We start from the raw sequence: 71,637 nt of genomic DNA on the forward strand, positions 1-71,637 counted from the left end.
ACCGACCAAGCTCAGGACTGTTACACACGCTACAATCAAATGAGGGCTGTGGGATATTTAAGCCCAAAGTCTATCTGGAAGCTGGAAATAAATCCATAACATGAAACAAACAATTACTGAAATCGTCCAAGCTTCTTGAAAAACACAATAAGGCCCCGTTTGGACGCCCAGTGTGATATGATAAATTGCATAATAAAATACATAGGGAGTTGAAAAATCGACTACCATAAATTAATTTATCAACTCCCAAAACGTGTTTACATTGCGGGGACCGTCTCACGACGTCCACCCCGGGTCCGCAGGACCAAATTTTGGCGCGCGCAGATTTTGGGAGTTGGAAAATTAATTCCGCTACCCAGAATGGGAGTCGGAATTTTAATTTCACAAAAAATGCCCAAAAATAAAGAAAAATTTATACCTCCTTGCTGGGGCGCCCAAAGCCCCCCAAAATTTTACAGCAGTAAGAAAGTGCTCTTAAGAGCACATGGTGAGCTGCATGGCAGTAGAAAACCCCAGGAAATGGGTGTGCTACTGTGGCTCTAATTTTGGGGATTTCCTACTAAGGAAATCCGCCAAAGCATTAGCTATGGTGCCCCAAAGTTTTACAGTGGGCAGAAATACCGCTGAAAAGCACCTTGTGAGCTTCTTGGCAGTATCACACCCCAGGCAAGTCACGTGCAACTGGGGGCCTAATTTGGCCAATTTCCTACTAAGGATATCCGCCAGAACCAGCTACTGTGAGCCTGAGTCTCTATAGTGACAGCAGGACACAAGAAAATGGGGGGCAATATTTGGATTTCTTTGGATAAAGAAAATACAAATATAAAAGAGAGAGAGAAAGAGAGAGAGAAACTGAGCAGATTCAAGACAAGCAGATATTCAAGGTTATTCTGGTGGGAATGCACGTCCACTGGCAATGCTACCTCTTCAGAAGAGTCCTGCCAAGCTGTGCTAGAGGGTGCTACAGCCTCCTCTCACCAAAGAAACGTGGAGGGATCCTGGATTAGATAAGTTTAATCCAGCCACAATTTTTTAGCTTCCTTCTGGATAGTCAAAGTTCTTTAAAGGGAAAACTATGTGGTTTTTTTCTTGCAAAAACCACAGAAAAAGAATGCAGATATGAAGGGACGGCCCTGTGATCAAGAAGAGGCAAAGGCCAGCAGATATGGAGGGACAGCCCTGTGATCAAGATGAGGCAAAGGCCAGCAGGAAAGAGCAGATCAAGCAAGACACAGAGTTTTACCTCTGAGATAAACAAGGTTCAGTGAAAGAGTTTACTTACTGTCAATATCCTAGGCGCCTGTGACGGTAGGTATACTGGGAGTGTTGTAAACTCTTTGGTGGTGATCCTAGGGTTATCTGGGGTGTGGTTCTGGTGTGCTGAAGTCTGTGGATCCTCCAGCTGCATGGGGGATCCTGAATTCAAAAATTTTCAAAGTTGGATGACATAATCACACATGTACATGTGGTTGGGAGCGCTCAGGCGCGACTACACAGCGCTGCTGCGCATGTGTGTCACAAACCACAAACTCTATGAAGGAGTAGAGATATTGTAAAGTGATCAGTGAACACTAGGGTCAAAATTGCATGAGAAATCAGAATCTGAAGTCAAAACAACCTTATGTCTAAAAGATATGAGCACATTTAGGTATAAAATGGAGATAAAAGGCAGTTTTAGGTCAACTGTGTTGACTCCAAGGCTGAAAGCTACTGTGCTGCAAAGTGCACCAAATTTTTGATCATCAAGTTAAATAATCTGTACTAAAACATTTAGCTGCAAGGCAGTAGCCCACCAACAGAAATAATTTTGAGTCAGCTGGGGCTTTTGGTCATATCTACTACTAATTGCCTCCGCCATAGTTATTAGTCCCTCTGCCACAGTTGTTGGTCCCTCTGCCACAGTAATTTGTCCCCCTGTCCCAGTTAGTAGTCCCTCCGCCAAATTGAATAGTGCCTCTGACACAGTTATTAGTCCCTCTGCCACAGTTATCAGTCCCCCTGCCACAGTTATTGGTCCCTCCACCAGCTATTAGTCCCTCTGGCTATTAAATGTGGCAGAGGGATTAATATCTGTGGCAGACACACTATTAACTGTGGTTGAGGGACTAATAACTGTGGCGGAGGGACTAATAACTGTGGCGGAGGGACTAATAACTGCAGCGGGGGACTATTAAATTTGACAGAGGGACTACTAACTGTGGCATAGGGACAAATTACTGTGGCAGAGGGACCAATAACTGTGGCGGAGGGACTAATAACTATGGCGGAGGCAATTAGTCATAGATATGACCAAAAGCCCCAGCTGACTCAAAATTATTCCTGTTGGTGGGTTACCGCCTTGCAGCTAAACACTTTAGTACAGATTATTTAACTTGATGATCAAAAATTTGGTGCACTTTGCAGCACAGTAGCTGGTTCTGGCGGATATCCTTAGTAGGAAATTGGCCAAATTAGGCCCCCAGTTGCACATGACTTGCCTGGGGTGTGATACTGCCAAGAAGCTCACAAGGTGATTTTCAGCGGTATTGCTGCCCACTGTAAAAATTTGGGGGGCTTTGGGGAATAGCTGGTTCTGGCGGATTTCCTTGGTAGGAAATCCGCCAAATTAGACCCCCAGTTGCACGTGACTTGCCTGGGGTGTGCTACTTCCAAAAAGCTCACAAGGTGCTTTCCAGCGGTATTTCTGCCTACTGTAAAATTTTGGGGGGCTTTGGGGCACTATAGCTAATGCTTTAGCGGATTTCCTTAGTAGGAAATCCCCAAAATTAGAGCCACAGTAGCACACCCATTTCCTGGGGTGTGCTACTGCCGTGCAGCTGACCATGTGCTCTTAAGAGCACTTTCTGACTGCTGTAAAATTTTGGGGGGCTTTGGGCGCCCCAGTGAGGAGGTATAAATTTTTCTTTATTTTTGGGCATTTTTTGTGAAATTAAAATTCCAACTCCCATTCTGGGTAGCGGAATTAATTTTCCAATTCCTAAAATCCGCGCGCGTCAAAATTTGGTCCCGCGGACCCGGGGTGGACGTTGTGAGACGGTCCCCGCGACGTAAACACATCTTGGGAGTCAATAAATTAATTTGTGGGAGTCAATTTTTCAACTCCCAATACATAACACCCAATGTGAAATCCAATTGTAATAAACCCAATCAAAAAATCATCAGATTTATAACATGTCTGTTTGGAAATTCACTCCAGAATACATTTGAGTCCATTTATCACAGGACTGTTTGGCAAACCAAGGCAGGCAGAGCTATATATGTATGCAGGCAGGAGGAGTACTTACTACACACCCTCTTGATGACTGGTCAACCAGTCATCAAAGAGCACACATCAACAGCTTCTGGATGGCCGGTTTGACAGGCCATCCAGAGGACACCCTCTTGATGACCGTTCAACCAGTCATCAAAGAGGACTTCACCTCTCAATGACCAGTCAAACGGTAATTGAAGAGCACACCACCACCTCGTGATGAATAGAGAGGGATGAGTCCCTCTCAGTTACCGGTTGACAGGTCATTGAAGAGGACTTCACCTCTTGATGACCCAACCAGTCATCAAGAGGGACTCTACACCCTCTCAATGACCGGACCAGTCATTGGGAGGGACTCTACACCCTCTTGATGGCCCAACCAGTCATTGAGAGGGACTCTACACCCTCTCAATGACCGGTCAACTCAATATCCGGTCAACCACTCTCATTGAGAGGGTGTAGAATCCCTCTTGATGACTGCTTGACCGGTCACCAAGAGGGACTCACCCTCTCAATGACTGCTTGACCGCTCATTGAGAGGGACTCTACACCCTTGTGATATCCGGTTGTTCTCGATGACCGGTCAAGCAGTCATTGAGAGGGATTCTACACCCTCCTTATGACTGGTTGACTGGATATCAAGAGGGTGTAGAGTCCCTCTTGATGACCGGTCAAGCAGTCATCAAGTGGGATTCTACACCCTCTTGATGAGAGTGGTTGACCGGTCATTGAGAGGGTGTAGAGTCCCTCTCAATGACTGATCGGGTCATTGAGAAAGTGTAGAGTCCCTCCCAATGACTGGTCCGGTCATCAAGAGGGTGTAGAGTCCCTCTTGATGACTGGTTGGGTCATCAAGAGGTTAAGTCCTCTTTGATGACCCGTCAACCGGTCATTATTGAGAGGGTGGAGAGTCCCTCTTGATGACTGGTTGGGTCATCAAGAGGGTGTAGAGTCCCTCCCAATGACTGGTCCGGTAATCAAGAGGGTGTAGAGTCCCTCTTGATGACTGGTCGGGTCATCTAGAGGTGAAGTCCTCTTTGATGACCTGTCAACCGGTCATTATTGAGAGGGTGGAGAGTCCCTCTTGATGACTGGTTGGGTCATCGAGAGGGTGTAGAGTCCCTCCCAATGACTAGTCTGGTCATTGAGAGGGTTTAGAGTCCCTCTCAATGACTGGTTGGCTCATTGAGAGGTGAATTCCTCTTCAATGACCGGTCAACCGGTCATCAAGAGGAATGTTGTGTCCTCTGGATGGCCTCTCCAATTGGCAATCCAGAGGTTGTTGTGCCCTCTTCGATGACCATTTGACCGGTCATCAAGAGGTTTTGTAGTACTCCTCTAGATGACAGTACATATTATAGCCATTTATCACCCGGAAATAGAGGTCAGGACCTCTATTTCCAAAATGGCTGGGGGAATAAATTTCCCGTCATACCAAGTAATGAATTTTATGATATGACTGGCCGGCCCAAACACATATAAATGAGGTGTTATACCCCGAGCCCCCCCGGTTATAAGTTGCGCGATTTATAACCAAAATTGGGGCGTCCAAACGGGGCCTAAGTATATTGAATGCACACTTTTGTGGAAATTGAGATCAAGGGTTTCCCCTGTATATCAATCAAAAAAAAAGCATTAAAAATTGAGGTCAAGGGTCCCCCCCTTTCATGTACACAACATTAGACAAACCTGAAAAAAATGGTACAACAGCAAGTATTACAATATTAATTTTACAGCATGCAGACAATCATGCAGACAAAAAAACATTACAAGAGAGAATGAAAGACCAGTAACTTTTGAGAGTAGCCCCTGAACATCAATTAGGGTGTTCAAAGTTGACTTGCATAAAATCATAACACCATAAAATCATAAAATTTTAAGGCCCCGTTTGGCTGCCGTGTTATATGTCATAAATGGTTGAATTTATGACGCCGCAACCCAAAGTTTGCCCCCGGTTGCCACCAAAACTTTGAAACCCCCGGGGGTTGTGCGTCATAAATTTGACCATTTATGACGTATAACGCGGCAGCCAAACGGGGCCTAAGCTGAAAAAAATATGTTGCACCCAAGCACTCAAATTAGAGCAACATTTCTAGAATGATACATATGAAATCATCACTTGAAAGTTTTATGATTTTATGATTTTATGCATTGAAAATTTTATGATTTCAACTTTGAATATACAGAATATAAGGCTATGCCCCCATTGCTAATGTTACCCTTGGCCCCTCATGGTAGGGCTGGACCCCAACCAAGGCCAGTAGGGTATACCTGACTACCCAACTGAGTCAGTGAGCAGGAGGATGTTTATATATCTCCCCCCACACCACAGATGCCAACGCCGGCGCCAGCATTGACTGACGCGTGTCCCGCGGCCCATCCGACTGTGTCGCATAGTCAGGTATACCCGACTGGCGGTCGGGGCTCAGCTGAAAACCTGGCTGCCTTGTCAAGAAGTCCTTCCGGCGAAGTCCTTTTGACGAGTTGGACATATGTACCCAGCTCGAGCTTGCTGGGATCCTTTCGTCCCAGCAAGCTAGAATGACATCCCTTGCCAAGGAGTCCCCCCAGTAAGCTGAATGTGTCCAGCTCTTCGGGAGGACCTCCTTCGCCAAGCTGGATGCACATGCATCCTGCTTGCCAGGACCTCACCAAGCTGGATAAATATGTATCCAGCTCGCCGGGACCTGATTGGACCTGAGCTATCCAGCTCAGCAAGGGAGGTCCTCCCGATGAGCTGGACACGTTCAGCTCACTGGGTGGACTCTTGCCAGGACCTTCCTTACCGAGCTGGGTGCATGTATCCAGCTTGGCGAGGGAGGTCCTCCCGGCGAGCTGGACACATCCAGCTCGCGGGTTGACTCACTTCTTTGACGGAAGGAATCCCTCTGGTCAGGCAGGTGTACGTACCTCTTGACCGGGGGAATCCCTCCGGTCAAGGTCTGGCATCTTGGGGGCATGGTTGTGGCACAATTGGCGGGCCAAACCCATGAAACCGCAGCGCATCCTGAAACTTGGCATTCATGGCGGCTGAGATCAGTTTGGACCTGGCAAGTATGGCGGGCCAGGGGCATAATTTGGAAGAATTTGAAAGAATTGTGACACTTTTGACGTTTCAGAGGCGTGAAATGTGGTTTTTAATTTTTTGTTGGCATTATTGGCGTGTCAGGGCCTCCATACCCAGGAGGGGTGTTTGAGATTTCAGAAATCCAACATTTGAGGAATTGAACTTTTGAAAGGGGATATTGAATTTTACAAAGTGTTTTTTACAAGGTACAAGGCCCTGTAAAAAATTCCTTTGTAAAAGTACACATTAAGGGGGGGGTATGTGTGATTTTACAATGTGTTGGCTAGATTCCCACCTTGTAATGTAAAAGCAACCGTGTAAAATTATACCTGAAGTCTTCCATATGGAATTTTACTTGGTGTTTTTTTACAAAGTGCCACCTTGTAAAAAAAGTACCTTGCAAAATTGCATATTTGCAGCAAAAATCTGAATTTTACAAGGCAAATTTTGAGGAAGCAGTACACCATGCAAAATATACCTTGTAAAAATCAATAATAATGGCAACCAGGTTTGAAATTACAAGGTGTTGTGTAAATTTTACATAGTGGTTTTGGTACACTGCACAAAATATACCTTGTAAAAATCAATAAAAGTGGTTACAAAGCTCAAATTTACAAGTTGCTGTGGGAAATTTACAAGGCAGTTTTTTTTTTTTTTTTTTTTTTTTTTTTTTGGAAAACCCACTACTACCAACTGCACTCGGAAAATATGAACTTCTGCTGGAATTATGAAGTTTCTGGGAGTCATGAATCACCATATAACCCTTGTTCAAAGTATATGTCAGTGGAGTGAATTCTCTTATTGCTCCTGCACCTTCAATAATTTCAGCAGGAGTGTATATTGGACAATTTGCAGCTTGGGGAAGTCAATTTTCCAAAGGAAAAAGCAGTAAAAACACCCTGTAAAATCTCCACAACACCTTGTAAATTTCAAGCCTAGTAGTCATTGTTATTGATTTTTGCAACACATGTTTTGCTTGGTGTACTGCTTCCTCAAAATTTGCCTTGTAAAATTCAGGTTTTTGCTGCAAATATGCAATTTTGCAAGGTACTTTTTTTACAAGGTGGCACTTTGTGAAAAAACACCAAGTAAAATTCCATATGGAAGACTTCAGGTATAATTTTACACGGTTGCTTTTAAATTACAAGGTGGGAATCTAGCCAACACATTGTAAAATCACACATACCCCCCCTTCATGTGTACTTTTACAAAGAATTTTTTTACAGGGCCTTGTACCTTGTAAAAAACACTTTGTAAAATTCACCCACCCCCTTTTGAAATGGCAGTACGCCTGTATGGTTGCCAGGCCACTACTCCCCATTCAAATTTCTGTACTGGGTCGGCGGAGGTTGCAAATGGGTACGTGTATACCACCAATTCTTGGACCAGCATGTCCGACGACTCCTCTAGCCAACCTAGTTCTGGGATATGATGGTCCAACGAGAGGTCGGACTTGCCTGTCCAAGCAGATGGACCAATTGGTGATGGTCATGTCCAAGAACTGCTCGGACAGGCCGCTCCGAGGACTCGTTGGACCTACTGGTCCAAACTGGTGCCGGTACATAGTTTGACCTGCTTGCCGAGGTCTTTGGCAAGCAAGGAACATTGTACTCACACGAGGGAACCTCCTGGGCCAGCGGAGCATCCGGTTCAAGCTCCGGTCCTGGAGCTGTATTCCAGCTGTTCTGGCCCGTGTCACAGATATCTTACCCCTGCCTACCCACTCCGGCAGGCTACTCGGTCAGGGATGCACAAAGGTTTATATGTGCACCCTGTTGTTTGAAGCTTGCCCAAGAGATTTTTGAAATCAAAAATCTTTCATTTTGATTTTGTTTTTGTTTCAAAATTGTTTTCAAATACTTTCAAAATAAAACTCAAATATTTGTTTATAAATGGGGTGTAAATGCCTTGGACTGACGGTCTGACCCCCAGCCCGTGCAGAGGCGCAAGCAAAAAGGGGCCGGGGTCAACCCCCTCTGGCCTGTTCCAAGCGGAAGGGGCCAGAGGGGGGCTGGTGACGGCTGCTCTCCAATCAGTGCAAATTCAACAGGGAAGGCCAGCTGTGGCGGAATGGACGTTGTTGACCCGCCCGCTATCTAACTTGACCGTTGACTTGACTTGAAGATTGAAGATTTCAAAACACCAAGGCTCCGTTTGGACGCCCCAATTTTGGTTATAAATTGCGCGACTTATAACCGGGGGGGGCTCGGGGTATAACACCTCATTTATATGTGTTTGGGCCGGCCATAAAATTCATTACTTGGTATGACGGGAAATTTATTCCCCCAGCCATTTCGGAAATAGAGGTCCTGACCTCTATTTCCGGATGATAAATGGCTATATGTACTGTCATCTAGAGGAGTACTACACAACCTCTCGATGACCGGTCAAATGGTCATCGAAGAGGGCACAACAACCTCTGGATGGCCAATTGGAGAGGCCATCCAGAGGACACAATGTTCCTCTCGATGACTGCTTGACCGGTCATCAAGAGGGACTCACCCTCTCAATGACTGCTTGACCAGTCATTGAGAGGGATTCTACACCCTCTCAATGACCGGACCAGTCATTGGGAGGGACTCTACACCCTCTCAATGACCCGACCAGTCATCGAGAGGGACTCTCCACCCTCTCGATAATGACCGGTTGACGGGTCATCAAAGAGGACTTCACCTCTCAATGACCCGACCAGTCATCGAGAGGGACTCTACACCCTCTTGATGACCGGTCAACCACTCATTGAGAGGGTGTAGAATCCTTCTCAATGACTGCTTGACCGGTCATTGAGAGGGTGTAGAGTCCCTCTCAATGACTGCTTGACCGGTCATCAAGAGAAACTCTACACCCTCTCAATATCCGGTCAACCAGTCATTGACAGGGTGAGTTCTCGATATCCGGTCAACCAGTCTTATCGAGAGGGATTCTACACTCATCAAGAGGGTGTAGAATCCCACTCGATGACTGCTTGACCGGTCATTGAGAGGGACTTTACACCCTCTCAATATCCGGTCAACCAGTCATCAAGAGGGTGTAGAATCCCTCTCGATGACTGCTTGACCGGTCATCAAGAACGACCGGATATCAGGGGGGTCTAGAGTCCCTCTTGATGACCGGTCAAGCAGTCATCGAGGGGGTGAGTCCCTCTCGATGACCGTTCAAATCAAGATGGTTGGCTGGATATTGAGTTGACCGGTCATTGAGAGGGTGTAGAGTCCCTCTCAATGACTGGTCGGGTCATCGAGAGGGTGTAGAGTCCCTCCCGACGACTGGTCCGGTCATCCAGAGGGTGTACATAGTGTCCCTCTCGATGACTGGTCGGGTCATTGAGAGGTGAAGTCCTCTTCGATGACCCGTCAACCGGTCATTGAGAGGGACTCATCCCTCTCTATTCATCACAAGGTGGTGGTGTGCTCTTCAATGAACGTTTGACTGGTCATTGAGAGGTGAAGTCCTCTTCGATGACCGGTTGAACGGTCATCAAGAGGGTGTCCTCTGGATGGCCTGTCAAACCGGCCATCCAGAAGCTGTTGATGTGTGCTCTTCGATGACTGGTTGACCGGTCATCAAGAGGCTGTGTCCATCCTCTTTGAGACCGGTTGACCGGTCATCAAGAGGGTGTGTAGTAAGTACTCCTCCAGCCTACATACATATATAGCTCTGCCTGCCTTGGTTTGCCAAACAGTCCTGTCATAAATGGACTCAAATGTATTCTGGAGTGGATGTCCAAACAGACATGTTATAAATCTGATGATTTTTTGATTGGGTTTATTACAGTTGGATTTCACATTGGGTGTTATGTATTCTATGCTGCAATTTATCATATCACACCGGGCGTCCAAACGGGGCCCAAAAGTTTCCCTTTGCTATGACCTCCTCTCGAAAAATACTCTAGATTGTATGTACCCGCGCACACCAATTTGGAACGCCTGCACAAACATGTTGTAAGGGAATGATGTACATATCGTCAGTACATATCCCAATTGCTTATCCGCAAACCAACAGTTGGATCACCAGTTGAGCCAATCTGTGACACATTTTAAGGTGGCTCGGGTCCTCCTCCATGAGTCGCGCACACACCGTTGGACTCATCATCAACAAGTCAGACGGCATCAATGCAGCGGGATTGGAAGCAAAAGTCCCACCACTCGGCTCCTCATCCAGCGCTCTTGGCGTGACCCGCGGCCTCCAGACCTTCAGCTAACTGGACTACACTCTCTCCCCATCCGCCAGCCAGGACCCGAGCAACACCCGGCGCAAGGAGCAGCAGCCTCTAGGAGTCCAAGGACAGTCAATCAACCGGTTTGTCTACGGCCAACTGCATATCAAGGACCGCCCCACTTCCCCAACCAGGATCTTTTCTGACGGATTGCAAAGACTCCCGCGGAAGTCAGGGGTTTAGCTGAGGGGAACAAAGGTTTGGTAGGAAGGAGTGAACGACATGCTGCCCGTCCTGGAAGGCGCTCTACACCACGGCTGCAAGAAAAGTTTCTTGAATCCAAGGTGTAACGTTTCTGGGTTAGAGCATGGTTTTTGAAACGTTTGGAGGTTAAAGTCTGGTTTAAGAAACGTTCCCTGTGCAGATCAGCCACCCGGGAACGTTTCACGCTTACAATGCGGTTTTGCAGAGGTTTTGAGGTTAACAAGCGGTTACGGAAACGTTTCACAGTTATTATGGGGTTCTGGAAACGTTTCACCCGCCTTCAACCATTCTGAGACGTTTCCCACAAACGTCTTCACTTCCCCAAACGTTCATTGCGCCAGAAAGCCGTAAGGTTTATTGGAAACGTTCCTCAAGCCGTAACCAAACGTTTGACATGTTCGAACGTTTCCTTGACCACTCTGAAACGACCCGGAAACCCTCCAGTGTGGGTGAACATTTCTATGAGGTTTCCAAATCGTTCCCCCAATGTGGAACTCCTAAAAGATCAGGAAAGAGCTGTGAGGGGAAATAGTCAACTACACTACTAATAATGTAGAAGAGGCTACAGGTGCTGGTGAGGCTGCCCTCTTGACCAATGCTGATGGAGAGAGGGTTACACTAAGAAAAAGAAAAGGGTGTGGCTGATGATTTTCTTTGACTTAGATGACTTTAACACTATGAGTTTGAGGTGTATCAATCCTACTGAGTGAGAGAGGAGAAGTGAGAAGGGGAGAAAAGCAGAAGCTCTTGGGGAGTCACTCTGAGATGTGAAATGAGATATATGCTGGGAGATATATTTCTATGGTGATGAAAGTTTATCTAAGTGTGATGTGTAAAGGTGCTACAGAGAGTATGGGGGGAGAGGTGCATACAAAGTGTAGTGGGTGAAAAGTGCATATAAGGGTGATGTTAAAAAGGTGCTACAGAGGGGATGTAGTAGAAAGTGCATATAAGGGTGATGTTTAAAAGGTGCTACAGAGGGGATGTAGTAGAAAGTGCATGATGGGGACACAACATCTAGAGGGGTGTTTATATATGTGAGAAGTACTACAGGGGGGTGATACATGATGAGCACATAGTAACAATATCTGAAGATGAGCAGTAATGATGGAGGTGCAATGACCAAGGAGTGTACATGAAAGGTAACTATGTAGAATATGAAATAATGATGAGCATTTGATAATAACTACAAGAGCTATGAAGGAATGTACTGCTGATATCATATGAAGAGGAAAATGAGTAATGCAGTTTATGTAAGATCTGCAGTCCTATGTAGCTATGATACTAATGAATGATGTATGTAATAATGCTAAGGATATGTATGAAGAAAATACCTGCCAAAACTATACATGCCAATAACTGCTGATCCATTTGGAAATCCTAGGTGAAATGAGTGGGTGACTAGGGGTAAAATGGGGTGTAGAATCTGAATATGAAGTAATAATGAAGTATTTATGAAGGGTTTAGGTGATATGAGGGTGATAGTATGAACAGGAACAGGGTTACCACACCGACCCAAAAGGGTCATTGTAACGTTTGCGCATACTGAAACATTTTGATAAACGTTTCTGCTCCGCCGCAGCCCCGATCAGCAATCACTGAACCGTCTGTGTTGTCATTGCCCGCGACCCTCCACCCACCACCATCACAGCCACCTGCCGCATCCGACTTCAACCACCTCCGCTGCCCGTTTCCCGAAATGCCCAATACAAATCCGGACATCGAAGAGTTAGACATGGAATCGTTGGATGTCGAAGGGGTAACCAGCCCTCCTGCTGGCCACCTGCTCCCGGCCGATTGGTCCTTGCGCGCAATATACGTCCGGCACAAACTCTACGCAAGAGTCCAGTACGCTGCCGACAGCCACAGAACCGCCAAAGAAGCCCCTACCTACAGGATGGTTGACACGGACTCATATCTGGCCCCATTCCAGCTCAGTGTTTCCCAATTGACGCAATTCGACTTCGCTTCATTCAAACGTTGGGTCATGCATCAGTCCATGCAACAGGCTGGGGCAAGCATGCCTCATCTGATCAACATTGTGTCCGTTTACGCCGACTTCATGGACATTTTAACTTGGAAATATGCCATCAATCAGTCGGCCAAGGTGCCCATGAAAGTACTCGACTCAAACAGGTTTAGCACGTTCCAGGCGGAACTTCTAGAAGCGCCGCCGAAGAACCAAGTCTGGATTTCCCTTGAGATGGATACAAAGGCAATCTCTCTCCAATCCAACACTTTCCTGACCTTAATAGTGAGTCTTTTTCTGTTTTCTGTTTATTACGAATGCTGACTAACCTATCCAACACCATCCCCCTCCCCCTCGTTCCTTCCCTAGTGCAACAGGGGCAGAGGCTTACCCGGTCTTGCGATCCGGACAGACCAACCCGCCAAATGTCATGAAGACACCAAATACACAAAGCCAACCAACAGACGCCGCATCTCCGCGTCTCCCGCCCCAGCCGCCCCAGCCGTCGCAGCCATCGCAGCCGTCGCAGCCGTCCCGGCGGATGAAGATATGTATTCTTGGCCACCCCACACTTACAAGAGCTGCGCGTCTCCTGCCCCGACCGTCCCTGGTGTTTCTGTTGCCGCAGCTCCAGCTCTCCCAGCCGCCTCTACCGCCCCAGCCGTCGCAGCCGTCCCGGCGGACGATGACATGTTTTCTTGGCCACCCCCACCAGGAAAAAAAAATAGTCACTTGATGGCAAGTGACATGATGCAGCTTTGGTTTCTGCTCCAGAGCTACTCCAGCGCTGCTCCAAGTCTGCTCCACCAGCACTTGTAGAGCTTGCAGGACTGCACCAGAGCACTCAATGTGGCACAGTCAGCTGATCCAAATTTTTTCCCAGGAACAGCTGATGCTCATCATAAGCTGAGCAGTAGGCATTGACTGAGCCTGGGCCAAAGCTGAGCATTGGCTGAGCCTGGGCCACAGCTGAGCATTGGATATTCCAAGCCTGAAACAAATACAAGTGTCAGCTGGACCAAGAATATTCCAAATCTGAGCATCAGCTTAGCCAACAATGGTCCAAAGCTGAGCATCATCTTGGAAAAGGCTTGTGCAGAGCTTAGGATCAGCTGGGACAATACTGTTCCAAAGATTAACACCAGCCGGGCCAAAATATTTCAAAAGCTGAGCATTGGCTGAGCCAATGCTGGTACAAAGCTGAGCATTGGCTGAGCCAAGGCTGTTCCAAAGCTGAGTATCAGATTTTTTGAGACTATTCAATAGATTAATATCACCTGAGCCAAGGCTGTTCCCCAGCTGAGCATCTGCTGAGCCAAGGCTGGTCCACAGCTGAGCATCAGCTGAGCCAAGGCTGGTCCACAGCTGACCATCAGCTGAGCCAAGGCTGGTCCACAGATGAGCATAAGCTGTTACAGGAGTGGTCAGACTCAGAATCTGAGCATTGGCTGGGCCGAGATTTATCCAAAGCTGAAAATCAGCTGAGCCAACACTGGTCCAAAGCTGAGCATTGGCTGGGCCAATGATAGTCCTAATCTGAGTCTAAGCTGAGCCATGACTGGAATAAAGCTGAAAATAAGCTGGGCCAGGACTGGTTCTGATCTGGGCAACAAAGCTGAGCATGAGCTGGGCACCAAAGCTGAGCATAAGCTGGGAGCTAAAGCTGAGTATCAGAAATGGGGATCAGTGGTGCCCAGCAAGAACTGAGGATCTCCTGTGGAAATTCTTAAACTGGTTAGATGGTGGGTAGATGGTGGGTAGATGATGGGTAGATGGTGGGTAGATGGTGGGTAGATGATGGGTAGATGGTGGGTAGATGGTGGGTAGCCCGCTGGAGCTGGCATGATGTCACTTGTCATCAAGTGACTATTTTTTTTTCCTGGTGCCCATACTTACAAGTCCCGCGCGTCTCCAGCACCGACCGTCCCTGCTGCGTCTGTCGCCCCAGCACTCCCAGCCGCGTCTACCCCCCCACCCATCCCCGCCGCGGCGGCAACCCCAGAGGTCCCAGCAACCCAAACGTTACCAGCCCTCAATGCCACTCCAGGCGCATCAACCGGCCAAGCCACCCCAGCCGTCCCTGCGGTGACTGCGGCCTCCGATATAACTATTGAGATGTTCCTAACCATTTGCCAGCTCCCCCCTAAGGACCCCAAGGTACTGGCAATCATCAACAAACACCGAATCTACCACTGGACGGCGTTCGAAGACGTGTCCCTTCAGAACTTACTCGACCTTGGCTTCTTGTGGGGCCCGGCTCGACAAATCATGAATGGTTCTAGACTTGCCAGAGAGCTTGTGGCCGACCCCGACGACTCTGTTACTCCCCCCCCCATCTCTTACTTTTGACTCACCCCTCACACCATTTTTTCTTGTACTCCTCCCCCCCCATGCCATCGTTATTCTCGCAGCAACCTGTCGTTCTTCTCATAGCAAGTAACTAGTTTCTTGTACTCCTCCCCCCACGCCGCCGTTATTCTCACAGCCACCCGTTGTTCTTCTCATGGCAAATACGTCCCTGTCGTTCTTCTCATAGCAAGTAACTAAGTACTGTTTTTGTTTCTTGAATATCACGCCAGCTGTTCCTATATCTTTCTTGTTGGTTCTCTCTGGCTCTATCTTGTCTTTCTCTGACGCAATAAAAAAATAGTTACTCGCAATAACAACACTGACACCAACATCCATTTGCACTCATAATGAGGGCAAATGGATGTTATGATAAAACCACAGAACATATTGAGATGAGATGAATGAAAATAATAGGTGGATGAAATTAAAGCAATTAATAGGTGGTAATGGTAAATATCATTGGCTCTCATTTTGCCACATATTAGGCAGCATGAACAGAAGCACCCCGACCAATTCAACCTCCCACCCAACTATGCAGACGACACCAAATGGAACTCAGAGCTTGACTCAATGATCACGCTTGCGCTGAAGGCCGACAAGCACAAGATTGTCAGCATGCTCCAAGATCACCTCCCCACAACTGGCAAACCGCCTGCTCCAGTCCCGCAGTTGTCCGACCTCGTCACCAGCGTATTCTCGGCGATGTTACCCCGCTACAAGGACTCCGATCCCGCTACCATACTCCAAGAGGTGAAGGCCCCTGCCAAAGCACGACTTGCTCACATGCGCCTAATCTTCAACCTCAATCAAATCGCCCGAAACGATCAAGGTGAGAAGCACACGTTTTGGAGTCAGCTTGACGCAGACCTCGCCCTCCAGATTGTCAAATCGCCAATGTACAGGTTTGGCTTTGCCCGGCTCATCCTTTGCAAGGATGCAGCCCTCTGGGATGGCAAAAAGACCGTTGACTGTGTCACCGCAGCTGACTGTGCTATGCCAACAGCCGCGGAGGTAGAAGAAGAAATTGCTGCCTACATCGGCAAGGAGGTGAAGACTTAGCAACCCTGGCGCTAGCCAATGCGGACAACTTTAGTGAAGCCTAGTTTTGGGTCCTATCTCATCCCTCCTTCCACCTTTTGACTAAGTAGCCCCACAGACCCTCCCTCCCATTTATCTCACTTGTATGCACCTCCCTGTTATGGTTGTTACCCTCACCCTTCCCTGTTATGATTGTTACCCTCAACCCCTGCAATTGAACCCAGATACTCAAGACCCTTAGTGTGTAAAGTAAAGCAACAGTCCAAATGTCTGCGCCCAGCAAATAATTCCGACCGCCCAGCAGGATAGCTGGGCATAATTTCAAACGTTTTGACCAACAATCGCGGGCGGGCGCTGAGTTTGATCAAACGTTTGATCAACTTTGGAAGTTCTGGAGAACGTTTTTCACCAGATAGGACGTTTGACCCAAGTTATCCAACTTTTCCATTTGAGTCCAAAACGTCTTGAAAACGTTGGTTTTTGGGTTCCAAAAGGTTTTGCTAACCTGCAACCAAATTCAATTGATTTGGGAACGTTTCAGGCAAACCAGGGAACGTTTTTTGCCGGGCAAACCGTTTTAACAACCGCCTGCCAACGTTGCCGGTTTTGAAAGCCGAATATTAACTGCATGGAAACTATTTCATGGAACTCTTGCAAAACTTCTCAAAGTGGTTTCCACGGGGGCCGGGACCCGACGTCCAATCTGGATTCAATTGAAAACTTTCTTGAGTGGTTTCAAATACCACTCAAAATAGTTTGGTTGCAGCCGTGGTGTACATCTTTCTTCAACCTTTCTGGCCAGTCACCAAACGCTATGTGCCGCTGTGTGAAGCCTGGCCTACTAAACAGTTTGCTATAAGTGGCTATGAAACTACCCGAGAGGATAGTTCGCCGAATGCTTGTTTAATAAACTTAGGATGTTTAAGATTTAGAGTTCTTGGTCACGATGATGATATAAATGTGGTTTATATTTTGAGTTTAGAGTTATAAGGGTCTTTGAATTCTCGGATAACAAAATATAATGTGAGGAAAACTATAACAAAGAATATCCCAATGGGAAAAGAAAGGAAGAAAGAGGGAAAGAGAACAACCGAGTGAAGTAACAAAACCAACAGAGTGACGAGATAAATGATGACATCATCGAAAAGATAAACCACGTCATAGCCAATGAAAATGATAACCGTTCAACGTTCGTTGGAGAAATCCCAATGCCAATCGAACTGAAAAGCAATCTAACAATATTCAGAGATTAATCAGCACGAATATCCCATTAATATTAGTCATACAATCCAACCTGGGCCGTTACAAAATAAGCCCGGCCTACTATCATCAAATGTTAATTAACCCTTTTCTTCTTACTTTTCTTATTTTGCAACTCTGCCAGACGGCGGAATTCTTCTATATATTTGTTAGCAGAAACAGGAATATGATTTTGAGAGACCCACGTGTCCTCCCCTGGAGTAGAATTTGACCAGGATATCAAATAATCAAACTTCCCTTTTGCCGCACTTCAAACATCAAGGACTGACCTTATTCTCGACCAATCCACAACCTGATCGTCGGTGTAATATTTGTTCTTTATACCTAAATCAGACAAACGGCCTTGCACCGTGTCTGGGCTTACATAACGCGTCAATAAGGAAATGTTGAATACCGGATGTAGCTTAGGATAATCCAAAGCTATATTCAACTGTACCGCATTTGGACCCACCATCTTAACCACCGTAAAAGGTCCGATGTACCTATAATCGAGCTTAGAGTTAATCCGCCTTGATTGGATGAACTTCCGTAGTAACAACACTTGATCCCCTTTGCAATAAATGGGCGCATCTCTCTTCCCTCGGTTGTAGTACTCTGCTTGTTTGATCCGCGCTTGGCACAAACAGTCCATCGCTGTTTCTTGAGTCACTTGTAAATCTACCAAAAAATCATCCAAACCTTTACGTCCAGTATTCTCAGTTAAGATATTAAACCGCGGATGAAACCCATAAGTAAAGAAAAACGGGGAAATCTTCAAACTGGCGGAGTCCGCATTATTTATGGAAAATTCCGCCATATCAAGGCACTTATCCCAATCGTCTTGATAATAAGAACAGAAATGCCGAAGATAGTCTTCCACTACCTGGTTCATCCTTTCAGTTTGCCCGTCCGTTTGAGGGTGATAAGCAGCCGACAAAGCCGACCTAATACCTAAAGACTTCATTAGCGCCTTCCAGAACTCACTAACAAATGTGCTACCCCTATCCGAAACAATTTTGTCCGGCAAACCGTGCAACCGGAATATATTCTTTTTAAATAAGCTCGCCAAAACTGCAGAGGATGAGGCCTCTTTACAAGGCATAAAATGCGTCAGCTTGCTCAAAGCCCCCCGACAACGGAAGCTTAACAATCAAGTCTATACCAATTACACTCCACGGCTTAGGGTCCGCCACAATTGGAACCAACTTTCCATCCGGGGCCCGCCACCTCGCCTTTACTCTCTGACAGGAGTCACAACTGTTGACATACTGAACCACCAAGCTTTTAACACCCGGCCAAGAGAAGGTCCGCGTTAATGTCGATAAAGTCCGTGCTATTCCCGGGTGGCCCACCGCCGGCGAATCATGATACATAATCATTCTTCTCGTGCGCAAAGAAGCGGGCACCAAAACCCTATAGTTGTGCCAATAAATGCCATCAATCAAACGAACATCCTTTTGCTCAACGTCGGCTGGCAAGTAAAATTTAGCAAAATAAGTCAATAGTTGTGGAGTTGGCCTTTGGAAAAATAAGTCGTGGGAAGTGATGGGAGAACTATCTATACCACCCGAAACAGCCCCACAGGAAACCATACTTCTGGTGATCAAATTTGCATCACCCGCAATCTTCCGTCCGTCACAAAAATCCTCCCGGCGGCTCGGGCCGTTGTAGGGACTCTTTTGGGACACTTAAATGTTTATTTGGTGAAAATATCCTCTGAGGGGGAAATAAATTGCTAATAGGTTGAAAGGCTATTACAACTTACGGGTGGTTTGAAAGACCTGCCCCTCTAATGGTACTATGCAAATAACTAAGAGTCTTGTAATCAATATTTATAAAGATGTGGCTGATTCCAAGATAGATCTTACTTTTGTATAGTAATCTCTATCAGACCTAGATTCCTCAAATCACTATTCTTGCAGATCTGTTACAACTTCTGATGCTGGAGGGATAATGTAATCCAGTGGGATCAATTATGTAAAATACAATTGTTGTTGATGTTGGGTTGTTGATGAGAAGGTTGGTAATGATCTCTTACTTAAGCAATCTCTTGATAAGGCACTTTAATCAATACTAGAGCTCCTGGTTGCTACTACACTACTACTACTTATTATAATTGTTGTTGATGAAGTTGGTAATAATCTCTTCCTTAACAATCTCTTGATAAGGCACTTTAATTACTACTAGAGCTCCTGACTACTACTACTACTACTGACTCAAACTTAACACTACCACTACCACTACCACTACCACTAAAATACCACTAAACTACCACTGTAACTAAACTAACCACTGTGACCAAACCTCTGTAGGCTGATGGGGAAAAGATCTGATGAGGGGGGGAAAGAGGCCTCCTTATATATTGAAGGGTGAGGGAATTTAGCTCCAGGGGAACTCCTTGTGAGGGCTATTTTCTGCAGGGGATATCAGTTGCACAGCAAGATATGCATGTGTTGCACTGCCTGCCAAACAATTAGGTAATGGATTCTGCAGGAGGGGATATCAGTTGCACAGCAATATATGCATGTGTTGCACTGCCTGCCAAAGAATGATGTAATTGATTCTGCAGGCAGGCTCCTTGAACACCTTATCTGCCTGCATATGCTGCACTGCATGATATCATGTGTTGCTAGGTGACCCAAACAACCTTCCGTAACCTACCATATGCCTGCATGTCCAGCTGTTGCCTTCTTCCATCCAGAATATTGGGGGTCAAAGCCTCTCCTCCCACCTTGCTCCATCCTTCCTTCTTCCTCCTCCCTAATTAATACTTACATCCATATCCCATCATACTGAATCCTAGACCCTTATAAAGTAATATACCACCCTTATAAAGATAATATACCCTTACACAAGTAATATACCCTTATAACACTGCCTTACTTGATACACCACACCATCCTCCCTTCCATTCCTGGTTGAGACATGTGCTCCCAATACCTTCCACCTCTTCTATTGATAACATCCTTCCACCTCCCTGCCATCCTACCTAGTCATGGTCCTCCATTCCATCCCTGATCACGCCGTCCATCCTACATGATCCTAGTCTGCCGTTCCGTCCGTGCTAACACTATCCCTCATCCATCTGTCTGTATCTGTAATGAATCCATTCCTCCCATCAACACATACACTGCTTGTATTATATACAACTTCCTCCTCTTATAATGAATGATAGCTGTATCTATGCTGTCTCAATACCTCTGCAATGTGCTTTTGGCATTGTCACGCCAATGGAGCACCACACCGTCGGCTGGGTTTTTCGCTCCTACAATATGATATATAAGCATATTAAAGTTATCTAAAAACAGCGCCCATCGCGCTTGCTTCGGCAATAAGTATTTAGCTGTCCTAAAATAAAGCAAATTTGAGTGGTCGGAAAACATAGCTACCGGTTTCCGGGTCCCCATCAACCATGCCCTCCACTCTTGGCAAGCTGATACAATTGCTAACAGTTCCAAATCAAAGATTTTCCAAGAGCACTCTCTATCCGAAAGCTTCCTAGAAAAATAACTAACCGGCAGATAATCACCATTAGAATTTGGTTGACTAAGGACAGCCGCAATAGCATAACTCAAACTATCTACATGTACTATCCTGTCCTTGTCAAAGTCGAAATGAAGTAGCAATGGTTCATTAACGAAAAGCTTTTTAAGCGCCTCAAAAGAGACCACCACATCAGCAGAATTAAGCAAAGTAGAATCGCTGTACTTATCCTGCGTCAAGATTGTCAAAGGACCCGCTACCGAAGAAAACCGCGGAATAAAGCGCCGGTAAAAGTTTGTGAATCCTAAAAACTTCCTTAACCCACAAACAGTAACAGGCAAAGGCCATTTATTAATCGTATCTAACTTACCCGCACTCATTTTCAAACCTTGATCAGTAATATCAAAGCCCAGGAAAGTAACCTTTGAGCAAAAGAAATCACATTTATGCAACAACGCCTTCAAAGAAAACTCACGAAGCTTTTGTCAGATTTTCCTTAAATCCAATAAATGTTGCTCCCTAGTCTTTGAATAAATCAAAATATCATCAATGTACACAAAGCAGAAAACATCCAAATACTCTTGTAATACATGTTGAATAAACCTTTGAAAAGTTGCCGGGGCATTTTCCAAACCAAAAGGCATTACCTGGTACTCGTAAAGTCCCCATGGAGTCCTGAAGGCAGTTTTCCATTCATGGCCCTCTGCCACCCGTAGAAGATTAAACACCGCTTTAAGATCTATTTTTGAAAGAAACCTGCATCCCTGCAAATTATTTAGCAAGTGAGCAATCACCGGCAAAGGATAAGAGTCTTGGACTGTCATACTGTTTAATATTCGATAATCAACGCAAGGTTGGTTTGCTTTTCCTTCCACCTTCACATAAAAAATTGGCGAGGCAGCCAACAACAATGACAACCTAATAAATCCTTTAGAAAGATTTTCGTCAACATAAAGCTTCAATTCATCTCTCTCATCCTTACTTAAATTATACATTTTTCCAAACGGAGGCACCGCCCCGCTCTTCAGGTTTACCTGGCAGTCGAACTGACCCGATGAGGAGGGAGCAAAGCCAAAGACTCTGTGACAAAAACGTCCGAAAACTCATCTGTAAGCAACTTCGCTTCATTGCAAGTGGATGTACAAATTTCTTGTATACTTTCATACATTACAACATCCCCATCAGAACCTCCAACAAAAGAACCCGAGTCCTTTAGCCATGAACTACCTAATATAATGTCTGCTGAAGCTAATTGGGTTAAATATAATTTCACATGCTTACTAAGAAAAGAACCACACGTAGTGGGAATCAAAACGACCCCTTTTGAGTAAGACGATATCATGCCAGACTTCGCCGCCGACCCATCAAACAATTTGCACTGAATTTTGACCGGCATATCAACTGTATCTAAATTCAACTTCCTAGCAAAAGTAACGTCAATAAAAGAAGAGGAAGCGCCCGAGTCAACCAACACATAAACATCAGCCTTGTTTTTATTATTTATTAGCAAGGATCCGTTAAAGAAAGGGTGATTGTCTTCACAAAAAGCTTTCTGTACAACATGAGTTTGCTTACAATCTTTTGCACTCATCCTTTCAGACAAACAAGTGTTAAAGAACACTTCCCCAGCCGGCATCTCTTCCATACCAATAGCATCCGCAGACAAACCCGGTTCATCTTGAGAGACCAAACTTTGCTTCTTGAAAGGCAGGTCAATCTCCGCCGCCAAATGCCGTTTCTTGCCCTTGTCAGGTTGTTCGACTGGCAAAATCGATCGGCTTTGATCCTCCGCAGGAGCCGTCCTCGCCATGTTGGATGCCGAAGCACGATTTTCCGGTGCCCACTTGGATTCGCTACGTCGGTTGGAATTCTTGTTGCAACTCGATCGGCCCCATTTCTTCCACATCTGGAGCATATCGGATAAATCCATCTTCATATCCCTGCCCCGAGTACAACCTTGCTTCCGGTAATGAGCCTCATCGAAATCATGACCGCATTGAATACAAATATTTCGATCAACACATTCTTGACGAAATTCCGCATAAGACAAACCGGTGTCCTTAGCCGCTGCCAAGACTTCATCTAAATCCATGGCATCCCCGTCAGGCAACTTCGCTTGCGGTTGAGTTGAAGAATTCGGAGGAGGAATACGAGGTGGAGCATGAACCGGTTGATTGTTGGACCGTGACTGATTAGACTTGGGGTCCAATATCTTTGTGACGCCCGCAAGGTTCTTCAAAACCAAAACAGCTATCTCCTGTTTAACTTCCAAATCCTCGACTTCATTCCAGGGGCCTCTGATTAACGCCAATTTGACAAGATTTGGATAGATAGATTTGTCGTAAGCTTTGCATTTCAACCGATCGTCCAACACCAAAGGTCGGAGTAGTGAGTTGAACAGAATGTTAAACTCCTCGATCGTTTTATTTCCTTGTCGAGCCGAGTAAAAAGCAGATTCGGCCTCTTCCAACTCATGATGGTTAGCAAAAGTACGCTCAATGGCATCAATCAGCTATTACATATTCCATTTTTGCAGAAGCCTTGAGAGTCGGCAGATTAAGAACCTCCGCATTATTTGAAAGCAACCCGCGCCACCAATTGTAAGAAGGAACCTCTCCTTCAATTCGACCGGATCCCGCACAAAAGTATCCCGAGGTCCACAGAATCTTTTGTTTCTCTGTGTTGAACTGCTCTCCGAACCTCTCGAAAGCATTCCTCATAGCAAGGGTGGGCAGTTACGTTATCAAGTTATCCATTGATTTCATCTGTAAGTTAGATTTTGGTGGCCTATATCTTTGTTTATTGGAAATTCAAATAAAACAAATCTTTATGTGGTTATAATGAATCATTTTTTCAACTTTGGAGACATAGGCTTTACCTCTGTAAAAAAGTATTCCTGAATAGAAACCTGAAATTAGTTATCCAACCAAATAGTTACGGATAACTGAATTTTTGACCTAGATTTAATGATTAAAAAGCAGCCAGTGAGCCAATATGTAAATACAATGAATATATGTTAGGAGGACTATCAAGCAACACAAAGATACAATAAAAACTCTATTGCACCTCTCTACAGCTTTTTACAGTCAGTTGCAGCCAGATTTTCATCTGGATAACTGCCCATCCTTGCTCATAGTAAAGCAGAAATTATTAGTTTCTTTAGGCGCCCCGGTGAAATAAATGTGAGATTGGTGAGGGGGCTCAATGAAAATTCGCGGTCGTTCCGTCATAGAGTGAGTATTTGCGACCTCCAATGTTCTGAGCCTCCTGGCCAACGCATCGTTTGATGCCTCCAATAATCCACGCAGATGAGCCAAAGACTGTAGATTTTCGGATTTAGCTTTCGTCAACTCGTCATGGAAAATATCCTTGATGTTCTTGGTTTCCGCTTGCAACACAGAGATTGATTTCTTGTCCTGTCGTGCTTGCGCGTTCAGAAGTGCGATCGAAGCTGCTTGCGCCTGAATCAGGGTAGATTGGGATGAGTTATCGACTTGAAGGTTTGCGAGCATGGTCAAAAGAACGTCAGCCGATTGACCAACAGATGTGGACGGTCCCGCCAAACCCGGCGCCGGAGACGTTGACAGATTTGCAAAAGGCGAAGGGTTTGGAACGTTAACGTGTACCAATGAAGGGCTTGGACTGAATCTTGGGGAATTTTGGATAGGAGAGATTGGGTTGATTTCAGAGACGTCGGACATGGTAGTATGGTAAAAAAAATTTAAACCATGTATAATGTATACGGTATTTTTGAAAAGATTGGGATATAATTGTGAAGCCTGGCCTACTAAACAGTTCGCTATAAGTGGCTATGAAACTACCCGAGAGGATAGTTCGCCGAATGCTTGTTTAATAAACTTAGGATGTTTAAGATTTAGAGTTCTTGGTCACGATGATGATATAAATGTGGTTTATATTTTGAGTTTAGAGTTATAAGGGTCTTTGAATTCTCGGATAACAAAATATAATGTGAGGAAAACTATAACAAAGAATATCCCAATGGGAAAAGAAAGGAAGAAAGAGGGAAAGAGAACAACCGAGTGAAGTAACAAAACCAACAGAGTGACGAGATAAATGATGACATCATCGAAAAGATAAACCACGTCATAGCCAATGAAAATGATAACCATTCAACGTTTGTCAGAGAAATCCCAATGCCAATCAAACTGAAAAGCAATCTAACAATATTCAGAGATTAATCAGCACAAATATCCCATTAATATTAGTCATACAATCCAACCTGGGTCGTTACACTCTGTCATCCCCTCTACAGCACGTTGTTCAGACTCTTGCTCATGTCACAGAGACAAATTATTGGGAGAGGCTGTTTGGTGATACACAATCACCTTGAATCATGAACCAGCACTGCAGGTATGTACATGTCTATCTTGGCCTGGCTATCTTCGATTTATCTTATATTTCCCTTTTTGTGTGGTTTGGATTAGGTGAAGAAGGGGGAGACAAGCAGAGACTTATATCACATCCTCGTTGCAAAAGAGAGCTTGATAACCAAGACTTGGCGGCGAATCTGCACGCCCACAGAGTCTAACGGGATCTGCTAGCCCACACAACGCTGTACCGGATCCGAGTGCCCACGGAACCGACCAGGCCCGTCAGGCGGCCGCGCTCGGGCCGGAATCTATGCTTGAGGCAGGCAAGGCGGGCGTCGGCGCGGCGGTGTCTGTTAGGTTTTGAACAACTAAGATATATTTCTTCTGATTAGAACAAGAACAAATTGTAGTTTGATAAGGATTGATGAAGAAACAATTAATGTACCTAAGAGCAGATGCTCGGGTACTTGAATCAAATGGAAACTGGCTGCTATGCAGCTTAGGAACCTAAGGTTCTATTGTAGAGACTGTAGTCTACGTCAATATCTAGACTCCCTTTTGCCGGTGAGCTGAGTAAGACGGTTCTTACTTTAGCTCAAAGAGCCTGTTGCGATGGTATCGCCGATACAAGCTTCAAGGGTGCCGGAGCTGCAGTTGTCAAATGCTAGTAGCATGAATGACCTGTCAGTTTGGCATCTCTCGAGCTAAGGGCACTACAGTGATGGACTTACCTCCGCTTGCGGGGTTGGTGATCCTATCACGGAGGCTGGAACCGAGTCGGTCTGATTTGGCGTCGGATGAAGATGCGCTGTGATATTAGAGAATCTCTAATCAGCTGCACTTCTCCTAGCTATGACAATCCCAATTGACTTGCTTACCTGGTAGGTGGCTTGTCGAGTTTGGGTCGCTTAGGCTCTGCGTCTGTCGATGACGTGGCTACAGGGAGAAGAGCAGAGGAATTAGCTTTCGCGTATTCCTTCTGCCTGGGAGCTACATGCATAATGCATGCGCCTGAGGGTCGCGCCGGCTCACCACGATCCCTAGTAGGGTTAGGTTTAGAAGCCTTGCGCTTCCCCTGATTCAGGGTTATCCCTGAATCCTGACATCCCGCCATGCTTCGAGCCGGTAGGCTGGAAGCACCAGGAAATGAGGACTTGATGCCGATAAGTTGCAGAGCTCTGCGAATGATTACACGCCCAACTGGTTTTGTGAGGAAGTCGGCCGCATTGGCTTCAGAGCGAATGTAATTGAGCTGGATGAGTTTTTGAACCACTAGTTCTCGCACAAAATGTAGTCGGATTGACATGTGTTTTGTTCTGAAACTATTCTGTGAAGTTTTGCTCTTCGCCAAGTCTATCGCGCCTTTGTTATCCGCTAGTACTTGAATTTGCTTGACTTCTGGACGTATCTTCACTTCGTTAATCAAGTTCGACAGCCACGCGAGTTCTTGGCCTAGGTCAGAGAGCGCTTTATACTCGGCTTCCGTCGTTGACAAGGAGACAGTGGCCTGCTTGGAAGATTTCCAAGCGAGCAAGTGAGTACCTGACATGATGGCGAATCCTGTTGATGAGCGTTGAGTGTCGGGACAGTTCCCCCAGTCCGCGTCAACATAGGCCTTCAAAGAGTTGTCGGTGTTTTTGAAGTACGTAAGGCCAAGATCCTTGGTGCCGGACAGATAGCGGTACACTTGAACAGCAGCTTGGTAGTGCAAGATACCTGGCGACTCAAGATATTGTGATAGCAAGCTGACTGCATAGGCGATGTCCGGTCGCGTCAGGACACTCAGGTAGTTGAGCGAGCCGACTAGAGCACAATAATTTACTCCTGTCTTGCGGAAGTCCGCGATTTCTTGCTGAGTGGCCTTTTGAAGATAGGCTTTTGGGTTGAGTGGGCAGCTGGCCGGATGGAGCTTGTTGAAACCAAATTCCTCTAGTTTGCGCTGGATGAATTGAGATTGGTTGATTTGAATTCCACCGTTGGAACGCTTGATGTTCATTCCTAGCAGAAATTCTGCCTCTCCCATGTACTTTATACAGAACTCAGCCTCCATCTCGTCTTTGAACTTCAGCGGATCCTTGCTGACGAATACAAGATCGTCGACATGTGCGAAGACGAAGGTGTCCTCACGACCGGGTACACGGCAGCGATAGAAGACGCAGGGGTCTGCCACCGAGATAGAAAAACCGATCTTCTTCAGGTAAGTTGAAAGTCGATTGTACCAGACTAGAGGGGCCTGCCTAAGTCCATAGATTGCCTTCTTTAGCTCGAGAACCGTGTTTGGCGGAAAGTCAAGACCCGGCGGTGGCAAGAGCGTGACTTTGTCCTCCAGAGGACAGGTTAGAAAAGCGCTGCGCACATCAAGTTGATGTATTGCCAGATCATTGTTGACTGCGAAGGAAATGAACAGTTGCAGCACGCATGGACGACCGGTTGGAGCAAAGCGTGACTCAAAATTGACGCCATGAGTTTGTCAAAAGCCCTGGGCGCAAATCCTTGCTTTGAATTCCGTGACCTCATTGTCTGGGCCAAGTTTCTTCTGAAACGCCCACGTGGCCGGAATGGGCGCGTTGTCAGGTTCTCTAGGTTGCTGAAGCCATACTTTGTGCTGTATCATGTTGGCGGCTTCCTTCAGCTCGGCCTCTTTCCACCTCAGTGACTCTTCAGATCGCATAGCTTGCTTGTGGTTAGCTGGATCCACTGAGGCTGTTGTGTGAAAGAGTTGACGACGGCTGTAGTTGCGAATGTTTGCCGGATCAATGTCGCCAGAGATTTGCGTGGGGTGCCTTGGTCCGATCACCTTGATGACTCTGGTTGGGGGTGCGGGTTCTGATGGAGAGCCGTCTTGGCCCTGATGCACCGGATCTTCATCATTGTTGAAGTCATCACAATCCTCCAGCCGCGGACCAGGAAAATCGTCTCCGAGAATGCGATTGATGTCTTCCTCCTCCTCGCGGTCTTCATCCTCCGCAAGTTGCAGGTCAGAAATCCAATCTTCCTCCGCAAATGGTAGCGGTTCAATTGCCGTGAACGACGGTAGCTTATTGACTCCGTAGGCGTCGAGACTCCTGTGCATTGCTGCACATTGTGGAAATGTGGCTTCATCAAAGTGGACTTGCTTTGATGTGACTATTGATCTGTCCTCAGGTCGATAAATGTGGTAAGATGAATAGTCATTGTCATAGCCAAGCATTATGCCGTCCCAGGCAATGGGTCCAAATTTTTGACCTCTGTTCTGCTTGGGCTTGACGATCCACGCACGACAACCAAACGGCCTAAAGAATTTCAGATTAAGTTTCATTCAAAACATGAGTTCAATAGGTGAGGATTGGCTTTTGGATAACGACGGCAGGCTATTGGTTGTTGCTGTAGCTGACTTGACCGCCTCCCCCCACCATTCCGGGGCCAAGTTGGCCTGCATCATCTGAGTTTGTGTCATTTCTATGACCGTGCGGTTGGCTCGTTCAGCAAAGCCGTTGTGCTGAGGGGTGTAGGGTGGTGACACGTGGTGTTGGATACCGGCCTCCTTGAGGATCTGGCTGAGATTCTTGCTCACAAACTCGCCCCCGCCGTCGGTGATCAGTTTCTTGACTGACTTGCCTGTCTGCGTTTCGAAGAATTTCTTGTACTCCAGTATTGCTGCCGTTGCGCCACTCTTCTCCTTCAGGATTTCGGTGTGAATATAGCCAGAATATTGGTCAACTATAGTCAGAAAGTAACGAGCTCCGTTGTTCGTTGCCGGAGTGATCGGACCGACCAAGTCGGCGTGCACAGTGTCCAAGGGCGTAGTTGCTGCCTTGAAATGGCTATTGAAGGGCAGACGCGTGATCTTCCCCTTCATGCAGGCATCGCATGCCTTAGTCTCTTCAGACGGCAAAGGGTTGCCTAGCATCGTCTCAATTTGTTTTCTGCTGGCATGCCCCATGCGACAATGCCAAAGATCAAATTCGCTCATCTTCAAGATCAAGTCGGCCTGTGTGAGATTTGCCACTGGTTGCTCTTGTAGATCGCGCAGACCGACTATTTCAAAGATGTGATTCAAAGTGTCGACCGTCAGAGCGCTTAAGTCATCTATCTTCACTTCGAATCCATTCGGTGATGGTGAGATGATGGCTTGATTCTCCAGGAGCTGAGCGAAGGAGATGAGACTTCGAGTGAGATTCGGAACATAAAGTGCATCTTTTAAGACAATTGAGGCTCCATTTGAAAATCGTAAGGTGGCATTTCCTTTAGCCACAGCAAAGAGCTCTTTCTGATCCCATTTATTGCCAGTGGCAATGCTGACTCGCACCGGAGATGACGTATCGAAGAGTTCGAAGGAATTCAGCATATGATGGCTAGCTCCTGAGTCAAGGACCATGCTCAATCGCTCGCTATTGCCTCCAACACCGGTAAGATAGCCAAATGCCGGACGAACGATGTTGGCTGAGGAGCTTCCCCCAGAAGTTGCAGTCGTTACAAGACCAGTAGGAGGATTCTGGCAAGCTTTCTTGAACAAGACAGGATGCAATGTCCAGCATTCCTCGTCCGGATGGCCAGATAGAGGATTGTGTTTGTTGTCCCTGCAAGCATTCGGATTCGGCCGTCTCTTCTTCGGATTGTAGCCTCTGTTAGCAAATTGCGCAGCTTGAGTAGCTAAGGCTGTAGACAAGCCGCTGAAGGTTGAATCACCACAGTCCATGGTTGCAGTTACTGCATCGTGGTGAGCGATATCTCTAAGTTTAGCAATAATGTACTTTGGATTGGCCAAGAGTTTGGCGTTGCTGATTAGGGTCTCCATCAGAGATGGGCGCTTTCTCGAGATCCTAGCGATAATCGTGCAGCTGAGAATTGTAGCCGGAACGTCTAGGCCCATGGCAGCGAATTCTGCGAGCATGGCTTCGAGTTGCGTGATGTATCGGTTGATATCATTGTTGTATTGAATGTCCTCCCATTTACGACAAGCATGGTAGATGGCAAGCACGGTTGATGAGGCATACTTGTTCTTGAGTTCCTTCCAGATAGCAAATGCGTTGTGGATATTGCGTCGGTGATGATATGGTTGTAGATGTCATCAGCTACGTGACCACTGAGAATAGCAGCAGCTCAAATGTATTCCTGCTTCTGTTCTGGTGTTGCGTTCTGAGGTAAAGGCTGTTCGATACATTTGAGCAAGCTCTTCACGGCTAGATACGTCTTGACCTTCCTTTGCCATATGGGAAAGTTGTCTCCCTCAAAGGTGGGACATTTGAAGAGGTCCCGTTCTTTGCTAGATGAGGTAGTAGCGGTGGCTGCAGGAGCTGCGGAAGAGGAGGCGACTGGATTTTGACGAGTACCCGCCATGGCGATCTGCTCTTAGCTGCGCTTGAGATCAAAGGTTGTAGCTGCCGAGACTGTAAATCTGTTAGGTTTTGAACGACTAAGATATATTTCTTCTGATTAGAACAAGAACAAATTGTAGTTTGATAAGGATTGATGAAGAAACAATTAATGTACCTAAGAGCAGATGCTTGGGTACTTGAATCAAATGGAAACTGGCTGCTATGCAGCTTAGGAACCTAAGGTTCTATTGTAGAGACTGTAGTCTACGTCAATATCTAGACTCCCTTTTGCCGGTGAGCTGAGTAAGACGGTTCTTACTTTAGCTCAAAGAGCCTGTTGCGATGGTATCGCCAATACGAGCTTCAAGGGTGCCGGAGCTGCAGTTGTCAAATGCTAGTAGCATGAATGACCTGTCAGTTTGGCATCTCTCGAGCTAAGGGCACTACAGTGATGGACTTACCTCCGCTTGCGGGGTTGGTGATCCTATCACAGAGGCTGGAACCGAGTCGGTCTGATTTGGCGTCGGATGAAGATGCGCTGTGATATTAGAGAATCTCTAATCAGCTGCACTTCTCCTAGCTATGACGATCCCAATCGACTTGCTTACCTGGTAGGTGGCTTGTCGAGTTTGGGTCGCTTAGGCTCTGCATCTGTCGATGACGTGGCTACAGGGAGAAGAGCAGAGGAATTAGCTTTCGCGTATTCCTTCTGCCTGGGAGCTACATGCATAATGCATGCGCCTGAGGGTCGCGCCGGCTCACCACGATCCCTAGTAGGGTTAGGTTTAGAAGCCTTGCGCTTCCCCTGACTCAGGGTTATCCCTGAATCCTGACAGTGTCGAGCTTCTCGCTGGAGCCATTCGAGGAGCTGTCCCATCTCGACGTCTCCCAGTTCAAGCCTGAGGCCGACGAGGCGGTAGAGAGCCCGATCCTGGCCAGCGCCACGGAAGCCCGACGGTCGACCGGCAGCTGGCTCGGCCACGGTGTGGTGGAGCTCACGACTGCCGCCCCGTCCAGGCGAGGTAGCCCAAGACGGCGCGCCATCCGGCGCCATATTACATGCTCAGCAACCAGGCCGTCTTCCTCTCCCACGAGCCTTGTCTCCTCTGCGCAGTCAGCCTCCCAAATATTTCTTCGTCCTCCTCCCTACCTGGCAGGCTGCGGCGGATGCGGATCCGTCTAAGACGTCAAATAATTGGCACGGAAACTTAGGATCGCTCGCTGCTTCTTCCGCCCGTGTGCTGAACACGTCCTTTCCTTTCTCACATCCCCTTGTGCTTGTTGTTTGAGCCAATTATATCTTGATCTTTTGTTCAGTCGCTGAAACCACCTCAGTAAACGATTGAAGTCTTCAGAAAACATGACAAATCGATTTCTTTATTCTTTGTTCCATTTGTTTTGAACTATGATAAGCTCTTCATGATTTACAGGGCAAACTTACCCTGGTCATGGTCAACACGTGGTTTTTTTTCATCCGCAGTCGAGGGGGCCAGTTCTTCAAAGTTAGAAGAGGAAAAAAAATGGTTAGACGCACAACATGTAGGGCTATGAGGTCCTGAAAACCTAAAAAAACATCATTGAGTTGTTTCTTATAAGGTGTACAATGCAAAACCCACTGTTTTTGGGTCAAAATCCCAGAGGATCCAGGCCGGGCTGCCCTTCGGGCTCTCACCGAGAGGCTTGTGTTAGGCTCGAGCGGTTAGTGCTAAAAGTGCACCCCGAACTCACATCGTCATCCCCTACGCCTGCGGCAAACACAAGCGCGAGGACGGCAAAACCGCCGGACTTCGGGCGTCAAACAGCGCCGGCCGTGTGGGCCGTGTGTGATGAATGAATATGATTCGTCTCTGAAAGTCGCATCCTACAAGCACCTATTCCCGGTGTCTTTTCTTTCCAACGGAGATTAGGGTTCAATAGGGTTCAATTCAAACAGCCAACTGGACTCTGAGCTGCCCTCAAGATGAGGAAGAGACTTCGAGACACTGGTACAGCTCTCTATCGCGATTGAGCCCGGCTGGCGACTTCTGCATTAGTCTCTTGGGCCGCTAAGATAGGCACTAGCGGGAGTCTAAAAGCTGGGGGAAAAAGGCCTGGTTCCGACGCGCGGCCCATTCAGCGGTTTTCTCTGGAGACTGCTCTTGTTGTCTTGTCCAGTCACTGACTCCTGCTGGTTGTACTTGCCACGAACAAGATGAACAGCATCCATCTGTGCTCCAATTCTTCTCGCGCAGTGTGTAGAGCATCGGGAAAGACCGCTTGTTCACTGTCACATCTCGACCATTCTGGTTCCGGACCAGATTTCAAGTCCTCAGGCCTGACCAGATAAACTAGACATAGTTTTCCTTGTGGGTCCTCACTGAAGACCGGCTAGTGGCCTTGTTTCGGTACATCATCCTTTGGCCCATCCTAGCCAGTCAAAAAATTTCTCGCTAACATTTAATGTCCCGCAAAGATTCAGCCAACGCACTAGATTTTCAATATAAAATGAGCCTTCTCCGGAACACTTCCGTTTTCATCCCCCATCCAACAACAGCCCAACTACCTTCCACTTCACCCTACTTCACCTCTTCCACTTCAACCTTTGAAAGGACTTCTAATTCACTTTAATTTTCAACATCTACATATTACCTTTCTTATCGACAAACCTGCCTTCACATCTAGCTTGAATCAATCCCATTAAACCAACATCATCAAATAAATCCATCCCCGAATCAGAAGTCCACTCAAACATCATGCAATTCAGCACATTCTCTCTCTCCGTCTCAGCTGCGATCTTGAGCGCTAGCACGTCTATCGTAGCTGTTCCTACACCTCAATACTTTGGCGGCGGCTTGGGAGGTGGAATTGGAGGCGGCCTAGGAGGTGGAGTTGGACTCGGACTCGGCGGCGGCCTAGGAGGCGGAATCGGCGGCGGTCTAGGAGGCGGAATCGGTGGCGGCCTAGGAGGCGGAATCGGACTCGGACTCGGCGGTGGCCTGGGAGGCGGTCTCGGAGGTGGTTACGGTCTTGGAGGCGGCTATGGTATGGGAGGCGGCTATGGTATGGGAGGCGGCTATGGTATGGGAGGCGGCTATGGTATGGGAGGCGGCTATGGTATGGGAGGCGGCTATGGCCTCGGAGGTAGCTATGGCCTCGGGGGTGGCCTCGGAGGTGGCCTCGGAGGCGGCTACGGTCTTGGAGGGGGCTATGGCGTAAGTTGACATCCCCGATTTTGTTTAAAGAAAATTTCCAGGTACGTTATAGATCTATCCACTAATGTATCCTTTTCTTGTCTCGCTCTACAGTACTACTAGTCAGCTTGGCCCCTATTCGAAATCACTTACTCCCGCCAAAATCAGGTCGTCCTCTTGGACGCCTTAGACTCTTTCGATGTACTAACTAACCAACCTATCAATATCTCGCTACCGTCCTATACATGGGGTTCCGAAACCCGTCCATATAATTGCTCTTTCAATGTATTAATTACTCTTATTCTTCTCTTTGGGAGCGCTGAAGCTACATTGATCGTATAAATTAACAACATCAAACACTTCAAATTACAACATGTTACTAAAGGTGTGACCTGAATCCCGGGCCCCTGTCGTGGTTGTGAAACATATATTGGAGCGGGGGGGGGGGTCAGTTGCATCTAAGCAGGAAAATTACTTCGTTGCTCTAGCAAATGATGATGCGAGTGATGCTTCCACAATCCAATTGAACATGATTACATGTCCAACTGGAAACAAAAAAGCGAAGGAAGGATATTGCTCTCAGTGCCCAAGAAGACAAGAAGTTCAAGGGCGACATCCTCGCCGAGCACACAGATCTTGTGCAGCAGACCAGAACTCAAAATTCAATCCTTTCTGATCAACACAAGGCATTGGGCAATCACCACCTTGGCTGAGGAGTCTATCATTAAAACTGATCCAGCAACTGTTATCGGTACCATTTTACGAGTGGCAGCAGAAGAACATTGTCAGAGGTCTTATTTTCATTTTTGTGGGTTCATTTCACATTCTTGGGGGGCAAAAATGACAGATAAGAAAAAAAAGAAAATTTGTCTCAATTGCAACCCACTTGAAAGAAATAGAGAAACAAGAAAAAAATTTGACCCCAAGCAAGCCACGGGGGGTGTCAGTAAAACTGATCCAGCAACTGTTATCGGTACCATTTTACGAGTGGTAGCAGGAGAACATTGTCAGAGGTCTTATTTTCATTTTTGTGGGTTCATTTCACATTCTTGGGGGGCAAAAATGACAGATAAGAAAAAAAAGAAAATTTGTCTCAATTGCAACCCACTTGAAAGAAATAGAGAAACAAGAAAAAAATTCGACCCCAAGCAAGCCACGGGGGTTGTCAGTAAAACTGATCCAGCAACTGTTATCGGTACCATTTTACAAGTGGTAGCAGGAGAACATTGTCAGAGGTCTTATTTTCATTTTTGTGGGTTCATTTCACATTCTTGGGGGGCAAAAATGACAAATAAGAAAAAAAAGAAAATTTGTCTCAATTGCAACCCACTTGAAAGAAATAGAGAAACAAGAAAAAAATTCAAACCCAAGCAAGCCACGGGGGGTGTCAGGCACGGTGATGCCAAGAGTAAGTGTACTCTTCTAGCTATACCGGTGACTGCGCAGCGGTGCGGTGGTGCGCGCGGCAAAAGCACGGTAAAAAGTACCAAATAACTTAAAGTTATTTGTAATGAACCCAAAAAGGGGTTTAACGGAGGGGCCAGGAGCGCCTGGGGTGTTTAAGTGCCCTCCAAAAGTCTTACAGGGTCTGTGCACGGGTGCGCAGAGGTTTTTAATAGCCTGTGACGTCTGGGGCCCAGTTAAGGGGGTATTTAGAACGTTGGAAACGTTCCCAGGAGGTGGATAGGGGATAGAATCCCAGTAAAGAGAAGGAAACAGCGGACTTACTTGTGAAGAGGGTCCGCGAAAAAGGACGGCAAACGACTCAACAAACCAAGATCGGAACAATAACAGACAGGCGACCGGGTCGGGTAGACTGGGGCGGGGCTGGTATGGCGACGAGTTGGTTGGTATGAATCTGGGGAGGCTTTTACTCGCTCAAAAGCCTCCCTTTATATATTCTTGCAGCGACCGGTAGGGTCGCCTTTCTATTTTCAAATTCCTTGCGGCTTCTTGGCCGCGGGAAAGACTATTTTTGACAGGAGTGATTGAGAGTTCTGTTACTCGCATCACTCCTGTTTATTTTGTTCACTTACAAGTGGAACTCTTCCTTGGTCCAAGGAAGAGTTCTACTCTTAGTGTTGTTTTAGGTTGTCTATCTTTGGCCCGGGGAGAAGCAGTAGTTTACTTCTTTTTACTACTGTCCTCTGGTTGTTTCCAATAGATTGTTCTTATTGCAGTTCAGTTTTAGTTCAAGAATATCAAACCCGTTTTCTTGGCCTGAGAACAGGTTTTTGAACATAGCTATGTTTCTTCTCCGGCCGCTACCTGCGGCTGGAGTTTTAACAGTCTCTCTTCAACCCTATCCGTCGTTCAAGGCTTATTGCATATTCATTCATTTTTGTATGCGCAGCGCTCTGCGCTGCCATTAGTATTCAATAATAAAATATGGTTTTCATCTTGTATGCGGCGCTCTGCGCCGCAATAAGTATGTACAGTTAACAACTGTGTTATGTTAGTTAGCAGGGCTCTAACTTACTATAGTAGCCCGGCTGACAGGGGGAGTCATGGATGCGAGAAACAAAAGAAAAACATGATAGTAAACAAAGCAAGATTAAAATAGGCTGATAAAACTCTAATTGTCAGGGGCCTCATTTTGCTTCTGGAACTCCTTTGGCAGCCCACAAGTGTTTGAAAAGTTTGTCCCTTAACTTATAAAAAGCTTTGTGAGAGAGCAGCACAATGGAATTTCTAAGAAACACAGAGAAATAAGCCAATTGACTTTGGTTAAGCTGAACAAGTGTTGTTGAAGTGGCATTGTAAATCAACTCCATGTTAATGTCATGCTTGTGGTTGATTATCATGTTGTGTAAAATTATACAGTTTTTCATGATCCTTTTAAGACTTTTGTGGCTCCCGCCCCTTGCTGGTTGAGCAACAATTGCAAATTGGTCTTGAAGCCTGTCAGCTACAGTCTCTTAGGTGACGCAGAGATTATAAGGTTTTTAGTTGATCACACTACAGTTACTTGTGGAAATAAGTCCAACTCAACACCGGAGGGCAGAGGGACTAGCACCCTTACGTAAGTAAGGGGAAGCAGCAATAATCTAGCCAAGCGCTGTTGCTCAAACAGGGTATGAGTGTCCTGTTCTTCTAGGATACAGGTGTTATAACAACCACCTGTATCTAGGAAAATACACAAAGTGAACGTAAAGCTGTAAAGAAGAGGTTAGTAGATCATAGATAAAACCCCACTCACTATTGTTCAAGTAAGGTTGGCAGTTTTGTATGTGTAATAATCTGGGGGGAAGATCTCTCCAGAGGAAAGATCCCCCCCTTTTATATTACAGGGACCTGATCCTCCTTTGAGTCAAGGCCCCAGAGGGATCCTTAACTCCAAGTAGGGGAAGAGGTCCAAGGAATGCAGAGGAGAGATGCACTGTGGTCAAGACAATGAACTGGAATTCAAAAAAAAACCATGAATTTATTGAGCACTAGGGAGGTAACGAGTAGAGCCGGTTACTGCCTGTTTTTTTGGCCTCAAATGGACACCTGGACCTGGACCTGGACACACCTGGGCAGCCAGAGTTGGGTACACGGGTACCTGCTTATCAAAATAAGCCTGGTTGGGCCCATCAATGACCCTCTGTTCTGGTCATTGAGAGGAGTAACCTTCTGGTGTGGTAACCCTGTTCCCACTCATATCATCATTCTCATAGCATACAAACCCTTCACATATCCATCATTATTATTCCAGATTCAGATTCTAAATCATATTTCACCCCTAGTAACTTACTCATGCCACCTTGAACTTCCCATTGGATCAGAAGTTATCACCAGAGGAGACATGTTCCCACTCCCCAGGGAGTGCCAGAGCTGAATTTGATCTGAGTTTTGGTCGGATGTGAGCCTGATGTGCATCAGTAACTCATCCCTAAATGAATTGAAGTGGATGCAGAAGTGAGTCAAAAGTCAGTCAGAATTGATTTGGGAGTCAACACAATGTTCTGTAGAATTCTTTTGTTTTCTAGGTACAACTAGAGGAAAAAATATGATGAAATGATATTTCACCCAAGTCCAACTCATCAATTGCTCCTGTTTGATGATTTCAAAGGATAGGAAAGCAAAATTGCCATTCTTGAATGTAATTCCTGTAAAAAAAATGAGTTTCTTGTAATTCACATTATATGCCCTCATGCACAAAATAAAAGGAAAAGTCAACTTGGTATTATTGGGTTTAGAATTTCGGAATGTGGTAATGTTGCAGTAAAATTAGTGAAACCTATTTTCTTGGAAATGCTGTAATTAATTTGAATTTGGCTAAAAAAAATGGTGATAAACTATTGTATTGGAGTGAAAGTCTGAGGTAAGTCAAGGTTGGATTGCAGTGCCACCCCAGTTTGGCCACATATCCTGGCCTCTTCACAAAAATGATTTTGCAATTTTTTTTTTTTTTTTGCTTTTTAAAATCCACATGTGCACATGCAAGTGAACTTTTTTGCACTTTGCTAATAGTCACCCTAATGTACGCGCGTACATTGAGGTGGAAATATCACAGGATGGGCCTTTCACAGCCACATGAAAAGTAAAAACTTTGTGTTGAGACACCAATTGTCCCCCTGATGTACGCGAGTACATGAGTGGGACAATATGACATACTGCACCTTTCACATCCCCATGAAAAGGACACACTGGTCATGGAGCCAAGAAAGGCCTATATTTTGGATGAGTTCTGGATGAATTCCAGATGAGTTCTGGATTATTCCTTGGCAAGTTATGGTTTATTTCAGGATGATTTCCAACTGATTTCAAGCTGACTTCCAGTCTTGTTCATACCTATTCAATATTTCTTTACCAAAGGCCTCCAGCACAGTTATGAAAAAAATTTACGGTAAGGCACTCCCTGGGGAGTGGGAACATATCTCCCCTGGTGTATTAGCATTCATAGTTTCATTGGTATTTTCTTGCTCCTTACATTTCATCTACATTAAATATTCTAGTCATCATCACCATAGCTACATAGATTACATACATAGCATAGATTTCATCATCTGTAGTAATCATAGTACACATAACAACCCATCATTACATATCTCATTCATCATACATAGACATTACTAGTGCTCATCATTACTTCACTTCATTACTTCACTACATTTCATCATTGCTCATCTTCAGACCTTTTTACATTGTGATTGTGCTAATCATGTGTCCCCTCCCCTTGTTTTAGTTCCTCACATATATACACCTCTCAAGATGTTGTATCCCCACATGCATTTTCTATTCCATATGTATGACCTTTTCACCACACCATTAGATTCATCTTCATCATTACATATTTCACCACACCATTAGATAACATTGCCATTCACCCATATTATACACTTTCATAAAAACCAGAAATATATCCCCCTGCATATATCATTCACATTTGCACATCACCTTTCATCTTTCCCCCACTCCAGGCACTACTCCTCCTCTCCTCCTCATACCCTTCAGGTACAAGTAGTCAGCTCATAGTATTAGTCAGTCTCTTATATCAGCATCCTTGGCATAGCTTACATTAGTACTAGCAACAATGGTAAGTTATGTTATGCGTACTAAAAGTAACGGATAACAAAACTTAATTGTTGCCGTTATCATTGCGCTAACGGCAACAATGTTTCATTTACATTTTTTTTCCTGATTTATTAGACCCGTTACGTGACCCCCCGCACTTTAGGGGTATAACATGCGGATGACATGGGGTTTTTGCCCATTTTACAGTGTTTTTGCGCCAGATAACGCAGTTAGCGTGTTACTGGCATTATTTTTTGCTGTATTGTGGGGAAATAGCCCTCTGTTACGTTGTCCAAACATGCGCAAGCACATTTTACCAGATAGCAATAACACGTTATCTGATAACGATGGGAAGTTATGTTACAAAAATCCCTCTGAATAATGTAACATAAGTAACTTCCCATTGTTGGTACTAGTGTAGTTATGGATTTCCCTTCCAAGCTCTATTCTCCCATTTGAATAGTTTGACACGGGTCATTGAGGGGAGTGTTTACTCCTCTCAAAGACCGGGTTACAGTCATCAAGACAAGTTGCTCCCCTTGATGACCGTGTTCCAGTCATCAAGACAAGTTGCTCCCCTTGATGACCGTGTTCCAGTCATTGAGAGGTGTAGAGACTGTAAAATGAAGAGGTGTCTGGTGAGAGTCAAACTCACAACCTCAGCTATGCTGAGACACATACTAGAGTGCTGCCTTTACCAACTAGGCTACAGAAGCTTGTGGCTGCCAGCTGGGTGGTTGGTTGGTAGTGCTCATGGATCAATCCAACAGCCCTCTGTACTGCGGTGATGCATCATGGTAGCAGACCAACAGAAAACTCAACAAGAGGAGCCGCTCCCCTTGATGAGCGAAATGGACCCGGTCATCAAGAATAGTGCTGACTCCTCTTGATGAAATGGTCACTCCCCTCAATGACCACAACGGAGAAGGTCATTGAGAGGAGTAAACACTTCCCTTAATGACCGGGTCCGTTCTGGTCAAAGAAGGGAGGGTTTTGACCCGTTTGCTCTGGTCATCCAGGGGAGTCTTTACTCCTCTCAATGACCGTAAAGAACTTGTCCACACCCCAGCGGGGAGTTTAAAAGGTGGGTGCCCGGGGGTATACCTGGGTATTGAGAAAAAAACACAATAAAACTGGCGCCCGGACCCGTACTTGGCACCTTCAGCGTGGGTATCCACCACCACAACAAAAAGAAAAGAAAAGTCACCCGTTGGATCCACACTGCCTTGCGGGAAGAAGTATGTACCCCCACAATGTACACAATGGTGGATGCTCTTACTGAAGCAGAACTTGAGCTAGAAGTACATATGCATATGCAATTACATTGTAGACTCTTCTAGATAACCGTGTAGTTCTTGACCACCTTGACTTTTCCTTTCTCTTCCCCAAGCTTGTCTTCACCATGAGGTTGGGTTTTTCCTGCCTTCTCACAACACATACATAGTGAAATATCATTCTTTTATATAGACTTCTGGTCTCTGGCCGTCCATCCCTCCAATCCTTCCAAGTGAGGGTTTGCAGAATGTGTATTGAGTTGTAATTCAGAGACAGAAGTTCAAGTTGAACACATCTGGTCGAAGGGGAGCGCAGAGCATGTGGAGTGGGCTGATAACAAACAGAGAGCAAGTTAGCAATTTGATGTTGCATACCCGTTCTCACCTTTTCCGGTGTTTGAGGATGTGCGATCGGGAGTGCCAACGGGCGACAAAAAGATGAAGGGCAACATGTAAACACGTTATCTTGAGTTTTTCCACTCTTGCTGTGGTGTGGAGTGGTGAACTGTGCCAAACTGAAGCGGGCAAGTTGATATGTATGAGAGGGAGGGAGGTGTCGATGATGGGGTGAGTGCTGATTTTCCACTCCAGGGAGGCTCAGCACCTCAGCCGACACACGAGACCACCACCCATCACAACGGAGGATGTTTTCGAGCGAAGAGGAGGAGGAGGAGGACGAACAACAGAGCCAGAACCAGCGGGGATTCGAGCGAGATGGATCACCCTCATCCCAGCATCTCCGAGGATCATCAGCACAGACGGACAACAACAGCTCAGAGCAGGAACAGGACCAGGACCAGGATGACATGGAAATCGAACGGGACGACGACGAGGGAGAGGACGAGGACGAGGAGGGAGAGGAGGGCGATGATGACGAAGACGAGAACGAGAACGACGACGACAGCGACAATGATGATGATGACGACGAGGACCAGGGAGAAGCAGACGGTCAGGAGGAAGAGGAGGAGGACGAAGAGGACGAGAACCTGAACCGGTCGAACGCCGCAGAGGAGGATGGCCATCGGCCGGCCAGGACGGAGGAAAGCAGCCAGCCAGACAGCCGGAAGTCACCCCCACCACCGAGCACCTCACCTTCACTCAGCCACAACAACAGCCAGGTACCATCCGAGACCATCGACCAATCGACCAGACTCGACCTCAAGCCACCCCAAAGCCCGCTCCCAAACACATACAGGCAGCAGATATTGCAGCGACACCAGATCGTAACCCAGCCGCGGAAGTTCGAGCGGGCGCCGACCATCGATCCCTTGGTCTTCATCCCACACGGCTGTCCGGTCCATGCGCTAGCCGTCCCGCCATGCGGCACACATCTCTTCTCGGGCGGACAGGACGGGTTCGTGCGGCGGATCGCGATCCACGAATCGGTGACCGGCTCGGGCCTCGAAAACCTCACGATGAAGCAGGGCGGCCATGTGCCTCTGGTCGACAAAGATACCGACAGAACTACCATCTTCCTCGCTGGTTATTGGGAGAACGACGACCAGAACTCGCTCCTCGAACCCGCCTCCCCAAATCCCCCCCTTAAATGGGGTCCCAAGAGCGTCGGTAACGCAACCCAGGTCAGCCCCGTCTACAGCCTAGCCATCCATGACGAAGAACTATGGGGACTTAGTGGAACAGAAGTAAGCAACTCTTCCGCTCAAACAAACAAAAACACGCATATTTATTCTCCATCTCATCACCAACATCCTTTTTTTTGCCTCAAGTTGGGAAATATCAATCTGTTCACGATTAGACACGACGAGGGTCATATTCGACACGTCTTCAAGGCAGCCAATCCGCCCTCCGCAGTTCCATTGACCTCAGCGTCTGACGTCAAGGGCCACAAACCAGGCTCAGTGATCTCAGCACTGGCGCTTAATTCCGACCAGAATATCGCTTTCAGTGGGGGATGGGATGGGATCGTTCTCGTGAGTATCCAGACGTTCTATTCTCGAAGCAAAATAAAGAATTGACTGGATTTGTTTTTGATGGATTCTAGGGATGGGATTTGAATACAGGACAAGTGGTCAACAAGTTCATCGCCCACGCCTCCCAAATCTCGACGGTTGCGTTACGACCAGACAGTCGGGTCCCGATCTATGACACAAAGTTCGAAGAGAATTTGATGGAGAGAGAGGAGGAGGAGAGGCGGATTGATCGGAGCGAGCAAGCAAATGAACAGGAGGTGAAGAGTCAGAAAGAGGATGTTGTCGAGGATACGGAGATGAGGACGGCAGAGGCCGTCGAACCGGCCCACGACGCCAGTGCAAAGACGATCGAGGAGAAGGGCGCTGAGGCCACTGCGACGAGTTCTCCAGACCGCCCATTGGCGTCGGATATCGCCGGGGACGAGGATAGCGAGGAAGACGGATCGCTGTTCGGAGGGGCAGACAACTCGGGATCCGAAGGGGAGGATTCGCCGGAGGCGTCGGTGCCATTGGCGATGCTGAGTCCGGGACGAGGGAAGGGCGGTGGTGGTGGAGGGTTGATCCTGCCGACAGCCAGCGGAGGCGACAAGCCGACCGCAGGACCGCCTAAGCCGACCGCACCACCGCTGATTCTGCCGACGGTAGCGACGAGCAAAGCGCGGAACGTGTTGCCGCTGATGAAGAAGCCGGTGTTGCCGGCGACCAACCTGACCCAAGTGCCCTCGGTGCTCGACAGCTCCTTGCCGGTGATCAATGACGACGTGTTGATGACGAGTGGGATCGATGGCCAGGTGTATCTGTGGGACCGACGGGTGTCGGGCAGCGGCTCGGCCGGCTATGTGCGCAAGCTCGACCTGCCCAAAGCCACCTCCCCCTGGACAGCCTCGGCCAGTTGGTCAATCGACGGCCGCTCCGTCTTCGTTGGCCGGCGTAACCACTCCGTCGACCTCTATGACCTCCGCTTCCTCCGCCCCAACTCCCCCATCTTCAACCCCGACGCCATCCAACGCTCCATCAAACTCCCGCCCTCCTCCGGTCCCGTCTCCTGTGTCAAACCTTGGCCCGACGGCTCCCATCTCCTCTGCGCTAGCTTCGATAACCTCAGGCTCTATAACCTTAATGCCGATCTCCATCCTACCTCCTTATCCTCTGCGCGTAAATCAACACATCATCCCCCCAAGATCCCCTTCAAGATCATCCCCGGCCATTCCTCCGGCGTCGTCTCTCAAATGTGTTCGTCCCTCTTTCTCTCTCCTTCCTTCCCCGTCTGAGAATGCTCGTCGTCTCACCTGTTGTTTCTACGTTGGACTTGGGAGACAGGCGTGACGCCTTCGTTCAGGTTCTTGATCACAGCATCGGGCGACAGAGGGTGGCAAAGCACGTCGAACGAGTCCGTCGTCATCCACGAAATCCGCGCCCCTTCGTCTCTTTCTTGATCTCCTGTCATCCATCTTGCGCATTCTTGTCCGCTCTTTTTCTTGGTCTGTCTTCGTCGACGTCTCTTTTTATTTTTTTTGTCTCGAGTATTCCACATCCTTCGCGTCAACTCTCAGTCTCCAACAGCACGGGCTTCACATTTACAAATTAGCTTTAAGTTTAGACGGGCGGTGCTTGGAGATATGCTGATCAGGCAATTTCAGGATCTCAGACTCAGGCAGCTTTGCCCTGCTGATAAGGATATTGATGAGGATTCAAGATTGACTGGACAGAACTTGCAATGGGGGGTCAATGTGGCTTGCATTTTGTTCAAGAACAATCCTGAACACCAACTTGCATGACATTTCAATTGTGATTGACGCTTGTCTTACTTCCCACAGCAGCTTATGTGCTCCTTGGAAGTTATATGTAACACGAAACCTGCAAATGGCTGAAATAGGGGGGCTCACACAAGGCTCATCTCAAGGAATTCCCACAGATGGTTTGACTGCTTATACAATCTACCTGTGTAAACCTTAATTCCTTCATAAGTGAGCCCTCCAGCAAGGCTTGACTGTAAAGACCTTACTGAAAACTCTATTTATTATGATTCCCATATATCTACATAACTAAGGTCTGGGATGTTGGTCTGGCTGCAGTGGAACTTGCTTTTCAGATTGTCTTTGCATCCTGATCTACAGTGGGTGGGCTATAATTTATGGCACCCCATTTTGATGTTTTTGAGGGCCAAGGAGGACTCTTAGAGGTCCATTGGTTTTCTCAGACAGGGCTGATGAGAAAGATTAGGGCTGCGTTTGGACACCTAGTGTGATATGATAAATTGCATAATAATAGACATACATAACACCATGAAATCCAACTGTAAAACCCAATCAAAAAATCATCAGATTTATACGGTGTCTGTTTGGTGCATCCACTCCAGAATACTTTTGAGCCCATTTACATATAGTTTGCACTATTTCAGCAGGAAACTTTGGGAGCTCAAATTCCCATTCCCATTAAAAAATGTAACTGTAAATGGACTTTCCAACAGGAAATTTTACTGGCTCTCAACTCAGGGCACTAAGGGGCCAATTATAAACAATGTTTGGGGTTTTTTTGAAACTTTTTCCAAACTTTTTTGAATTTGGCACAATTTCATTTTTGGTTAAAGAATACCAGCCCAAAATGGTTTCAAAAAAGCCTCAAATAAAGGTGCAATTATGAACTGCTGGTGCCTTCCCAAAGTACAGCGCTTTCCCCCCACCAAGCTGCCATCCACCGCCTGCCAGAACCACAAGCCCAACCATCACCAAATGCTCCCGCCTCACCTTGACCCCACCCCACTTCACATTTATGCCCTCTGGCATCTGGATCAACACAAGGAGAATGTCCCCAACACTGTCTATGCAGGTGAACCATTGGAAGGTGGGATTGGACAGGCAGATGCTGGTACCAAGGGGCCGGGGGGGCTGCGTGGTATGGGGTCAACAATGGGTTGGGTGTTTGGGGGATATAACCACATGCCTGCTGGTAAGCAAGATTGGCCTCACTGGGGATGTAGGGCTGTCCATTTGGAGCACTCATCTGATAGTGGTTTGTCGGAGTGGACTGGATATGGGCAATGGACATGGATTGTTGCTGGTTGGAGCTGGTTGGAAGGGGATATCAGCCCTAGAGATGTGTCAAAACCACTGCCATGCAGTGGTGTATTCAAGATTCAATGGCAACTCAGTTGTACCACTGAATACATCTACAGTATGGCTGTACTCGGCCGCAAAATGAAAATTTTGAAAATTTTCTGGTCCAAATCACCTCCTCTAGGTGATTTGGGACCCAAAACAAAAATGTGGGAACAAAAAAATACGGATGTACTTTGCGCACTGCGAAAAACTCGTCGTGCACTGCAGGGGGCGTCCACTCGACGTCCCGGCCACAGTGCGCGGAAGCTCAAAATGCTTCGCGCACTGCAAATGAAAAGCTTGAAATTCTCATTTTTTTTTCTGCCAGCCGGCAGAGGGGATTTTTCTTTCCCCTCCTCCATTTTCTTGGGGTATTTGGACCCCCCAGCATGACATAAAAAAAGGATGATAAAAAAATACAAAAAATAAGCGGAGCGCCTCCCCGGGGCGCACCTTCTTAACCTGCTAAAAAGCCATGGATTGGGTACCCAGCCCCTCGAAAACAGAGTTCGAGGGGCAGAAGTACATACCCCATGACTTCGCCGTGCGGATGGCCGGCACAGGCTGGTCCCGGAGCGGAGTACATGCACACTCCCCCGATGACCGGCCAGCACGCACGTGGAGTGCAAATCACCGGTCATCGAGGGGATTACGCACTCCTCTCGATGACCGGAACGGTCCCGCTTATTGAGAGGAGTAAACACATCTCTCGATGACCAGAACGGTCCCGGTTATCGAGAGGATTAAATACACCACTCGATGACCAGAACGAACCCGGGCATCGAGAAAATAATCATCTTGATGACCGAGTCTGCTGCGGTCACCGAGTAGAGAAACACTCCCTCAATGACCGGAGCGAACTGTTCAAGGAGAGGATTGATGAACAGTTTGCTCCGGTCATCGAGAGGAGCACTTAATCCCCTCAATGAATGGAACGGACCCGGCCATCGAGAGGAGGAACACTCTCGATGACCGGGTCTGTTTCAGTCGTTGAGAGGAGCAGTGTTTACTCCTCTCGATGACCGTGACCGGGTCTGTTCCAGTCGTCGAGAGGAGCAGTGTTTACTCCTCTCGATGACCGTGACCGGGTCTGTTCCAGTCGTCGAGAGGAGTAAACACTCCCCTTGACGACTGGAACAGACCCGGTCATCGAGAGTGTTCCTCCTCTCGATGTCCGGGTCCGTTCCGTTCATCGAGGGGATCAATTGCTCTCGATGACCGGGACTGTTCCGGTCATCGAGCGGAATGCTTAGTCTCTCGATGACCGGGACTGTTCCGGTCATCGAGAGGTGTGTTTACTCCTCTCGATAAGCGGGACCGTTCCGGTCATCGAGAGGAGTACGTAATCCCCTCGATGACCGGTGATTTGCACTCCACGTTGTGGAACTCCGTCCGGTGCAGGCCGGCGGCAGTTAGTTGGAGGGGAATGGGGAAAAGAAGTTTTTATGTGCCCTCCACTGCAAGAAAAACTCTAGAAACTGCTTGCAGTTGAGATGCAAGAGCTCAAGGCAAGCTGTGCCTCATGCAAGAATCAAGCACTGGTTGATTACATGCAAATTGCATAATTTATGCAAGAGTGAGTCTAAGCTCCAAAAAACTCAGTACAGGCTGCAAAATAGTGAGTTGATACCTGTGCAAATTCCCCTTTCATGTGCACATACCCCTTTCATGTGCACATACCCATTTCATGTGCACATACCCCTTTCATGTGCACATACCCCTTTCATGTGCACATACCCCTTTTTATGCATTCAACCCTTTCATAATGTTACCCCTTCATGTGCGCATACCCCTTTCATGTGCGTGTATCCCTTTCATGTGCATTTATCCTTTTCACAATGGGTACATACCCCTTTCATCATGCTTTCATGAACCTTTCATGTTTACATGTTGCTTTTGAGTTTTTTACATCCCTTTCATACCCCTTTCATCATTCAGGTTTACATACCCCTTTGATGTTTACATATCCCTTTCATGTGCAAATACCCCTTACTGCACATACTCCTTTCATACATACAAACCCCTTTCATGCATAATTACCCCTTTCATCATGTTTAAATATCCCTTTTATGTGTTAATACACCTTCTCACATCCCCCTTTCACGCTTACATATTCATTTCTTATGTACATATCCCTTTCATGTGGACACACCCTTTTTATGTTATCCTGGCTGGATTCACATGGAGTGTTTAATAAAATCAAATAACAGGGTGCTCAGGGGGATGCTCATTTTCAAGGTTGAACATTTGCCTCAGCCTACTGCATGATCACTACAGAATGTTCAGCATTGGGATGCTGAACAAGGTATAGAATCAAGGTGCACCAGCACAGAATTTGGATGCTTGACTCCAGCTTGAGCTGAGGCTTGATTCAAGCTTGCTGCATCTCAACTGCAAGCAGTTTCTAGAGTTTTTCTTGCAGTGCTCCGGGTGATGGTCGGGATGAGCGATGAGGATCGGTTGAGCGATGAGGTTTTGGGGGGGGAAATTTTACAACGGCGTTGAGCGCGCGTCGGCGGTTTTGTTGTTAGAAGGAAGAAAACTTGAAAGATCAATAAGATTCGGAATAGCGCTATGGAGGGCGCCGGATAATGATCAATAAACTCTGATGGATTCCTGATTGGGATCAGCTAGGTTCCATGCCGCCCCTCGTCTGAGTTCGGGGCTGAACTCAGACTCAGGGAGGCGCAGCGCGCTGCGGACCAGTCATCACACCCCGCGCGCGCACAAAGACAAAACAAAACAACACAAAACCACAAGCAGGCCACAAAAGAGAACAAACCAAACCCTCCCCACTGAACCCATCCAAAGCGCGCAGTAGAGAAAAAGGAAAATAGAACAGAGGATCCATGAAAAAGAAAACAACAACCTGAGAGAACAAGCAGAACAAACAAAGGAAAGGGTGATCCTGAACACGTCTTGAAGGCGCGACGCGCGCCGCGTCGCGAAGATCATGAAAGGCACTGAGTCTTGAGTCTTGAAGCTTGAATCCTAGGGCACCTTGACCAGCCGCGCGCCAGCGCGCAATGCTTTGAACTGAGTCTACATCTGTACCATGCGGCACACCACAACGTGCGTGCTGGCCGGTCATCGGGGGAGTGTGCATGTACTCCACTCCGGGACCAGCCTGTGCCGGCCATCCGCACGGCGAAGTCATGGGGTATGTACTTCTGCCCCTCGAACTCTGTTTTCGAGGGGCTGGGTACCCAATCCATGGCTTTTTAGCAGGTTAAGAAGGTGCGCCCCGGGGAGGCGCTCCGCTTATTTTTTGTATTTTTTTATCATCCTTTTTTTATGTCATGCTGGGGGGTCCGAATACCCCAAGAAAATGGAGGAGGGGAAAGAAAAATCCCCTCTGCCAGCTGGCAGAAAAAAAAATGAGAATTTCAAGCTTTTCATTTGCAGTGCGCGAAGCATTTTGAGCTTCCGCGCACTGTGGCCGGGACGTCGAGTGGACGCCCCCTGCAGTGCGCGACGAGTTTTTCGCAGTGCGCGAAGTACATCCGAAAAAATAAGGGAAAAAACAACCAGAGAGATTTCAAAAATCTCCCAAATAAACACCAAGTATTGTTTATAATTGGCGCCTAAATTGTACCAAAAAATAGCCATTTATGGTGTTCAAAGTTGGTTTGCATAATTTTACGGACTTACTTCGCGCACTGCAAAAATCTCTTTGCGCACTGCACAGTGCGCGCAGTCCCAAACACTTCACGCACTGCGGGTGAAATATACAACTTTTTCAAGATTTTTTTTTACCAATCAATAGAACGCCTCTTAATTGGTCTCTCCAAACTTTTTGGGAGTTTTTTGAAGCATTCTTCCACGTTAAAAAAAAATCATAAAAAACCAGAACAAAGGTAGGATGTGGGGGCCTCAAAAACAAGGTTCCCATAGCCCAAAAATTCCAAATCATTTATTAGGGGGGTTCACAATAGGATAAAAGTAAAATTTTAGAGTCAATTTTAAGGTCTTTATCAACAAATTTTTAAAAATCTGGCAAGGTGTACAGGACTGGGTATCCCCTGAGAATCAGAGCAACATCTTTATTTTTTAAAAAGTTGTTCACAAAGGCCTTAAAATTAGCTCTAAAGTTTTATTTTTATCCTATTGTGAACCCCCCTATTGAGTAATGAAATATATAAGAACAGCTACTTTGATACTTTTGAGCCACTTTGTGCAAAAATAAGGGTATGCAAAATGAGGAAATTTCACCACATGATAGCACATTGCCTCTAAAATATCCTCATTTTTCAGACCCTTATCTTTACAAAAATTAGCTAAAAGTTTACAAAAGAGCTATTCTCATATCTTTAATTACTCAATAAAATATTTGGAATTTTTGGGCAATGGGAACCTTGTTTTTAAGGCCCCCACATCCTACATTTGTTCTAGTTTTTCATGATTTTTTCAACACGGAAGAATGCTTCAAAAAACTCCCAAACAATTCAGAGAGGCCAATTAAAGGGTGTTCTATTGATTAGTCAAAAAAAAACTTGAAAAAGTTGTGTATTTCACCCGCAGTGCGCGAAGTGTTTGGGACTGCGCGCACTGTGCAGTGCGCGAAGAGTTTTTTGCAGTGCGCGAAGTAAGTCCGTAATTTTATACATGCATAAATAATAAAATCATAAAAATATTTTGGTGAGGAAATTTTGTATTACATAATCAAACAGCCATATATCCCCTGCAAAAAAGATTTTATGATTTATGCATGCATAAAATTATGCAAACCAACTTTGAACACCACAATTGAAGATGAAAATTTCCTGTCATAAAAAATTACTGTACCAGCAGAATTTGGGTGGTAAGGAGCCTGTCCACCAGATGAAATTTACCAATGACTAAATCATTTCAGATTATATTGGATTGATGGTACATGAGTCCTTGAGTTAGGATTGGAAAGTTTCAACAAATAAAATAAAATGACCAAGAGAAGGATTCTAGTTTTACTCTTTGGAGGACGGCCTGAGTATTGCAGCCGGACCAGCTTCAGAAAGGCTCCTGAGTTTTTTTAATTATTCCACCCACACTTATACTAGACCGGTCATGGCTTGGAAGTTGAAAATTAAGAGAATCTTTCTCGTCTTTCTTCTTCAATGAATAATCTAGGGCCCCTGGAGATTTACAAATTAAAAAAAAAGTGGGCTGCAGTCAAAATCGACAATGCGCCAATCGGCGAGATCTTCGACCTCAAATTCGAGCCCTGATTGTGAGGACGATGTGCTCCTCTGGACGCTTGCTTCAGTGGATGATTCCTCAGTGGAGATTTTCTAATTAAGCTTGGTGTCAATGTTGTTTCGCCAACAAAAGTCGATGAGAGTTGGGCGAAACCAATAGACGGAGGTGAAGCTCGAAAGACGGAGTAGACATTCTTCTATGTTAACAATATGAAAAATCCAAACATTAGTTAGATTAAATCAGACACCAGTGATTATTTCACTGATTACATTGGCTCCAAACGGGGCCTAAAACTTTTTTTTATATAGATGTAACTGGTATATTACCAAAAATGCGGCCCCAAAAATCCATTCAGGTATATTTCCACCCGATTTCGATTTGCTGATTGTAAAAAAAGATGTCAAACATCGGTTCGAGTTGATTTTTCCTAAGTTAATCTAAGCGGTAATTGAGGAAGGTTAGAAAGAGGTAGATTTTCCATTAAGTTCTCAACAAAACATACGTCTAGTGGATTAATAGGATATGAGATGGAGCCAAATTGCATCGAAATGCTGAGTGGATTATCGCAGGGTATAGTCCAGTAACTTGAGTAGGTCCAGTCGGTTTCAGTTTTTTCGCTTGATTCAGAATCACAGAAAGCTGAACTCCGAATTCAACTCACCCTTTGAAGCTCCCATTTTGCATTAAGCTCGCACCGGGCACCACAGAGAAAATGGTCTTCAAGTCTTCATCTGGACCACCTATCAGAGAAGTGCCTGTTCTCCGAATTCCTCAATTCAGCTTTCTAATCCCATTCCTGAATATAGTTATGATTTCCCACCTGTATCAATAGCAATGTCCGGTGTTCCAATGTCCACAACTGTACCTCCCACCATAATAGACTCTAAGGGTATCAACCAGTATGACTGATTCTTGGCAAGGGGAACATAATGAATCTCGCCGTTATAATGTCGCTTGTTAGTTCCACCGATAGTCATCGTACCACCTGGTGCGGTCACTAAATTGAATCAGATAATTGATTTATCGTTAAATTCATTCTGACCAGTAGCTATCATAATAAAGCTCTTGACTTACTTTGGGTATGGCTACGGTTCAACCTCGAGAGAGCAAAAGATATGACCGGCTCACTCAGCGCTTCTTGTAAGAATAGTGATTCCCAGGCTGGAGTGGAAGGACTACTGGCGATTCCGCTCCAGGCTAAACCCATTATGCCACTGATATCAAGACCCGGCCTTAGAATATTTTCTACTGAATCACATATGCCGAGTGGCTGGTTTAAGACGGTCAAGCCGCCGACGCTAACAGACTCTTTCGCTAGGATGCCTTGTGCCTTTCCAGACCCATACTGAACACTAAAAGCCTTCGAGTCATTCACGTATGATGTGGATTTCAGTGGATCAAACTTTCTTGCAGAGCTAGGGCACCCCCGGTCTTGATTGCACGAAGAGTCAGCAATCCAGAGATCACCAGAGCCCGTATCCACTGGTTGTTTGAAGAAAAAAATGTTAATAATCTACATTTGAAAAGTGATAAATAATCAAACTGACTAACTGATCATCTGGAATGGTGATAGAAATGACCATTGTCAGTTTCCTCTGAATTGATCGCAAAACAAGGAGAAAAAACTCACATGAAAACTTTGAGGTGGTGTCCCAACAGTAATGGGTGCAGTGTAGATCGCATCAGAGAAAGCATTGGTGAGACGGACATTGGCTATTTGACGGGTGTGAAGTGAATGTTTGATCTCTGATGAATCTGTGTCCGTGTCTGTTTCCCCTCCATACCTTGAATTGAGTTTGGAACCGGCCTGCGTAGCCCAAGCTTCAAAGGCAAGGAAATCATTTGTATTTTCTCTTTTAGTCAAATGAGGAGCGGCAAGGCGAAGAGGAATGTGAAGAGGCTCGGCGTCGAGAATCGATTGTGTGAGATGACTGGATAAGAGGATAAGCGAAATGGATACCAGCTGTAAGCAGAATGAGAGTGATCTCATATCTTTCATTCAAATGTCCGATTAGAGGTCCTAGCGTAATCATTTGCTGTTATCATTGAGATTAGGAACGCTTTCTAGAGAGTCATCAAAAATTCTCCAGAGGGAAGCTTGTTAAAGGTTACGCTTTCGCTACGCCGTGGGTACCGTCAAGATATATATATATATATATATTATATATATATATATATATGCGTGGTTAACCTCCAGGAACTTGGGCACGGTGAAAAATGTCATATTTTTGTGGTTCTTGCTGTCAGTACAGATTGCATTGAAAAGAAACAACTTGTGTGCAGCTACTCACATGAATGAGAAGGGTGTTCGAGGTTGTGCGCTCCCGAAAAAAGTTTGACTGTGTTTTATGATGTTGCTAGGCTTGAAGGTGCGGTGCAAGGATCTGAGTATTTGACTCGAAGAGGTATGATGTTAAGTTATATAGATCCTGACAAATTCAAGGCACGCAGGAAGACTCCGGTCCCTATGATAACAGCTGTGGTGATGGTGCGGAAATTGATGTGCGTATAAATCATCGGTGTCCAGCACCTCGCCCCTGGTGAAGGGTTCAAATTCAATCCTGACTATTAATGCGAGTAGTACCCTGAGCCTTGACATCAATAAGGAAAAATGAACAGTCTCTGTCTGACACCAGCAACACATGCTGACCGGCTTCGCGTTCGGAGCTAAGAAAAAAAAGTACTGTGTTGCGGGGTGGGCTAATTTTCCGTTGCGCTTGATGAAAAACCGACCGTGGTTGGGGTAGGGCCGTTGGGATGGTAATCAAATAATTTCCCCTTCGAACTTTCCATTGGCATTACCATGATTATACATGAAAGATGCCGAAGCAACTTTCTTATTATCGACTTTCTTTCCTGCCGATAGGGGTAAGGTACCGGGTGGTAAAACGTTGGTTGTGAAGGTTGACCTGTCCCGACTTGTTCAAAGGGTCCCTCCTGCCTGGATTTGTTAAGTTAGACGGGAAGGCGCCGACCCGGCCAGGCGGTGCCGGGTGCGGTGTCAGGTGTTGACTTTTGGTGAAAAAAAGACCCGGCACCCTGGGCCAACCTTAAAGGTGAGCTTGTGTGTGACTTGAGCTGACCAGGAATGCCTTCAACCAGTGGTAGTACCTGCAATCACCTTTTGGGTTCCACATGAGCTTTGAAGCTAAAGAATGTACGATTTTAATGTCACTGCAGTAGGACTGATGATCACCCTCGTTTCGGTTTGGGATTTTGCCCAGAATGTAGGCCCTTCTGTGCAATAAGTCTCTCCAAAATAGAGCAGATAAGGAAACCAGCGGAAAGTTGGTACAGAACAGAACAGCAGTTTTCACTCAAAAATCCAAGCCGGATCAACATCACTTTTTCTGTGAATTTTTTCCTGACAATGGTTCCATAACGTAAAAGCAGGATGTATGAAAGACAGAAAACACTGAACACGATGGAGTCTGTGAGAGCTATCCCCCCACGAGAAAGGCAAATTTAAGAAAAGTCTAGTTTCGTGCCCATACTAATTTTTCCATCTGAAAGGAAGCAACAGCCAAAAAAAATTGCGTCAATGGAAGAAGCAAGCAGTATAGAAGCTAGAATAACCTCACATTTTCACGACTTTGTCCCTCCCACCACTCGCCACTTTGTCAGCGACAAAATCAACACAATACACTTCATCTGTGTGACCGGGTAGATCGACTTTGATCTTGTGTGTTCGAAGATCCCATAACTAAAGCAAAACAAAAAACAAACAAGAAGAACATCTCCAAGATGATCAGAACATGCTTCAAGACAGGTTAGAGAGTGTGAACGAACCTTGATAGTGGAGTCTTTACTTGCACTGACTAATAACCTGGAGTCGCAACTCCAGGAGAGTCGGTAGACAGGCGCAACATGTCCCCTTAAAGTAGCGATGAACTTTCCAGTCTTGCCTTCCCATAGTTTGATGTGATTATCGAAACTAGCTGACGCCAAATATTTTCCATCGGGGCTGAAGGCGACATGGTTGACTTGCTTTTGATGACCAGTCAGACGAGCGAGTGGTTTTTTAGGTGTGGCTGAGTCTAAGGGTGGCCATAGGAAAAGGGTGTGATCATCTGAACCGGATATCAACAATTCGGGGGCGTGGGATGTGAATGATGTGTATCGTTTTAGGGCGGCTTGTTTGGCGGCGTCCATTGATTCAGGCTTGGCTGTGTCTTTGGGCTCAAATGGACCGGTACGCAGGATATAATCGGTATTGAGGGCTAGCGTGTTGACCCAATGTGAATGCTCATTCAACGTTCGGATCAGTTTGCCGTCCTTGGCGTCCCAGCATTTGACGGTCCGGTCGGATGATGCAGTGTACAAAATCCCTTGACCACTCCATCGGACGGCGTTGACGCTAGCGGTGTGACCGCCGAGTGCAAATTGAGTTAGACCAGTACGCGGGTTCCAAACACGGACGGTGCCATCCTTAGAGGAACTGGCGAGTCGAGTGGTTTCACTGTTGAGATGGATCGGCTCCCAGGCTAGACTGGTGATCCACTGTGCGTGTCCTTTCAGGGGGGCGCCCATCTGTTTCCCTGTCAATGGATCCCATATCCGCACCATCTTGTCCATACTCCCGGTCGCTAACAGTCGCTCGCAGCCATCCCATTCGACGCACAATAACCAGCCTGAGTGGCCGGCTAGACTGAACTTGGGTGTCTCCGTCGAAAGGTCCCATAATCGACATGTATTATCGCCCGATCCCGTGGCCAAGTACGTCCCGGTGGGTGAAAATGAGGCGCATAAAATCGGGGCAGAATGTCCTGGAAAGATCATAATAATTTAAAACAAATAGTCAAGATTCATCCTAACGATCATTAAACATAGATTTGAGGAGAAAACTAATTTAGTAGTCATACCGGCTAAACTACTGCTGCATCTTCTCACCTCACGAACTCTAAAAATCGCTTCAGGTTCACAGTCAATTACCAGGATATCTTCTGAGGATATTAAATTTGAATGATTGATCAATAAGTCTTTTGATAAGGACTCGTAGATGGGAATGCGAATTTCTTCCTCCGGTGATGGATCTTCCTGGACCGATGGCAGCTTTGGTGGTTGTGATTTCCTCAAAGTCAAAGAGAAGCTCCATGGGAGGTTAACATCAGTCTCATCATCATCATCCGCCTCGTCATCCTTCTCTTCCTCCGCTTTTTGTTTCCGTTCGACATGGCTGAGCTTGGGTCTCTTGTCTCGTTGGTCTTTCTTGAGTTGGTTGACCAGGAGTTCGAGGCCACGTTTGTCGGTATTGCTAGGCAGAGAGATACTGGATCCGATTGGTTTGCCGGTCCTTCCGTCCTTCAACTGGACTATTATGTTGGGGAAAGAAGGCAATATCGCATCGTTCAGCTTGTTCGCATTTAACTTCTCTAATTTCGCCTTTTTCTTCGGTGGTGGTGGGATTACTGTGGCCATTATCTGATGGGAAGTATCGTTAGTGGTTCCGCCTCGCGAGGTTGCCTGGCAAAAAAATGTAGCCAACGGGCGTGTGCCGCAGCAGCTGTAGCCCGTCGGGCGCAATGTCGCGCACCGTACGATAAACCCATGTCTACATATCACGCGCAAAATGGTACAGTGGGTGGGCCGATTTGCAATGTGAGTCGTGATTAAATCAGATTGACTCATGTGCATAATAGGAAACAAACTCTGAATACAATTTCAGATCATCTACGACGCTTGGTACCAGAACTTCTTAAGAGGATCGTGGCCATGGATTGGAGGACTGGATGACTTCCCTTTGAGTCTGGGAGCCTCCCAGACCTCAATTTACACACCCAAAAATACTTAGGCCCCGTTTGGAGCCAATATAATTGTGCCATATAATCTGGAATTTTGTGACATCTGATCAAGTTTTGGCGGACCTGATCAGATGTCACATAGTGTCAGCTCTGGTCTCTTATGTGACACGGAGTTGATGGAATTTTAGGATTCACACGGCAGAAGCTTATGTAGCGGCTCGTGGATGCAGGGCCACACTATAGCTTTGTGGGCCAGTGGGAAGAAACCACACCTTGACGCTATAAAGCGGAGGGGCTAGCACCCTTATGTAATAAGGGGACGCGGCGAGATTACTCAAGCCTGGCGCCGTGGCTACAAAAGGAATGAGCTTCTTGTCTTCTAGGATACAGGTGTTATAACACCCACCTGTACCTAGGGGAAAATACACAAAGAGGATAGAAGCTGTAAAAAGGAAAAGGTCAGTAAATTATAATAAACCCCACTCACTTATAATTTAAAGTAAGGCAGTCAGGTTTGTATGTGTAATAATCTTGGGGGGAAAGATCCCCCCCTTTTATATTACAGGGACCTGATCCTCCTTTGAGTCAAGGCCCCAGAGGGATCCTTAACTCCAAGGAGGGGGAAGAGCAAGCTTAACAAAGCCTCTCAAACGGGGTCCTGAAGGGACTGTCTGTAGGAGAGGCTTACCTCCAAAGTCACCCGCGTGGCCTGAGCAATTTGATAAAATGGTGAAATTTTCACCATTTTTTAGTTCAAGAATCATTTGAGCAAAAGCAAAGTCCTTCAGAACAATTCTGATTCGGCAGAGTTGTAGCCTTGCTTCTTAGGCATATTTTCCTTGTTTTTTTGGAAAAAAGGTGCAAAATAGCCGGTCACTTGCAATTTGCAGTTGGTCTTGTTCTTTTCTTTTGTGAAGTAAAGCTTGACAGGTGGGGAACTGTTTGGATCGTTGGACCATAAACCCTCTCACGGTTTTTTGACTTGCTGCAGCCAGATGCTGATTTGCTGAAGCAGAGCTGGCTGAGTTCTGTCATGTATTGATGTAGGTACATAGTCACACACAGAGAAAAAAGCTAGAATGATATTATGTATTTGTTTTTTCTGCTGTGTGATACTTGGTTATGTATATAACACCAGATACATCCGTTGGGATATCCGGGCTTGAAGAAGTTGGATTGTTTACAGTGGCATTTTATTGACATAATGATTTATTCAAAGGGATGAAGCTATTTGGGAATTTTAAGCTGGAATAAATGTGCTTGGAATCTTGCGCTTCTAATGGTGCCGGCGGCGGGATGTTTTTTGAATTGCTAATGATGAATTGAGGGGGTGAGATCACCTCCCAGCCATTTGGCTGGTAGCTCTCCCCCTTTTAAGCTGACTTTGGATGCAAGTCCCTCCCTTTGGGAGGCGGGCCCTTCGGCCCCCCCCCCCCCCCCAAGCGTAGGCGTGAGGGACTTGTGTTAAGTTCAGGGGAAGAGGTCCACGGAATTCAGAGGAGGAATTACATGAATAATTATGTAATCTCTCTATGTATGGTAAATCCATAGAGAGAAATACTCCATTAGTACATTATTATTCTCAACCAAGGTAAATACATAATGACTGTGAAATCATATAGTTTAGTACATATAAATCAATGATTGCAACAAAAGTAATATTATAAGACAACAGGAGGGGTTGAACACAGGATCTTACACAAGATCAAGATCAATCTTAAGGTAGCCTTTAGCCATTGACACTACAGGCATGTAGCTGTCGCTGCGGCATGCAGCGTCACCCTGTCGTTGCAGGCCCGCGTGACTGCGCAAGTAAGCGCAGTCACTGCGGCCGCGACCCCAAATGCAACGTCAGGTGACGCTGCGGGCCGCAACGACACCTATTTGCCCGTAGTGTGAGTTAACTGACTTGTAATTATCATTGTAGACACATGGACAATTGTCTCAGTGACTGAAACATAGGATGTCAGGCTCATATATCACCCGGATTATATTGGCTCCAAACAGGGCCTTAACTTTTATTAAAAAGGAAAAAAATTCATCAGCTTGTAGTTCATTGCTATCTTGTGCGCTGTTTGTTGTTTTGGTTGAACTTAACTAAGTCCCTACTCTGTTGCAGGCTGTGCAGCGTTTGGCTGGTCGCGAAGCAACCCCGACTGGAGGGAGGGATTTACAAACTAAAACACTTTTCTGGTGTGAGCCAGATCCAAGGTTTGGCTGGGAGCGGCCTTGTTTGTGTCACCACACCTTCACTACTCTCCATTTCCTTTCTATGTTTTAGTACATGATACATCTTGATAGCAGTGATTTTTCACTATTTTTTTTAGTGCAGAATCTTGAATGCTTCTACTGGAAAAAAATTGTTGAATTTCATGATTTTGAATTTTGATTCTTGCGCCTCATATGACAAGGACCAAGCGCCGTCACTCTACAAGGATACATATGCTTAAAAGAGATGAATGCCAAGAAACTGCCAAGAAGCCCACTTCACTCGGTAACTCTGCAAATCCGCATACATCACCCTCCCCTTTGGCTCCATCCAATCATCCGAGTCCAGTTGGACTTGTTTTGGCGGCTGGGTTCCATAAAATGCTGCAGAACAATTCTTCAGCATCTTGATTGTTTTGTCATGGGCCATATTGGTGATTGTCTTGTTCAATGTAAGCTTTCCTGCTTTGTTCTTCAGCACTTGCCCAGATCCTATTGACAATGACTCTTTTGTGTGATTTTCCAATCCTTCTTTGAAAGGCAATGGATTGTTGTTTTCAATGTTGAGCGGCAACAATTGGAGTGCATCCAACGGATCATCTACTCCAGAAGGTGGTTTCATCTGTATGTCCACAATTGTAATTGTGAATTTTATGTTGTTGGGCTGTGGTGCTTGTTGTTTTTCCCCAAGTTGGACTTCCTTTACATCTGTATATTTACTGTGCCAAGTTGGACTCACTAATCTATGTAGCTCTTGTTAATGATATCTTAATTTTCTCTAACTCACTGCTGTTTCATTAATAATAATTAAATATCAATATAATAATGTGATGTTCTGATATCATCTTGTCGCTTAATTAATTCAAAGAATTCTATAAGAGGGCTAAATGGAATCTGCATGATACAGTCCAGCAGCGGTCAGCTCTCCACAGGTTGGTACAATACTCCTATCTTGGTTCATTGCAGATCATGTGGACTAACCTGCATGATACAGTCCGGCAGCGGTCAGCTCTCCACGGGTCAGTACGATACTCTTATCTTGGTGAGGAAAGAGAAAAGGAGCACACCCGGGGAGAGCTGGGACTATACATGTCCATCAGTGACAGGTCTAGGCTTGGTACCTGTCACTGGCGGGGTTAGAATCTATGTACATGAAAGGTGAAGTACATAGTTTAAAAGATTTGTGAATTGAATTGCTAGGTGAAGCCGACACACTTAAGGAGAAACAAGTTAGAAATGAGAAGTGAACAAAAAGAGAAATGAAACTGAGAACCAACATTGAGATCAACAGAGACTTGAGTTAGGACAGGAGTTTTGAGGTGGGCTTGGAAGAGAAGGACAATAGACTGAGAACAAAGTGATCAGTTTGAAGTATCAGGAGAGCTGTGGATTGAAGAGTGATCTCACCAGACAGGAAGGACTTGAGTTCGAGAGAGGATGAAGAAAGAGGAATGAGAAGAGGATAAGAAGTAAGAATGAGTTGTTGAGGGGTGAGTTGGTTTGAGGAGTAGAGGATTGAGGATTGAGATTGAAGAGGTGGTTGTTTGAGGAAATGAGTGAGTTGACTGTTGAAGGAAAGAGTGAGTGAGAAAGGAATGGGGTAAGGAAGAGGAGTTGAGTGAGAAGGGAAATAGATGTCACAGGTGTGACATGGCCATGATTTTTACATAGTTATGCCTAGGTTTTTGCATAGGGTCAGCCTAAATGCACTCCAAAAAAATCCCAAAAGCACTCCGAAAGTTAGTGTATGGAGTGTGCACTCCAATGATTGTTGGAGTACAGACTAGGGTACTCCAAGTCAATTGGAGTGCAGAACCGGGGACTCAAGACTCTTTGGAGTGCACCACAAAGAACTCCAGTGGCCAGGAAATGTAATGAGTGCCCATGAGTCTCACTCCATCAGATTGGAGTGCATTCCCCCAGCACTCCATCCCTGATATTTCTCCTCCTCAAAAGGGGAGTGCAATACTGTGCACTCCAGCCAAAGCTGGAGTGCCTACAACTTCAACCAGGCTATGTACAAACACACCCCACTTGATCCTCCTGATATCCATGACCAGTACAGACCAGCATTGAGTGGATTAACATCTCCTCTCAATGACCGGTCTGTACTGGACTGCCGGTCATTGAGGGAAATCACACCTCTCGATGACCGGTCTGTGCCGGTCACCAAGGGGACTCACACCTCTTGATGACTGGCGCGGACCGGTCACACCTCCTGATGACCGGCACAGACCGGTCATCAAGGGGACTCACACCTCAATGATCAGTCACACCAGTCATCAAGGCTAATAACACCTCCTCTTGATGATCGGTCAGTCCGGTCATCAAGGGTAATAACACCTCTTGATGACCGGTCATCACCGGTCATTGAGTTGAGTCACATCTCTCAATGACCGGTCAGACGGGTCATCGAGGGGAATAACACCTCCTCTGGATGACTGGTGTGTACCAGTCATCGAGGGGAGGTGCTACTCTTGATGAACGGTTGGTCTGACCGGTCATTGAGAGGAGGTGCTACTCCCCTCGGTGACCAACACAGACCGGTCATCGAGGGGACTCACACCTCTCGATGACTGGTCATTGAGAGGACTCACACCTCCCAATGACTGGCACAGACCGGTCATTGAGAGGACTCACACCTCACAATGACCAGCACAGACCGGTCATTGAGAGGACTCACATCAGCTCACACCTCTTGATGACCGGTCAGACCAGTCATTGAGGTGAGTCACATCTCTTGATGACCGGTCATCACCGGTCATTGAGAGGTGTGAGTCCTCTCAATGACCGGTCTGTGCCGGTCATTGGGAGGTGTGAGTCCTCTTGATGACCGGTATGTGCTGGTCATTGGGAGGTGTGACTGATGACCGGTCCGCGCCGGTCATCAAGAGGTGGGAGTCCCCTCAATGACTGGTAAAGACCGGTCATCAAGAGTAGCACCTCCCCTCGATGACCGGTACACACCGGTCATTGAGAGGTGTGACTGATGACCGGTCCGCGCCGGTCATCAAGAGGTATGAGTCCTCTGGATGACCTGTTGTGTGCCCCTTGATGACTGGTCCAGACCGGTCATCAAGAGGTGTGATTGCTGTGGGCACTCCAAAAAAAAGGAGACTTGGAGTGCACCCCAATGCACTCCATTTGGTATTTGCCAGCTGGAGTGCAAAGCCAAAATCCTTCCCTGAAAAGGTGGAGTGCTGGGGCTTGCACTCCATGTTTTTTGGAGTGCATCTAGCTGTACTCCCCTATTTTGGTCAATTTTGGAGTACCCAGTTGTGTACTCCAATAAACATGGAGTACCCATCTGGGGACTCCATGTTTTGGGAGTACAAAATCAAGGCACTCCAACGTTTTTGGAGTGCTGGCCCCCCAAAGCCAAAAATGTGGAGTGCACTAAGTAAAAGTTTGGAGTGCATTTAGGCTGACCCTTTTGCATAAGTACATGATCTACTCTAACGCTCCCCCCCACGCATGCAAAAACTACCCAATCAAACCCAACTTTATCCCCGCCTTTACCATTTTTGTCGGTCCTAATTTCTTTGTCAAAACATCCGCCAATCGATTCACCGTGCTTGTCCATTCGAGTTTGATTCCATTTGCCCAAATCAAGTCATTAACAAAGTAGAAAGCCCTCTGTAAATATTTGGTTTTCTTCTTTGACGCGTTGTTGGTTGCAATTAAGATTGCTGCTTCATTATCAACATGAATTTATGTCTGAGGATAGAGTTGGATATCATTGAGTATGTTCATTATATGCGCAAGCTGCTGGGATCCTTCTGAGAGAGCCAAGTATTCCGCCGCACACGTTGAGAGTGCCACCACCGTTTGCCGCCAAGATCCCCACGCAATCACATCACCACAGTAAGTCATTGCATAAACCAGGGGAGATATGTTCCAACTCCCCAGGGAGTGCCTTACTGTAACTTTTTTCCATAACTGTGCTGGAGGCCTTTGGTAAAGTAATTTTGAATAGGTATGAACAAGACTGGAAGGCAGCTTGAAATCAGTTGGAAATCATCCTGAAATAAACCATAACTTGCCAAGGAATAATCCAGAACTCATCTGGAATTCATCCAGAACTCATCCAAAATATAGGCCTTTCTTGGCTCCATGACCAGTGTGTCCTTTTCATGGGGATGTGAAAGGCGCAGTATGTCATATTGTCCCCCTCATGTACTCGCGTACATCAGGGGGACAATTGGTGTCTCAACACAAAGTTTTTACTTTTCATGTGGCTGTGAAAGGCCCATCCTGTGATATTTCCACCTCAATGTACGCGCATACATTAGGGTGACTATTAGCAAAGTGCAAAAAAGTTCACTTGCATGTGTACATGTGGATTTTGAAAAGCAAAAATAACAAAAAATCACACAATCATTTTTGTGAAGAGGCCATGATATGTGGCCAAACTGGGTGGCACTGCAATCCAACCTGGACTTACCTCAGACTTTCACCCCAATACAATAGTTTTTCACCATTTTTTTAGCCAAATTCAAATTAATTACAGCATTTCCAAGAAAATGGGTTTCACTAATTTTACTGCAACATTAGCACATTCCAAAATTCTAAACCCAATAATACCAAGTTGACTTTTACTTTAATTTTTTACATGAGGGCATATAATGTGAATTACAAGAAACTCATTTTTTTTACAGGAATTACATTCAAGAATGGCAATTTTGCTTTCCTATCCTTCGACATCATCAAACAGGAGCAATTGAAGAGTTGGACTTGGGTGAAATATCATTTCATCATATTTTTTCCTCTAGTTGTACCTAGAAAACAAAAGAATTCTACACAACATTGTGTTGTCACAAAACCCACGAGCACGTCAAGCGCCTTCCAATGCGCCTCACTCGGATTCAAACTGAAATGTGCCAACAGATTCACCAGATATGACAAGTCGGGCCGAGTCCCGCTAGAAAGGTACATTAGGGAGCCAATAACTGAGCAATATTCCGTTTCGTTATGGGGTTCTCCGGCAAAAGTCTCCAAACTTTCATCAGGCAAGGCACTAGTCCGCGGGAAAATCAGCCGTTTGTATTTTTTGACTATTTTCTGAGCCATTTGGGTCTGACTCAGAGAAACCCCTTCTTTTGTGCAGTTGATGTTGATCCCAACCAAGCGCTCAGCCTTTGCCGACCACTTGATCTCCAGATCCTTCATCATCCCCTCGCGTAGTTGGTCCAGTAGCTTATTTTCAGACGCCATAGCAAAACTGTTGTCAACATGCAACCAAATGATGACAAAACCAGACACCTTCCGGAACAGATAAAGTGAGGGTTCAATTTCACTTGCCTCAAATCCAAGCTTTTCCACTGTTGCCTTGAAATATCTCCACCAACAGCGGGCCGCCTTCTTCTTCCCATATAGCGCCTTTTTTAACTTCATCACTTTCCCTTTCAAGTGCGGGAAAATTTCAACAGGTGGCTGCACATAAACGTCCTCCTTGATTGGACTGTAGAGATAAGCAGAGCTTACATCAAAATTTGCTGTGGGTAGGTTGAATTTATTTGCCATTGAAATCAGTAGTCGGAGTGTGTTCAGCGACGCGGTTGGGGCGTACGTTTTGTTGCAATCAACTCCAAGTTGTTGTTTGAAGCCTTTTGAAATGTATCGTGCACAATACTTTTCAATTGATCCATCAGGTCTCCGCTTCAAAGAGAAAACCCATGGGGCTCCCAGTACTCGCATCCCCTTAAACGGATCAACCGCCTCCCAAAAATCTAGCTCACCAAATTTTTCCATCTCGTAATTCGCCGCCGCCCTCCACGAAGTCAAATCCAAACCAGCCAACACCGCCTTTACTGTTTTTGGTAAGTCAATTTATGGACCAGATTGCAGTTGCGACAATTGCTTGGCTTCTTTGGCTGCAATTAGATCTGTTTTCTCCTCACCCAATTTTAGCATTATTTGATTTAGGACAAAATCAATATTGGTTTTCTTCAGTGCACACTTTTTAACTGGTAAGTTCTAGAAGTCAGGGAAGACTGCCACAGTTTAATGAATTGCTCTTTGTTCCCGAGGTGAGAAAAACAACCATCCCGCTCCTGCATCAGGGTAACCAATCAACAAAGCTTCTTGTGCCCGCTCATCCAGTTTCTTTCGCCATTCATTAGGTATGTGGATCAGTGCCTTCGCACCAAACGGATAGAGGACATCGGGGTTGGGTCGGATGCCGTAGAATAGTTCAATTGGGGACTTCTCTCCGGTTCTCGAGTTAGGAATCCGATTGTGGATGTGTCCCGCCGTCGACCATGCATAGCTCCAAAAACAACGAGGAAGACCACTCTTGTGTAACATAGTTTGAGCCATGTCGCCAACAGTCCTATTCAATCACTCGGCTTCTCCGTTCTGTTGTGGTGTATATGGCGCGCTGGGCGCGGTCTTGACTCCAATCTCATCAAGACGTTTCCTCAGTGCATGGGAGCATTATCACAGCGAATATGGGCGGGGTATTGGCCAAAGTAGTTCTTCAGGTGCGCCATCCAGGACATGATCTTGTTTGGTACATTGGCCTTTCTTTCAATTGATCCGATGAAAGAAAATGTACTCGCATGGTCGCGAAGAGTAATGCAATACTTCATTCCATGGAGATCCGTCTCGAAAGGTCTTGCCTCATCTGAGACCATCATATCCAGTGGCTTTTCCCGTGTGATGTGAAACGCGACACCTAGCGATTTCCGATTCGTACTCTTAGAATTTGCACAGCGGTCGCAAAAGAATTTGGACCACTTGATCTTCTCCTCAGGGTAATTCATCTTAAGGTAACACCTGACTATCTCATCGGAGGCATGACCTAGGCGAACATGCCATTTGTAGGAGTCAAACGACGGAATTTGAGAGACTTTATTGACTGAGAGTGGGTTGGCGGGGGTTTCAAGGGACCAACAATAATTATGAAAAATTGTGGAATAACTGTTATTATGGGGGTCTAATAGGGGGGTTCATGATTGAATTTTATTGAACTTTAGAGCCAAATTTAAGGCCTTTGTGAACAAAATTTTGAAATTTTGGGAAAATGCACAGCACCAGGTGATACTGATCAATGTGAGATTACAGACCCAGACCCGCAGCAACCTCCTAGGAAGCTAGCGCGACTAGACCAGAACCACCCGCAGCAATCTATAAGAGAGCTCGCGCGGATAGACCCAACCCAAGCCCCAGCTGCACAGAGAGGTAAGCCCCTCTAGCAGTCCAGCCAAGCCCTAACCCAAGCAATAGCTGACAAGCGATGCACGGTCTCCTATAGACACGGCATCCGCAACGGCAACCGCAAAGGTATTAGGAAGATTAGCACAAGCCCCCGGGTACGTAGCCGAGCAGAGACAAGGTTGATAGTCAGATCACACTGACCAACCTTACACCTCACAGAACCCTTGCTCACTGTATTCAGAACAAGGCTCAAGACTCACTCCTAGCCAGGATTACGGCCAGCACCAAATCAGGTGAGCAGAAACTGCAAAGTAGCGACCGCTATTGTAGAACTGAAACCTAGCAAACTTTGTTTGTCAAACGCAGACTCAGAGGGTGGGCAGTTATCCAGATGAAAATCTGGCTGCAACTGACTGTAAAAAGCTGTAGAGATTTGCAATAGAGTTTTTATTGTATCTTTGTGTTGCTTGATAGTCCTCCTAACATATATTAATTGTATTTACATATTGGCTCACTGGCTGATTTTTAATCATTAAATCTAGGTCAAAAATTCAGTTATCCGTAACTATCTGGTTGGATAACTAATTTCAGGTTTCTTTTTGGGGATAATTTTTTACAGAGGTAAAGCCTGTGTCTCCAAAGTTGAAAAAATGATTCATTATAACCACATAAAGCTTTGTTTTATTTGAATTGCCAATAAACCAAGATATAGGCCACCAAAATCTAACTTACAAATGAAATTAATGGATAACTTGATAACGTAACTGCCCACCCTTGCTCAGACCAATCCCAACCATACAGACAGGATAAGACTAAGTTACTCAGATAACTAGTCCCTGCACCGGTGAGTCCAAGAATCAGAATAAGCGGTGCAAGCACCAAGTCAAAGACAGCTCTGACAAATGCGCTGCTCGTTGCATTAGACTTGCCCCACTCATCCTACACCAGCCAAGCTTGCACTCAAGTTCCCTAAAAGGTTTACCCAGATCCCAGCATCCTTGCGTGCTGCTTTCAGGTAAACCTTTTCTTCAGAATCAACTTTTTCTTTATTCATATTCAGACACATTGTAAATACAGAAGAAGTTGAGACAAAGCAATCTATTTCAGTTGCTCTTATTCTTTCAATCAATTGGAGCAACTAATCAATTTTTTTTAAAAATGTTCATAAACACCTTAAAATGTGTCCCAAAGTTTTGTAAATTTCAATTGTGAACCCCCCTAATAGTGTTGCCTCAGTTCCTTCACATTGTAGTTTCCACCCTGCAGCAATCAATCTACCAGTCAACAATATCACTCCATCTACCCCTGGTACAAGATACACATCCTCAATCACTAGCTTCCCCGTGGGCATCAGAATTGTTACCCCAAAAATCCAGTCCCTGCCCGTTCAACTGTACCAAGATACACGCACCAGCCAAGTCCCTCAAGTCCTCCCAACATCCAACGCCTCATTTTGATCCCACATCCCCGCTTCCTTGTCTTACTCTATCCGCTGCTTTACTTGTTTCAATTGTTCTCCCTGGTCCGCTCACTCTCTACTCTGCAATCATTGTTCCCTCCCTCTTATAGGGGGGGATACTATGAAGCCCCCGCCTTCAACGGGGTTTCACACAAAGGGTCACGGCATTACATGACCCCCCCCGCACAGTTGAGTATTTATGGTTCCCTTCCTTGCTCCCCTAGTTCGTTAGATACACTGTCTCTCCCGACTAGGTGAGCACTGTTCCTGTTTCCTTTCAAATGAGGGATTGGGAGAGATACACTACCGGGTGCAATTCCCCATCCCAATCACACATCTGTGATAACACGGCTCCTAACGCGAAATCGGAGCAATCACACTCCAGTAGGAAGGGTTTGTAGGGGTCGGCAACCTTTAGGATTGGTGCGGTTGTGAATGCGGTCTTCAACGTCCTGAATGTGGTCTTCAACGTCTTGAATGCCGCCCTGCAACGCTGCCTACAAACCCTTCCTACTGGAGTGCAATTGCTCCGATTTCGCGTTAGGAGCCGTGTTATCACAGGTGTGCAATTGGGATGGGGAATTGCACCCGGTAGCGTATCTCTCCCAATCCCTCATTAAGCGCAGCGGAAATTGGCTTGCTGCGCTGCACTTTTTTATAGTGATTTTCCGCTACCGCTTCAGCTTATTGAAAATGGAGGGAAAATTCCTTTTTTTTAGCGGACCACAAAAGCGCCTCAAAAGCGCAAAACCGCTGCGTGGTAGCGCAGCGCAGCGGCACTTCGCTAAAAAAGCGGGATTTGCAGCAGCAGATCCCGCTTTTATAATCTGGGTTCCCGCTTTTAGCACTTTATGAGTGCAGCATAGCTAATATTACTGCATGTTAGCGGCAATAGAGAGAATATTAACTCAAAAAGAAACTAAAAAAGTGAACTATACCCCCTGAGTGGTTGTAAAATGAAGCTTGTATATTAATAAGGTTATCCGGATAGATGGTAAAAAAGGTCATGGAAATATAATTTGGAAATTCAAACTGAGTTGGGTGGGTGACGTGGGTCCTGGGAAATCTGCAATTGGGATGAGACCAAGCAGTTGGTGACTGCCAGAGCAAAAAAATTGGCACATTCAGTCCCACAAGCGCAGCTTGTGCTGCGCTTGTGGGACTGATCCGGAGGCGGAGCAGGGAAAGCGGGGGCCAAGATTTCTCTTTTTGAGCTGAATAAAATGCACAGCACCAAAAGTGCGGAAGAAGTATCAGCTAAAAAGTGATGCAGCGCGCAAAAGTGCCCCAGTAGCGGTTGAAAGCGCACACCGCTATTGCTGCGCTTTCCCGCAGCGAAAGCGCCGCTTTTTCAGCTGCACTTATGCTATGTCATCCAGGGAAATAGTGGTGTTTTGCTGCAGAAAGCGGTAGCGCAGGGCGGTGACGCTACCACTTCAGCTTGTTGGGCTGGGGGATTAGCGATGACAGCTCTGTTCATGAAGCTTAGGGCAAAAACCCGTCAAAAATAAGGGTTTTTGGGCCCTAGCACTATAACTGTGCTGATTTAAACACTGTTAATGTAAATTACCAAGCTTGTTAAGTGGCAAATATGGCCACTACAAGGGTTTAACACTCTGTAACAGAGGAGGAATTAATTATGTAATTAATAATACTAGAGGCCAAGGCGGCTTCGCCGCTGAAGGGGGGAAGCTGCAATGCCAGGTGTCTACAATGAAAAAGAATCTCTCTAAGATAAGTTCTTACCCATCTTACAATGAACTGATCAGTAGGAACCAACAGTGAAACATCTGCACTGTGCTGATATCAGAGGCATTTTCAGTGCCGCACAGTTGTCTACTGCTGATACTCCAGCCCAATCAGCGTCAGTGCAGCACTCTGACCGTTGCACTTACACTGAATCAGTGTTCTACCTCTGAATCTGACCGGGGATCAGTGTGAATGCAGTGCCAAAAGGTGCACTGATGCGGGTCAACCTTTATGCACACCAAAGAAATACCACATGCACACCATTTTTGGTGTGTATTATGGTTCACTCCAAAAAGTGGTGTGCATTGGGGTGCAATCCAAAACTTAGTGCACACTCATCCTCTCCAAAACCAACCTGGCTTTGGAGTACATGGGTGTGCATTCCAAAAACCATAGTGTGAACACTCATGCACTACCTGATTGGGTAGTGCATTTCTCTGTCTTTAAACAATCAATTAGTCAACAAACATCCACACTGGGCAGAAAAAATGGTAGTTTTGGGGTGGGCAATCTTGTTGGAGTGCAAACACATGGAATCCAAATTCAGGTTGTTTATGGAGTGCATGAGTGTGTACTCCAATTTTTTGGAGTGCATAGGTGCACACTCCAATTTTCTTAGGAGTGCATGGGTGTGCACTCCAATTTTTGTGCATGAGTGTGCACTCCAACTTTTGGGTGCATGAGTGTGCACTCCAAGTCTCCAATGTTGTGGAGTACATCGGTGTGCACTCCAATGTTGTGGAGTACATGGGTGTGCACTCCAAATTTTGTGTGCATGAGTGTGCACTTCAATTTTGTGGAGTACATGGGTGTGCACTCCAAATTTTGGAGCGCACACTAATGCACACCACTTTTTTGGAGTGCACACTAATTCACACCAAAAATGGTATACCTATGGTCTTTCTTTGGTATGCATAAAGGCTGACCCAGACAAGATATATAATTTCACACATTTGATGGCCTTTTCCATGGCATTACATTTCATTGTATTTCAGTCTAATTTTCCCCAACATTTCCAATAAGAATTGAATTAATGAGAAAGAAACAGGAGCCCAACCAGCCAACAGGTACAACCAACAAAATTTGATGTCAACCAGAAATCACAAAGAATAAGATTTCCCTACTTTCACCACTCAACTGAATATATGGCAATCATCAATATATATATAACCCTGAAAATGGATTTTGCTGACTTTCATTACTACCGGGTGATCAAATGTACTCCTGCAACTCACACTTGATACCAGCTGGGGATATCATTGCCTAGTCAGGGTCTGACAGCCACAAATTCCATCCAAATTAGCACATGACATCATATAAGATCCTTCATTGCTCAGGCTAATTAAGATGAACACTAAGGGCCCAGTCTGGCGGCCAATTTACGGAAATGATAGGATGGAGGGGACAGATTGGAGGACGGAGAGAGCGGGGATTGGGAACGTCTCAGAAGGTGGGCAAAAAATTCAAGGAGGGTGGGAGAGATGGTCAAAGAGAGGGGTGGGCACAGAACACCAAAGAGGGTGAGCAAGATAGCCCGGTCGCGTTCCATGAGCACTGAGAAGCTTATTCTAGATTATATTGATCCCCCCGGCGTGCTCGCTGGCCAGCCTGCGCGAGAGCTTGCAAGAGGGATGTTGGGAGAGAAGGCGGTGCCCCTGGCCAATAGCAGCACTCGTCGAGGAACACACTTCGCCGGGAGCTGGTCGATGGCGCCAAAATGATCATTGGTGTCGTCGGGTGTGGGCCCAAGGAGATTGAGATCACTGTCTTGAGCAGCATTTGGTCGTGAAGCCCGCCGCGGCAGGCTTCGGCTGCGTTGGCCTGGGGGCTGGCGGTTTCGGGCAGTGGAAAATCAAGTAGAAGACCCTGTTGGGGCTGATGCCCGCCTGGGCATGCTCCGCGTGCGTTCTCGAGCATTCTCGACTGCGTGGTCGAGTTCCGAGCTTGTTCCTGCTTCGGCTGCTGTTTGGGAAGTATTGCTACTCGTGGTCAACAAGACTGCTAAGCGGGACCAGTACTCAGTGGGGGTGATGAGGCTGAGATGGTCGAAGAAGGGGAGCAGGAAGCTCTGGGAGAACAGAAACACAGCAATGTTGATTGAGATGAGATCACACGTCCGCCGGTGGCCTTGGAGATTGTTCGCTGCGAGGTGCTTTGGGATCAAGAGCCCGTACTGTGTCAATCTCACCTCCATAAGGAACCCGCCAAGTTGGAAGAAGCAGTTGTTTTGAGTAGTTGACCCAAAGGAAGAAAGCGAGCCAAACTTTGAGCGTCTTGGAACCTTGAAAGTGGAGAAGCTGGACGAGTGCAATGTGTTGTGTTGGGTTGGAAGAGCCAAAGTCAACGTACAGCTGCCATTTGTCATTTGAGGAGCTTGGCCGACATCCAATTGGCCGTTTAGGAGCTGAAGAACACGGGGACTGCTCAGAGCAGGGATGACGCTGACTGATGCTTGTGGGAGGATCTTTGGTGGTCTTTTGTGTGAGTGATCAATTACAATCAGCGCGAGAGAGCTGCGGCAAAATTGGTGGACAGCAACAGGATGATGATGGAAGGATGGGCAACGGGCAACAGCTCACTTTGGCTGTTGGCGGTCTAGTTGGCGTGATTGGTATCTTGACTGTACGAGGCCATTGTGTATCGAAGGTTGCAAACAACAAGGCTTGTTTGAGCAGCTGCTTCAACGCGTATGTACACCCGACGGGTCCAGCTAAGCTGAAGGTCAAAGATCC

General features: G+C 46.2%; 7 protein-coding genes across 7 annotated transcripts; 3 read left to right on the plus strand and 4 right to left on the minus strand.

Annotated features, from left to right (window-relative positions):
* Positions 1-8,387: 8,387 nt before the first annotated feature.
* PtA15_10A195 (uncharacterized protein) lies at positions 8,388-10,716 on the plus strand (the record flags this gene model as incomplete). Its single annotated transcript, XM_053160347.1, has 2 exons — positions 8,388-8,396; positions 10,552-10,716. 2 exons carry the CDS (start codon positions 8,388-8,390, stop codon positions 10,714-10,716), a joined length of 174 nt encoding a protein of 57 aa, XP_053024331.1.
* Positions 10,717-12,436: 1,720 nt separating this feature from the next.
* On the plus strand, positions 12,437-14,820 carry PtA15_10A196 (uncharacterized protein; the record flags this gene model as incomplete). The annotated part of the gene is made up of 3 exons (XM_053160348.1): positions 12,437-12,991; positions 13,076-13,398; positions 14,655-14,820. 3 exons carry the CDS (start codon positions 12,437-12,439, stop codon positions 14,818-14,820), a joined length of 1,044 nt encoding a protein of 347 aa, XP_053024332.1.
* An 18,562-nt stretch (positions 14,821-33,382) lies between these two features.
* PtA15_10A197 (uncharacterized protein) lies at positions 33,383-33,646 on the minus strand (the record flags this gene model as incomplete). Its single annotated transcript, XM_053160349.1, has 1 exon — positions 33,383-33,646. The coding sequence occupies one exon, from the start codon at positions 33,644-33,646 to the stop codon at positions 33,383-33,385; it is 264 nt and encodes an 87-aa protein (XP_053024333.1).
* A 7,302-nt stretch (positions 33,647-40,948) lies between these two features.
* Positions 40,949-43,753, plus strand: PtA15_10A198 (uncharacterized protein; the record flags this gene model as incomplete). The annotated part of the gene is made up of 5 exons (XM_053160350.1): positions 40,949-40,953; positions 41,420-42,029; positions 42,114-42,317; positions 42,389-43,550; positions 43,638-43,753. 5 exons carry the CDS (start codon positions 40,949-40,951, stop codon positions 43,751-43,753), a joined length of 2,097 nt encoding a protein of 698 aa, XP_053024334.1.
* Positions 43,754-50,534: 6,781 nt separating this feature from the next.
* Positions 50,535-52,589, minus strand: PtA15_10A199 (uncharacterized protein; the record flags this gene model as incomplete). Its single annotated transcript, XM_053160351.1, has 8 exons — positions 50,535-50,786; positions 50,917-51,027; positions 51,093-51,174; positions 51,252-51,345; positions 51,411-51,587; positions 51,665-52,072; positions 52,142-52,148; positions 52,221-52,589. 8 exons carry the CDS (start codon positions 52,587-52,589, stop codon positions 50,535-50,537), a joined length of 1,500 nt encoding a protein of 499 aa, XP_053024335.1.
* Positions 52,590-54,083: 1,494 nt separating this feature from the next.
* Positions 54,084-56,008, minus strand: PtA15_10A200 (uncharacterized protein; the record flags this gene model as incomplete). The annotated part of the gene is made up of 4 exons (XM_053160354.1): positions 54,084-54,096; positions 54,172-54,293; positions 54,380-55,356; positions 55,453-56,008. The coding sequence occupies 4 exons, from the start codon at positions 56,006-56,008 to the stop codon at positions 54,084-54,086; spliced, it is 1,668 nt and encodes a 555-aa protein (XP_053024336.1).
* Positions 56,009-70,757: 14,749 nt separating this feature from the next.
* PtA15_10A201 (uncharacterized protein) lies at positions 70,758-71,539 on the minus strand (the record flags this gene model as incomplete). Its single annotated transcript, XM_053160355.1, has 2 exons — positions 70,758-71,379; positions 71,532-71,539. 2 exons carry the CDS (start codon positions 71,537-71,539, stop codon positions 70,758-70,760), a joined length of 630 nt encoding a protein of 209 aa, XP_053024337.1.
* Positions 71,540-71,637: the final 98 nt, after the last annotated feature.

Source organism: Puccinia triticina, chromosome 10A (genome assembly GCF_026914185.1).
Source record: "Puccinia triticina chromosome 10A, complete sequence".
In the NCBI taxonomy this organism is placed as follows: Eukaryota; Fungi; Basidiomycota; class Pucciniomycetes; order Pucciniales; family Pucciniaceae; genus Puccinia; species Puccinia triticina.